This window comes from Caretta caretta, chromosome 6 (assembly GCF_965140235.1).
Source record: "Caretta caretta isolate rCarCar2 chromosome 6, rCarCar1.hap1, whole genome shotgun sequence".
NCBI classification, from domain to species: Eukaryota; Metazoa; Chordata; order Testudines; family Cheloniidae; genus Caretta; species Caretta caretta.
In genome coordinates this window covers 10128614-10192787 of record NC_134211.1, presented here as the reverse complement: position 1 = coordinate 10192787, position 64174 = coordinate 10128614, and the positions used below count along the sequence as shown (strand labels likewise).

The following is a 64174-nucleotide window of genomic DNA, read 5'->3' as shown; positions in this document are numbered from 1 at the left end:
TTGGGTACCACTGAGCCTGCCTGCTCCACAAGCCTGGGCTCCCTTACCCTGTCCTGCTGAGCCAGGCCCTCAAGCCTTTTTCGGCACGCACACAGGTAGGGCCACACCCAGCTGCAGAAAGACACCGACACTGCAACCAGCACTGCAGGGGAAGGCTTCAACTAAGGAATTGCTCAGCACTCAAGTGCACAACCCCTCGGGAGTGTAAACCCAAACTTACATCGTCTTGCACTGCATAGAGAACTATACGGCATAAGCTCATGAAATTCGTCCCCTTCCTCAGCGTGGAGGAAGAAGTGTGGTTTTAGTGAAAACGAACCCAAGTTTATTAACTACAAAAGATCGATGTTAGTGATTATAAGAGAGAGCAAACAGATCAAAACAGATTACGGATCAACTAAAACAAACATGCAAGATAAACTCAATAAGCTAAAGAAACCAGTTATCAGCATCAATTTCTTACAGCATCTTGGGCAGGGAATCACTGAAAACCAAACACTGATTATGTCGCTCCCCTGCCTTAAATAGGTTTCACATATGGCCAGAATCCCTTGTTTTCCAGGGTGATTCTATCCCCAGTCAGTGGAAAAGTATTAATTTTATCATAGAGTTCAGTATCTGGCGACGTGATCATATGACCCTGCAGCCACCACTCAAAGTCTGTTTGTTGGGCCCACTGGAAGGCTTCCCAGGAAGGTGGGATATTGGAATCTTAAAAGATGTATTGTTTTTCCTCGTAGTCCATCCAGACTGATTGCATTTTCTGGTGGGCGTTCCCCAGTGAAAACCCACTTGTAATTGATTCATAATCAATATTCCTAACTACAGATACCAAAATGAAACATGGTTACAAATAGGATAATCACATCCAGTAATCATAACCTTTCCAGTGAAACCTCACATAACCCATCTTGCATAAAATACATCTCAGTTATGCTATGAAGAATACGGAGCGCAGTGTCACAGTCATGTTTTACGAAACTATGCCATAGCAACATGAAGCAGCTCTGGGTTGCACTGATGTACTGTATCATTTTGAAGAACAGAGATATTTGCAAACTGAACTTTTGATATGATCTTTTGGGGCTCTTGTGATAATATCAGCACCCAATAATTATGTCAGGAATCAGTTCTAATTTAACCATATACAATTATTTCCCCTCTGCATTTGAATCTGCTCTCTCTGCTGGATTTAGAAGGAAAGCTTGGCTCTCCTGGGCATCACAAGTATCAGAAATCTCATGCTATCCCTTCTGGGGACTATGACGTCTCTCTCCTGGTATCTATAGTATCACAGAATGCTGAATATGGGGCGTCAGTAGCAAAGCTGGAAAAACAGGTATCGTGCTAGGAGGAGAAGGGTTTGAAAGAATTTTTGGAACGTTAATTAAAACAGATTTCTATGCTCAATCTCCTGTGCCCAGTCCAGTGAGCAGGGACGTTCCAGTCACCTATCTGAGCTTGCCTACAATTCCATTTTCTCTTTACAGTTCACTTTTAACTAGAGATAGACCCCAAACTAGGACACAGAATCCAGACCGCTCAGAAACATGAAGAAAATCAGATCTAGGTGAAGATTTCAACTTCACAGCTCAGGTTTCTTTTTATGATGGCCCATTTCAGAACTCAAATCCCAACACTCTTGTGAAGTTACTTGAGTTTGGATCTGAAGATTAGGAGTTTGAATTTGGATCAAAGCTTCACAGCTGACCTGCTTGTGCTATTAACATTACAAAGTTGAATAGTCGCAAAAAGAAAAGGAGTACTTGTGGCACCTTAGAGACTAACAAATTTGTTAGAGCATAAGTTTTCTTGAGCTACAGCTCACTTCATCGGCTGCATCCGATGAAGTGAGCTGTAGCTCACGAAAGCTTATGCTCTAATAAATTTGTTAGTCTCTAAAGTGCCACAAGTACTGTTAGATTAGATTAGATTACTGACCAAACAAATTAGGCCTCCGCTCTGATCCAGTCTGGCTATTCCCTATGACTTAAATCAGTGGCTCTCCACCTTTCCGGAATACTGTACCCCTTTCAGCACTCTGATTTCTTTTGCGTGTGCCAAAGTTTCTCCTTACTTAAAAACCACTTGCTTACAAAATCAGACATAAAAATACCAAAGTCTCCCGGCACACTAGTACTGACAAAATGCTGACTTCCTCCTTTTTTCCATATAATTATAAAATAAATCAATTGCAATATAAATATTGTACTTGTATTTCAGTGTATAGTATATAGAGTGGTATAAACAAGTCATTGTCAGTATGAAAGTTTAGTTTGTACTGACTTTGCAAGTGCTTTTTTTGTATCCTGTTGTAAAACTAGGCCACTCTCTAGATGAGATGGTGTACCACCTGTTGTACCCCCTCAGCATACCCCCAGGGGTATCTGTACCCCTGGTTGAGAACCACTGACTGAGTGATTTGCCCAAGGTCAGAGAGGGACCAAGTGCCAGAACTAGGAATAGAAACCACGAATCCTGTAGTCCAGGCCAGCACCATAATTACAAGCCCAGCCTCGCTCCTTCATTCAAGGCTCCAAACGCCCTGTTTTAATATATTTGTATCTTGTGATTTTATAGCGTTTTTAATGAGGTTTTATGATGTTATACCCTCATAATCACTAAAATGGTGATTATCCAATATGGAGTCGGACACTTAATGTGGTGTCTCTTTGCCACAAACGACTCCATCTTGTTTCAGCTGGGTTGGGTGGTGGTGGTTTTGCACCTTTTTGAACTTTGGTGGGAAAGGGTAGCTAACAGGCCACAATGAACTGGTTCTGTAACTGACAGTCTACCTCAGGTTTTCCTGTCACAGAACCATTAAAAGGAACTGCATGACGTCACCACAATGCTCTCCGTCACAGAGGCAGCCGAGCGCAGTGGCGTTCGCACGGTCCTCAGATCACGAATCAGCGAATCCTGAGAGACAACTCATCCTCATCCATCCCATCCACGTACCTCCTGCATCCAGGGTTCCTGGCCGTACCCCTGCCATTGGCTCCAAGTCCAGCTACAGCACGATCCAGCGTTCCTCTCTTCGGGCCATCACCAGGTCTGGGGGCCGTAGGTCCTGGGTCCGACGCACTCCAACACCCAGCCTGTCCAGAGAAAGCATCTGACAGCAGCAGGACTTTAGGGGATTTTATCATTTTAGTTTGCTTCAAGCTCCTTGTATTGTGATCCCAGTTTGCTTAGGTTTTATGACAGTTGTGTTTCCTTTTCCCCTTTTCCCCAGTTATTGTAAACCAACCTTCATACACTTACCTTTTGTTAACATAAGTATGGCCATACTGGGTCAGACCAAAGGTCCAGCCAGCCCAGTATCCCGTCTACCGACAGTGGCCAATGCCAGGTGCCCCAGAGGGAGTGAACCTAACAGGTGATCAAGTGATCTCTCTCCGGCCATCCATCTCCACCCTCTGACAAACAGAGGCTAGGGAGACCATTCCTTATCCATCCTGGCTAATAGCCATTAATGGACTTAATTTCCATGAATGTATCCAGTTCTCTTTTAAATCCTGTTATAGTCCTAGCCTTCATAATCTCCTCAGGCAAGGAGTTCCACAGGTTGACTGCGTGCTGTGTGAAAAACTTATTTTTATTTGTTTTAAACTTGCTGCCCATTAATTTCACTTGGTTGCCCGTAGTTTTTATATTATGGGAAGAAGTAAATAACTTTTTCTTACTCACTTTCTCTACACCATTCATAATTTTATATACCTCGTGCATATACCCCCTTAGTCTCATCTTAGTTGACCTTCTCTGAACTTTTTTAATGCCAGTGTATCTTTTTTGAGATGAGGAGACCACATCTGTACGCAGTATTGAAGATGTGGGCGTACCATGGATTTATATAAGGGCAATAAGATATTCTCCGTCTTATTCTCTATCCCTTTTGTAATGATTCCTAACATTCTGTGTGCTTTTTTGACTGTCACTACACACTACGTGGACGTCTTCAGAGAACTATCCAAGATGACTCCAAGATCTTTTTCCTGCTTAGTTTAATGAAATTAGCCCCCATCGTATCGTATGTATAGTTGGGGTTATTTATTCCAGTGTGCGTTACTTTACATTTATCTACATGAAATTCCATTTGCCATTTTGTTGCCCAATCACTTAGTTTTGTGAGATCTTTTTGAAGTTCTTCACAGTCTGATTTAGTCTTAACTATTTTGGGCGGCTTAGTATCATCTGTAAACTTTGCCCCCTCACTGTTTACCCCTTTCTCCAGATCATTTATGAATAAGTTGAATAGGATTGGTCCTAGGACTGATCCTTGGGGAACACCACTAGTTACCGCTCTCCATTCTGAAAATTTACCATTAATTCCTATCCTTTGTTCCCTGTCTTTTAACCAGTTCTCAATCTATGAAAGGATCTTCACCTCTTATCCCATGGCAACTTAATTTACATAAGAGCCTTTGGTGAGGGACTTGTCAAAGGCTTTCTGGAAATCTAAAGTCACTATGTCCACTGGATCGCCCTTGTCCACATGTTTGTTGACCCCTTCCAAGAACTCTAATAGATTAGTAAGACCTGATTTCCCTTTACAGAAACCATGTTGACTTTTGCCCAACAATTTATGTTCTTCTATGTGTCTGACAATTTTCTTTTTATTATTGTTTCAACTAATGTGCCCAGTACTGACGTTAGACTTACCGGTCTGTAATTGCCGGGATCACCTCTAGAGCCCTTTTTAAATATTGGTGTTACATTAGCTATCTTCCAGTCATTGGGTACAGAAGCTCATTTAAAGGACAGGTTACAAACCATAGTTAATAGTTCTGCAATTTCACATTTGAGTTCTTTCAGAACTCTTGGGTGAATGCCAGTTGGTCCCGGTGACTTGTTACTGTTCAGTTTATCAATTAATTCCAAAACCTCCTCTAGTGACACTTCAATCTGTGACAATTCCTCAGATTTGTCACCTACAAAAGATAGCTCAGGTTTGGGAATCTCTCTAACGTCCTCAGCCATGAAGACTGAAGCAAAGAATTCATTTAGTTTCTCCTCAATGACTTTAGCGTCTTTAAATGCTCCTTTTGTATCTCGATCGTCCAAGGGGCCCCACTGGTTGTTTAGCAGGCTTCCTGCTTCTGATGGACTTAAAAAACATTTTGTTATTACCTATTGAGTTTTTGGCTAGCTTTTCTTCAAACTCCTTTTTGGCTTTTCTTATTACATTTTTACACTTAATTTGGCAGTGTTTATGCTCCCTTCTATTTACCACACAAGGATTTGACTTCCGCTTTTTAAAAGATGCCTTTTTATCTCTCACTGCTTCTTAAGGCTCTTTTTTAGTTCTTTTACTGTGTTTTTTAATTTGGGGTATACATATAAGTTGGGCCTCTATTATGGTGTGTTTGAAAAGTGTCCATGCAGCTTGCAGGAATTTCACTCTATTCACTGTACCTTTTAATTTCTGTTTAACTAACCCCCTCATTTTTGTATAGTTCCCCTTTCTGAAATAAAATGCTATAGTGTTGGGCTGTTGACATGTTCTTCCCATCACAGGAATGTTAAATGTTATTACATTGTTTTGGAACACCTATCTGTCTCTGTCCTCTTTCTTTGCACTACACTGGAAGGAGGATGGGACCAACATCACCAGCTGCTTCCACAGCGATAGACGCAGATACCAGGTACAAGATCCTGCGTCCTGTGAAGGGGGAACATATAGGTTTACAATGGTTTTCATTTTTCCCTGTAACACCTCGGCATGGTCTGGTCTGACCCAGAGAATTCAAAAAGGCTGCAGCCCATGAGCCCAGCTGGCAGGACGCAGCGACGTACCCTTCCCTTGATGGCCACCTCAGTGGATGCTTTGGTCAAGACCATGCTCCGGCACTGCTCAGTGAGGTTGGCCAGGTTGGTGTTGAAATCAGGGTTGGGTCCCCCTGCTGCAAAGGACAGAGATGGAGCGTCACAAGGGAGACACAGCTGGGACTCCACTTGAGAGCAGTCCTGACTCCCAGCCCCCACTGCTTTAACCCACCACGATCCACTACCCTCCCAGAGCCAGGAATAGAAACAAGGTGCCCCCCCTGCTGTAACCCACTATCCAATTGCAGAGGCGGCGATGAGACCCAGGAGTCCTGGGGCTCCTGGTGACCCTCCCTGCCCCAAATTACCTGTTCCAGGGCCCTTCCCCTCTTCAGCCACCATTAGCTGTTATCTTAGGCCGCCTGAACCACAGAGACTGGGTTGCCCCCTCTTATGCGAAACATCTGCGAGAGATGGGGAGAGACACAGCCACCGTAGGGGAGGTGCTGTGAAACAGAAGAAAGGTCCAGTGGAGAAAGTATGAGAAGGGGAGACTCTGCCCCTCAGACCAGCATCCTCTGCTCCAGCAGCCAAGAAGGATGCTGGCCTTGGGTTAACAGAGGTTAGGGGGTGCTGTGGTTATTAGGGGCAACAGGGTCAGTGCTAGTGGTCAAGGCTGGGCTGGCAGGGCTCTGTAGCCACAGCCTCTGGCTGGGACCTGTCAAGTACTGGGAGGCTGGGAAGTCTCTGTAATGCCCCCTCTGGCTGCAGCGGGGCCTGTGGGGCACGGGGAAGCTGGCAGGGCTCCGTAGCGCTCCCTCTGGCTGGGGCTGGGTCACACACAAGATCCTTCCCTTCCTCCCCCCCCACGATACCTTTGCGGACAAAGCGCAGCAGCATGGCGAGCTTCTGGAAGAGCCGGCTGCGCTCGGTGTCCCGCAGGCCCTTGATGTGCTTCACCTTGGACCATTTGTTCTGACCAGCCGGGGGTGTGGGGGGCACCTGAGGTGTGCAGGGCCCGGCCCAATGAACGGGGGGCAGGGGCAGCTGCTTCAGTGCCAGCACCGAGGCCAGAACACGCCATCTTATGGGGCACCTGCCCTCCCCGGGGCCCTGGGAAGGGACATGGGTGTGAGCGCTTGAAACACACCCCCAGGCTGTGATCCCCTGGAAGTAACACACACACCAACATCACACAGCCAGAGCCTTGTCTTACTGTGACACACACACTCCACAGTCACGTTGTGATCTGTAAACCACTCACATCACACAGCCTTCCTGTACCACTCAGACCCACACCCCAGACCCAGCCTGGGGGGGATCTCCTCAAATACACACACCAACCTCACACAGCCTAGCAACAGGAGAGTGGGTTTATGGGGGGGAGGAGGGGAAGAGAAAACCTGGATTTGTGCTGGAAATGGCCTAACTTGATTATCATACACATTGTAAGGAGAGTGATCACTTTAGATAAGCTATTACCAGCAGGAGAGTGGGGTGGGGGGAGGTATTTTTTCATGCTTTGTGTGTAGAAAAAGATCTTCTACACTTTCCACAGGATGCATCCGATGAAGTGAGCTGTAGCTCACGAAAGCTTATGCTCAAATAAATTGGTTAGTCTCTAAGGTGTCACAAGTCCTCCTTTTCTTTTTGCGAATACAGACTAACACGGCTGCTACTCTGAAACCTAACAACAACCACCACCCACCTGCCCTGCTCCCAGCTCCCCACGGCACAGCGGGACCCCGCGCACAGACGGGCTGCCCTGTTCCGGGCTCCTGCCGCCCGGGGAACAGGTGCCGCGGGCGCCCCCAGCGGCGGGACTCGGGACCCAGGCGTCCGGGCGGGGCGGGGCCGGAAGGTCGCTGCGATGGGGCTTCCCCTGGCAGCTGAAGATGGCGGCGCAGGCCCCTTGAGTCGGGGGCGGGTGGGGAGCGTAGCGGGTCCCAGCCCAGCCCGTGCGCAGGGAGGCGGCCCCGGGGAGGGAGGCACCAGCCGCGGGGCGGGAAGTCGCTGCCCGGGCGGAGGAAGCGGCCGGGGCCGGAGCCGAGCCCGGCGATGGCTGCAGCGGGGCCGGCGCAGGTAGGACGCGGGGCGGGGACTCCCCGGCCGGGCACTGGCTGGGGCCGGGACCGGGTCCCTCCCGCGCTAGTGACCCCGGGGCTGGGGGCTGCCGCACTCGGAGCGCTGGGGCCGGGGAGCGGCGCTGGGGGCCCCGGGCCGGGCGGACACGCGGAGCCGGGCCGAGGAGCCCCGAGGCGGCCGAGCCGGGGGCGGGAGCGGGGCCGAGCCCAGGCCTGGGGCGGAGGCGGGGACTCCGGCCGGGGGAGGAGCCTGGTCCCTGCCCTGGGATTCGGGCCCTTCCCAGCGCCCCGCCCCAGAGCCCCGTGGGGAGCCGAGGGCGACTCCTGTCGCCGGCCAGCAGGGCCCGAGTCCCCGGGGGGCTGTGCGGGGGGGTCTCCCTGGGTCACAGCTGCTGGGCTGGGGGTTCCCCGGGAGCCGCTGCCCTAGAACCCGCGTCCCCTGCTGAGAGCCCGGGCTGGGGCTGGCGCGGAGGGTGCTGAGTGTGTAACGCTTGTGCCAGCAGCTGCGGGTGGCGTTTGAGGACGTGGCTCTGTATTTCAGCCGGGAGGAGTGGGGGCTCTTATCCCGGCCAGAGAAGCAGCTGTACCGGGACCAGATGCTGAGGAATTACCAGACCCTCGTTTCCTTGGGTAAGGACCAATTTCCCTTCATTTATTCACATCTGAAAAACGTTTGTGCTCCCCATGTGGCACCCTGTCACTGGGTGGTGGCAAATGCCAGCCCCTTTCAGGTCAGCTCGCTGTTGGAGGAGAACTCAGGGCTACAGAGCCTGGGGCTAATCTTGGTGTAACTGGTTTATTTGAATTACCTGCCTCAGTCGTCGCACATCCCTGATGGTAGCAAAGAGCTGATGAGCAACCATCTCTTCCCGGAATCCCAGCCAGAGGTTGAGGGCAGCAACTCTGCCTCAGGAGCTGATTCTAGTCAGACAAATAAGGCAGGGGGAAAACACTGCTGCTGCAACAGCTCCCTACCTCCCCCAAAAGAATGAACATCGTAAATTTAACAACTGAACAACTGAACAATGCAAAAGAACTGGAATGTCTGTGTAACGGTGACACCTGCCATGACACATTGTGGCCGATTTGCCTTAATGACATGCCTGAAACGTTTCAACAGCTATAAGTTGGCAAGGAGCAAAGTTCCCTTCTTCCAAAGTCTTCCCCATGATCCATGTTTCAGGAGACAGTTGGGTAAGTGAAATAATGACCAGAAAGAAGGTGGTTGCAGATTTTCTATTTGCCCTGTCTCTTAATCTGAAACTAATGGGTGTTCACTGGTCTTTTTGTGGGTTAAAAGAAATCCATGTCACACACTTGTCCTATGGAACGTAGTGCCACAAGATAGCATAGAGGCCAAGGTGTTAGCAGAATGGTATATCTCAAGGGAACATTTAAAGTTACCCCAGCAAGGCTTTAAACTAGGCTCCACTGCAAACTGAGAGGGTTGTAGATGTTGCCGATTCAGGGTACGAACTGAACTTGCCTGGTGGGAGACGGGAAGAAGGTTTATTGCTAAGGAAGGTTTATTTCTTTCTTCTCCTGCTTTGGATCTCTTGCGCCTTCCTCTGAAGCAGCCTGTGAGATTGATGTCCTGTTGTGCCAGGTGCTGCACAAACATATAAACGAGTCCCTTCCGCCAAAAATTTATTAGTAAAACTTTCCCCCAAACAGGCTCTTCAGGTTCCAAACCGGACTTAATCCACCGGATCGAGCTAGGGGAGGCAGAGCTCTGGATCTGGGATGCCGAGGGCTCCAGGATACACTCTAGGCCTGAGAGCCCCTCCTCAGGTGAGTCCTAATAATTCAGTCCTTTCTGATTTACACACCTGCGAGTAGAGAACTCCTTGATATAGAAGGCAAAGGCAGAGCGAGATTCACAGGCTGGGAGCTGAAGAGAGACAAATTGAAGCTGGGAATTAGGGACCAGTGTTTATCTTGAAGGGGGAATAAACCATTGGGAGAGCTCCCCTTAGGACACGATGGATTCTCCCTCTGGGAGTCTGTCCGTGGAGATGGGGTGGCTCTCTCTCAAAGCTTCACTCTTGTTCCACCAGCAGTTACTGGGCCAGAGTCAGGAATGACTGGGGGAGCGTCTCTGGCTGGGATAGGCAGGAAGCCAGGCTGGATGGGCACAATCAGCCTGTCTGGCCTTGATATCTATGAATCTTAGTCCTGTCTCAGTGCAGAGATGATTTCTTAGTATTACCTAGTCCATCCCTGACAGGTGTCTGTCTAACCTGGTCTTAGAAACCTCCCATGGTGGAGATTCCACAACCTGCCAAGATCATTTTGTTCCAGTGCTTAACTACCCTCAGAGGTTGGAAGTTTTTCCAAATATCTAACCTCTATCTCTCTTGCTGCAATTGAAGCCCATAAAGTCTTGACTTATTCTCAGTCAATAAGGAGAACACTTTATCACCCTCCACTTTGTAACAACCTTTTATGTCCATGAGGACTGTTATCAGGGGTTCTCCCCTGCCCCCACCCCCTTCTTCTGACTAAACAAACCCAGTTTTTTCACTTACTTCAGAAGTCATGTTTTCGAGACATGTAATCAGTATTGTTGTTCTCCTCTGACCCTCCCGAATTTGTCCACATACTTCCTGAGGTTTGGGGCCCAGTAGTGGACCTAGCCTGTCCTTGTTTTCCTCTGCTTTCCCATGTATTTGTAAAATGCTTTGTTTTTTCCCTTTATAATGCTAGTTTAGTTTTGCTTTTTGCCTTTCTAATTTTCCCCCTACATGCTTGTTTTGTTTTTTAAGACTCATTTTTGTAATTTGACCTGCTTTCCGTTTCTCGTACGACTCTTTTTTCAAGAGTCGCTACAGCTCCACCATGCCTCAGCTTCCCCAGCTGTTTAATGGAAAGGGCACTGGGGCTGTGAGCAATGTTCCCTCTCATTTTTTTCAATCCATCTGCAGAATAAATTTTGTTATGTGCACCGAGGTCTGTGCGCCACCAATAGAAACAAAAAACCTCGATATAATATTTTTTAAAGTTACCATAGGGATAATTACTCCAGCCAGGAGACATTAGGTATTTCAGAACTCGCTAATTAAATTAAATTAAATTTTTAAGTAGAAGAGAAATAAAAATCATGAAATGCACAGACCAGTCAAAACCCTAAAGTAACACACTTAGGAAGCATAAAATTGCAGAGATGATATGTGCATTACAGGAAGTACCAAGAAGTAGCGGAAAGCTCATGCTCAAATAAATTGGTTAGTCTCTAAGGTGCCACAAGTACTCCTTTTCTTTTTGCGAATACAGACTAACACGGCTGTTACTCTGAAACCTACTACAACTCTGTGTTGGGAGGCGAGTGTGAAAGAGCCAGAGACTGTGTGGGTTTGTACCACACAGAGTCAGTCTGTGTGCTGGGGAAGTTTCTGAGAGATGCTGGGTGCTGTATCTAAGGCATTCACTGAAAGCTCTCCTGAGCCCTGTCTCCCCTTCCCTCACTCTGAGGAGATGGGTACATGGACTGGTGGTGGGGAGGAGGGGAGATAGAGGGACTGTGTGAGCTGGCTGCTGGGGAGGAAACAAGCACCTGGGTAGAAAGACAAGCCTGTCCGGCCGTACACCACAACACCTTCTAGGCTTCCCACACCTCAGAAAGTCATACCAAGGTAAGGGGCGCCCTAGAGATTTTTCAAAAGGCTTTCATGCCTTTTAGTTTCATTTTAGTTTTGCTCTAAGACTGAAACCTCAGGCCAAGAGTAAATGATTTCTTCAAAAGGAATTCCTAGAAAAGGACTCACTCCCCCGCAAGAATAAGCTACATTGTTCTAAGCAGTTTTAAACTGGTCTCACTGCATCCGCATGAAGGGATTGTAGCCCCTCAACTAAACTAGTTTCAAACCAATATAATTATAACAGCAAAAATACTGAGGAACAGGCCTCATGCTATAAAACAGGAGAAAGTGAAGAACCAATACCACATAAATAAACCCCTCTGATTGAAATAAAGACAAAATCAGTTTGAAAACAAAACCAGGGCCCTGCTGCGAGAGGTGTTGCCTGTATCCTGGGCAGGCTACAATTTAAGCTTAAAACAAGACCCAAGACATGCATAGTCCCTGTGGGAGCAGGCGCTAGGTGCTGCAGAAACACCATAGGGTAGAACCACCCTGAGTCAGGTTGTAGATTTGTCACAGCATTTTGTATCAGAAATTACAGAGCGGTTACAGTAACTTTAGTAAAATCACAGGTCTGTAAATTTACTGGTTTCAGAGTAACAGCCGTGTTAGTCTGTATTCGCAAAAAGAAAAGGAGTACTTGTGGCACCTTAGAGACTAACCAATTTATTTGAGCATGAGCTTTCGTGAGCTACAGCTCACTTCATCAGATGCATACCGTGGAAACTGCAGCAGACTTTATATATACACAGAGAATATGAAACAATACCTCCTCCTACCCCACTGTCCTGCTGGTAATAGCTTATCTAAAGTGATCATCAGGTGGGCCATTTCCGGAAATGGCCCACCTGATGATCACTTTAGATAAGCTATTACCAGCAGGACAGTGGGGTGGGAGGAGGTATTGTTTCATATTCTCTGTGTATATATAAAGTCTGCTGCAGTTTCCACGGTATGCATCTGATGAAGTGAGCTGTAGCTCACGAAAGCTCATGCTCAAATAAATTGGTTAGTCTCTAAGGTGCCACAAGTACTCCTTTTCTTTTTTTGTAAATTTACTGTGACTGCTCCAGGATTTTTAATAAAACCTGGTGTCAAGGCTGATTCCTTGCTCTGGTACTTTGAGTGCAGAAGGTGGGGGCCCGGAAGGACTTTAAAACGTAATACTTGCCACTCCAGGCTTGTATTAAACTCCCAAGGTTAGAGATCCCCCTGGTCTTGGGTTGGTAAATTCTGCCACCCCCCAAGTGCAGATCCCCTTTGAGAGCCCAGGAAGGCGCACTTGAGAATTCCTTCCTGTGGGGTACCCCCCAGACTGTTTCAGACCCCCTACGGGGAAGAGCTGAGAAAAGGAAAAGAAATCAGCTATTGCCACCAGCTAATTGAAAAACATGGACATGGACCTCTTAAGACACAGAAATCCAATCCTCTTCTTAAACAAACAAACAAAAATAAGTTTTATTGAAAGGAAAAAAAAAAACAAGAAAACACATCTGGAAAATTAGGCTGCTGTTAGATATTAAATAAAAAAAGTAACTGCAAGGATTAAACACCAGAAATGGCTTTCTTGGGGTCCAGCTTACAGGTTACAAAAACAAAACAAAAGCACCTGTTTTAGCACAGACGAATCCACAAGCCCAAAATAAAGAGAGAGACCTGATCACATCTCACTAAATGTTCCTGTTCTACTTACCTAGCTGTAGTTCCAAATGAGAAAGTCTAGGTATAGATATTGATGTTTTTCGTACCTGGCCCCAAGCTTCTTACAGCGCAGCTGCTGCCCTGTCTCTCCAGCCAGAGAACAAGAGAGAGACAAAAGGGAAGTTTTTTCTCTATTTTAAAAAGTTCTAGCCTTCCCATTGGCTCTTTTGGCCAGGTGCCCACTCACTTCCTCTTACCTAAGCATCGCAGTGAGACTCCTTAACCCTTTACAGGTGAAGCAAAGGGAACAGCTACTAAGGATTTTTATAGCTAACGGGCTGGCTGGCAGGTGTACTGCTCCCCCACCACCACCATTTACAACACCTGCCCTCCTCCTTGCCCTGCCCAGGGGGAACTACCCAAAGAAGCACTCTTCTGCCAGCACTGCAACCCTAACCCCAGTCTGGTGCAGAGGGGTTGGTGTGGGGTACTGCAGTGGTTCTCAACCAGGGGTCTGGGGGCCCCTAGGGGGATGTTGATCAGGTTTCGGGGGGGCCTCCAAGCAGGGCCAGCATTAGACTTGCTGGGGCGCAGGGCAGAAAGCCGAAGCTCCCTCCACATGGGGCTGAAGCCCAGGTCCCCAAGCCCTGCCACTCAGGGCTGAAGCCTGAGCCATGTAGCTTCATGGGGGTCCCTGTAGCATGGGTGCCCTGCTTGCTACCACCTAACGCCGTCCCCACCTTTGATATGTAGAAAACCAATTATTGTGGCACAGGTGGGCTATCGTGTTTTTATAGTAAGTTGGGGGGGCGGGTCTCAGAAAGAAAAAGATTGAAAACCCCTGGGGTGTAGAACATATGAGTGTTAATGCCATTCACTGAAATTTGACCTGTCTCCCTCACCATCATGACCGTGGGCGGGGGCAAATCTGAGTGGAACTGTAACCCCGCAGGCCAGGTCTCAATGCCCAGACAGGAGCTGCCATTGTAGGGTGAGACGCCCATCCCAAAAACAGTCACAGACAAATGGGGCAATCGCTCCATCCGTGACATTTTCCGTCCTTGACAAACCTGCAGCCCTAAGTGTGAGCTAATGCCAGGATTGCCTCTGCTCTCTCCAGCAGGGCACGGGATCCCGGGAGGAACGCAGACACAGTCTGAATGTGGGGAGAGCACTGTTGGAACACAAGATCCCACATCCCACAGAGGGATCCATGCACAGGACGCAGTCCATCCCTGGGGTAAACTCAGCCAGAGACCAAATCTGATTACACAGCAGAGACTCCCCATGGGCCGGTGTCCCCATCAGTGCATCGACTGCAGCAAGAGGTTCAGGAACCCCTTCGCACTGACCCAGCACCGGTGCATGCCCACCGGGGAGCAGCCATATTGCTGCGCTGACTGTGGCAAGAGCTTTGCAAAGAGCTCAGCCCTGAAAACACACCAGCGCAGGCACACCGGGGAGCGGCCGTATCGCTGCACACACTGTGGCAAGAGCTTTGCAGAGAGCTCAAATCTGAGAATACATCAGCGCACACACACCGGGGAGCGGCCGCACCGCTGTGCTGACTGCGGAAAGGGCTTTGCACAGTTTGCCCACCTGAAAAGACACCGGCGCACGCACACTGGGGAACTGCCATACAACTGTACCATCTGCGGCAAGGGCTTTGCCCAGAGCTCAAGCCTGAGAACACATCAGTGCGCACACACCGGGGAGCGGCCGTACTGCTGCGCTGACTGTGGCAAGACCTTTGCAGAGAGCTCAACGCTGAGAATACACCAGCGCACGCACACCGGGGAGCGGCCGTATCGCTGCACCGACTGCGGCAAGGGCTTTGCACATAGCTCAACTCTGAGAAAACACCAGCGCACGCACACCGGGGAGCAGCCTTACCACTGCAGTGACTGTGGCAAGAGCTTTGCAGAGAGCTCAAAGCTGAGAATACATCAGCGCGCGCACACCGGGGAGCGGCCGTACCACTGCGCTGACTGTGGCAAGAGCTTTGCAGAGAGCTCAAAGCTGAGAGTACACCAGCGCACACACACTGGGGAGCGGCCGTACCGCTGTGCTGACTGTGGCAAGGGCTTTGCACAGTTTGCACACCTGCAAAGACACCAGCGCACGCACACTGGGGAACAGCCATACAACTGTACCGACTGCGGCAAGGGCTTTGCCCAGAGCTCAAGGCTGAGAACACACCAGCGCACCCACACCGGGGAGCGGCCGCACCGCTGCACCGACTGCGGGAAGGGCTTTGCACAGAGTTCAACCCTGAGAATACACCAGCGCACGCACACCGGGGAGCGGCCCTACCACTGTGACGATTGCAAGAAAAGCTTCAGCAATGCCAGTACTCTGACCAGACATCAGCGCACACACGCACCGGGGAGCAGCTCTACCGCTGTGCCAACTGGGGTAAGAGGTTCAGCAATGCCAACAAGTTGACCCAGCTTCAGCGCACGAACACCAGAGAGCAGCCGGACCACTGCGCTGTCTGCGGCAAGGGCTTTGCACACAGCTCAAACCTCTGAATACATCTGCGCGCACACACACCGGGGAACGGCCATTCCAATGCACTGTCTGCAGAAAGAACTTTGCACAGAGCTAATACCTGAGAATACACCAACGCATTCACAGTGGGGAGCGGCTGTCCAGGTGTGCTGACTGTGGCAAATGCTTTGCTCACTTGAGCAACCTCACCTGGCACCAGTTGACTCGCCCTTCTGCCACCGCTAGGGCCCAAGGGGCTTCTGGCAGCTGGCGGGCCTGGCACAATGCCAGCAGAATCAGACCAGGGAGTGGTCCTGTCCCCATGATGCCCAGCAGAGACTGTGGGGCAGAGAATGGGACTTGGCTGAGCAGTGTGGGGAAGAGGAGACAGGTGAGGGGATTTTAGAGCAGATGGACACAACCTTTTCCATTTGGGACCCCCTCCATCTAAGTGGGGTCCAGCCAGGTCTCTCTCTTTCTGTCAAACTCCCCCCAACACATATAGCTGTCAGGCAGCCAGGACAATCCCCCTTCCTCCCCCTGCATCCCTCCCCCAGAGTTACCTTGATTTCAGCCAGGAGGTGACTCTTAGGTGACATCTAGAGGTGGGATTTGCAGTCCTGTCTCAGCATGGATTGGTCCGAGGAGGGCGGGGAGGACAGCGCGATGTGTCAGATTGAAAGAAGACTCAGGAACTGCTCAAACCGTCTATTCTAAATAGAAATGTGATGAAGAAAAACTACGTGACTAATGTGTAGCAAAGGTCTAACCAGTTCTTTCTTTGCTATTAAAGAAGCTGATGCATTCGAATGGTGTGTGGAGAAACCAATATGAAGTGTAAATCTTTAAGATAAACCAGTCCAAATGTCCTAAGGCCTTACTGACCATGAGGCCTGATGAACTGTGTGACTGGTGAGCCGCACAGAGAGTTTTGTATTACTCCTTGGGGAATTCTGTGCCAAAAAAAATAAAAATTTTGCACACCATATTTTAAAATTCTGCATATTTTATTTGTCAAAATAATATAATCACACTAGTTTCATAGACTATCAGGGTCGGAAGGGTCCTCAGGAGGTCATCTAGTCCAACCCCCTGCTCAAAGCAGGACCAATCACCAATTTTTGCCCCATATCCCTAAATGGCCCCCTCAAGGATTGAACTCACGAGCCTGGGTTTAGCAGGCCAAAGCTCAAACCCCTGAGCTATCCATCCCCCCCACTAAGTTTCAATTATTTTGATAGGTAGTTTGAAATAATTTATCAGCAACTATGTTTGTAACACTACAAACAAGATTCAGGAAGGGATGTTTCACAAATAGATTCCTTACTCGTCATTTTAACACAGAACTTTGAGTAATAATTCATTTAAACTACAATATAGAAATGTATTTCCTGCACCCCTCAGAAGTAGTGCAAAGACTTGGGGGAGCCAGGGGTAATGGAGAAGCTGAGGGAGAGGGAAGTAATTGCTGGGAAGGAGCCTGGAGTGAACTTTGAGAATTGTTGGGTGTGGGTGGGAGACGTATGCAAGAGGGGGTTTTGTGGGGGGAGGGGAAGAGTGATTGTTAGAGACTTGGGGAGCCTCCCATATGAAACCCTGGCTCACCCTTGGTCTCTCCCATTCAGTCAGGTGCATCTGCCCTCTCTCCCCATGTGTCCCTGCATCCCCCCCATCCCTGTGTATTCCTGCCCTCCTTTTTCCCCCATGTGTCCCTGCATCCCCACTTGCATTCCACCCCTGGCTCAATGTTATCTCACTAGCTTCTGTGACCCTCCCAGGGACCCCTATATGCCCCATTTTGTCAATCTCCCCCATATTCCTTGCCTCCATACCTGACCCCATGGGCAGAGATCTGTGAAGTATCCTCTGACCCCCTCCCTCTGTGGCTGGCTGCTCCAGCTGTAAGCCAGCTGCCCTCTCTTCTGGTGCCACAGCAGCCCCCAGAGGGGGGAAAAGGTGTAATTGCAGCGCTGCTCCATCAAAATCAATTATTCTGGGGTGAAAAATAATATGTGGAGAACATGAAGTTTGTGCTTTCGCAGGTGGCACAGAATTCCTCCATGAGTATCGCATATGAAGTGACATCACACATGTAATCACTGATGTGTAGGGAAAAATCAAGCCCTAGGCACGGAGGTGCGTAGAGCCGTTAGTGTTCTTTCCTCAACTGTTCTCTCCTGTTAGCCATGCCCACAGACTACGCAAATGAGTCAAATCCCCGTATATGTCTCTGGGATGAACTACTCTCCAAGGACGGAGCCATCCAGGAGTGGAAAGAGACTTTCCATAGAGATTGTTCGAACTTCTAGATGGAAATTTCTGCTAGGGATGTAAATACTGTTTTAAAAGTTAACCGTTTAAACAAGTAAAATATGTCATTTAAACAGTTAACTGTTTAAGCGGCTGGGGCCCATCTGGCTGGGGCTGGGGCCGGGTCTGTCTGGATGGTGCTGTTCTGGCTAGGCCTGCTCCAGCTGGGCAGCACTGCTCCGGCCGGGTGCCGTGTCCGGGCCTGCTCCAGCTGGCGTGGGGGTTAACAGTTAAGGCAGTTAACTGGTAAGACTATGCTTACCGGTTAACTATCTACCTTTTAGATCTCTAATTTCTGCACACAGCTAAGAGTGCTGATGGAAGGAGCATGGAGTCATGCAAAGCTGGCCAAAGGAGCACAGGGCAGGGATTCCATGGAAAGTAGCTTGTGGAGGTAGGTTACTGACTGGAGCTGAGGTTCACTCCATGACCCCACAGGTCTCACACCAACTGGGACAACACAAAAGTGTTTTACACAGGGATACTGGAGTTTTCCAAAGTCTCAAGAGGTCTCTGGGATGGAATACACCCCTGTATTCAAACCCTACACACTGCTATAATCATCTATGTACAAATTATGCCTTATAAGGTAGGTATCATTTGAAAACTAATAACTTACTGGCAAGCATGATCATAGTGAAATGTATGCAGCAACTTTATATAAAAACTTATGAACAGAAGCTGAAATTGCAACTGAAGCGTGTTGACCAGACACGTCTTGGGAGTGGGTAAAACTGTTTCTCAGAAACAAAGGAAAAGTTAACCCCTCTAGCCAAGGTGTCCTCAGAGCTGATGAGCCATCACCTATAAAGTAGCCATTCTTTGGAAAGGAAGGCAATAAGGAACAAACTGATCTGCATTTTAGCAAACAACAGCATGAAACTTCTTCCCCACCAAAGTTCATGTCTCCCCACTCAGTTGAGAACTTTATCTAGGGGTCGCTTTGAGAAAATTCTGCATTTCAAAGGGTGATTGAATTATAAAAGAGAGGGGCAAAACACCTCTTGTTCTTTCTCCCTGTTCATCTCTCGTTTTCACCTAAGAGGACCAAAAAAAAGAAGAAGAAAAAAGAAAGAAAGAAAGAAAGAAAAGCAGCCCTTGGACCTAAGGAACGGATCCTGAACTGAAAACTTTATCAACAATGCTCCTGGAAACCTGTGGTAAAGGACTTCACTTTGCACCACGTCTAGTTTGTTCAGTTTAGTACTAGGAAGTGTTTTTATCTCTTTTTTTCTTGAAACCATTTCTGACTTTGATACCTCATCACTTGTACTCACTTGAAATCTACCTTTGTGATTAAGTAAATTTGTTCACTTCATTTCAATTAAAGAAGAAAACTGTGTGGGTAACTCCATTTGGGGTGGGAAAAATGACTGTGTATTGATCCCCTTAGAGGGGCAATGGACCTATTCTATCAGGACTGTCCAGGAGAGGGCTGGACAGTTCAGGCCACACATTTCTGGGGGGAAATCTGGGACTTTATGTGTATTGGGGTCACCCTGCAGTAATAACCAAGGCTGTGAAAGCCAGAGTGTGAGCTGAGCGTGGCTGGCAGGCAGCAGCTACACACAGACACTCGGGGTGACACCGGAATGCTGGAGGCTGTTTGTGAGTGGTCCGGGTTGGGAGCTACAGCAGCAAAGCATTACTGGGCACCCCAGGTTACAGGGCAGGTAGTGACACTAACCCCCATCCCCCCCCCCCCCCCCATCTGGATTACATCCTGGATTGTTTACATAAATAACAATGTGTGAATTCTTTGCAGAAAAGGACATCCCGGAACATGAGCATGAAGCGCTGCTTAACCTCCCCAATTTTAATCCACAGAAAATAAGGTTCCAGTATAAGGTCTGGCTTTAGCTGCTTCTGGGAACTTTTAGTGCCCAGATAATTAGAGCAATCATGGGAGAAGTTGCAGCCCCCCCTTATAAGCCAATATTTAAGGAATAATTCATTCCCCGCCAGCCAATCATGGATTCCTACCCATGATCCAGTAATCCTCATGGAATGGTATGATAAAAATACTAGCCAACTCTTAAGTCTTAGGAAATACCAGTATGTATGCCTGGGAAGGGGAAGTGGGACTTAAGGTACACCTTATAAACACCACAGGAATACCAAACTACTGGGAAATAGGGGTTAAAATAGAAGGTCCCCATGGGGCTACCACCTGGAGTTCCAGCTGCCCACAGTTACCGTACCAGTGGGATGAGCCTGTTAAGACAGGAACAATATTAACAGTGATTGTGGGATACTGTCCAATACCCCGTAGTAAATTGAACCTATGGTTCCCAGACACATGAACCAGAACCAGGACCAGAGACTATGCATTCGAAAGAGGTACCCCAATTAAGATAAAGAAACCAAAATTGTTTGTGACTCAAAGCGACCCAGTAAAAGTTTTGTTAAACCCACTATTAGTAAAAATAAAAATTGGTATGGATTGGACTCAATTGAACGTGTCTAAATTGGAACCCAAATGTTCACTCTATTCCCTTCCTATTATAACGGCCTGGATAAAAACACATCAACACTCCAATGGCCAAGCAAAAGGAGAGGTAGTAGATACCATATTAGGAGGAGGTGGATTTGGAGCAGGAATTATGAATATTATAGACCTGGAGGTAATTAAGAATAAATTGAGGTTTTTGTCACAACTGCAAGATAGTCTCATTCACAAGCAGGCAGATACTACTGTGGATTTGGTACAAATAGGTCTGGGAAACCTGAAAGCATGTACCAATTTCAGTTTTCCATCTTTTTCAATACAGTATACCAATGGGCTAAGGCGGTCCACTGTGGATAAGGGCCTTTACATTTTGATTCCAATGAGTGGTCCCTTTTTTCCATTTTAAGGTACAGGATTGGTCCCCTGTTTCCCACAGGGCTGCCTTTCATGGGCCTTTGTTTCTGAATTTTGTTGTTCATGTGTTCGATGGCCTGATTAACCCTATACTGGAGGGTGTTTTTATCTTCTTGTAACTGTTTGAGCCATTGAAAGTCATAGAGTCATAGAATATCAGGGTTGGAAGGGACCTCAGGAGGTCATCTAGTCCAACCCCCTGCTCAAAGCAGGACCAATCCCCAATTTTTGCCCCAGATCCCTAAGTGGCCCCCTCAAGGATTGAACTCACAACCCTGGGTTTAGCAGGCCAATGCTCAAACCACTGAGCTATCCCTCCCCCCAAACCACGGAGCTATCCCTCCGCCCATGAAAAGTAATCATGAAAGTAATCATGCTGGGTTATATTAGAGCTCTCTTCTTGACCCTGTACCAGGTAACTAGGATCAATCATTAGGCGCATTGGATGTCCAAACAGGATTTGGAAGGGTTGAATTTTTGTCTTTAGTCTATTACTGCTGCAGATGGCAGCCAAAATCAGAGGCAGTTTATCCGGCCAGTCTTTCCCTGTGTGATTTAGTACCTTCTGGAGCGCTTCCTTAATAGTGAGGTTCATGTGCTCTGCTTGGCCTGAGGACTGAGGCTGGTATGGTATGTGGAGCTTTTGTTTAATTCCCAAGGCTTGTATCGCTGTTTTAAAGATTTCTCATGTGGGGAACAGCTTGTGCTGGGAAGGAATACTGAGGAATTGGCTTCCATGCCTTCACATTCCGATGTTTTTTTAGCCCAACTCATGGGAAATTCCCCTATCCACTTATTGTCTGGCAGTCCCACAGCCACCATAGCCTTACAGTCCCACTTTCTTAATCCTTCTGAAATAACCTGCTCATTCACTGTCCCTCTCTCTCTTTTTTCCCCCGCAACGAGCCTCCTGCCAAATCAATTATCCACTTTTCCTGTGGATCCACAAGTACTTCCAAGATAGCTTCCTCAGTCATGCTGTGACACATCACTGTACCTGTTTACAATTGAGGTTGAGCTACTACCTATGGCAGATGTTCCAATAAGGTTCCTTTTACTTCTTTGCTGTGAAATTGAAACAAAGGAATGATTTACCCTCTCTGCACATTCTCCTGCACTGACTTAATTAAAAAGAACAGGAGGACTTGTGGCACCTTAGAGACTAACAAATTTATTTGAGCATAAGCTTTCGTGAGCTACAGCTCACTTCATCGGATGCATTCAGTGGAAAATACAGTGGGGAGATTTATATACACAGAGAACATGAAACAATGGGTGTTACCGTACACACTGTAAGGAGAGTGATCACTTAAGATGAGCTATTACCAGCAGGAGAGTTGGGGGGGGGGGGAGAAAACCTTTTGTAGTGATAATCAGGGTGGGCCATTTCCAGCAGTTAACAAGAATGTCTGAGGAACAGTGTGTCGGGGGTGGGGGTGGGGGGAATAAACAAGGGGAAATAGTTTTACTTTGTGTAATAACCCATCCACTCCCAGTCTCTATTCAAGCCTAAGTTAATTGTATCCAGTTTGCAAATTAATTCCAATTCAGCAGTCTCTTGTTGGAGTCTGTTTTTTGAAGTCTTTTTGTTGTAATATTGTGACTTTTAGGTCTGTAATCGAGTGACCAGAGAGATTGAAGTGTTCTCTGACTGGTTGATGAATGTTATAATTCTTGACATCTGATTTGAGTCCATTTATTCTTTTACCTAGAGACTGTCCAGTTTGACCAATGTACATGGCAGAGGGGCATTGCTGGCACATGATGGCATCTATCACATTGGTGGATGTGCAGGTGAATGAGCCTCTGATAGCGTGGCTGATGTGATTAGGCCCTATGATGGTGTCCCCTGAATAGATATGTGGACACAGTTGGGGTGTGGGGGGGACTGGAGTCAGGGCTGGGGTCATGGGGGGTGCAGGGGTCAGGGCAGAGGGCTGGAGGTGTGTGAGGGGGGTGCAGGAGTCAGGGCTGGGGGGTGGGCTGGGGTTGTGGGGGTGCTCCCAGCCCCTTGCCCAGAGCGGCTCACAGCAGGGGGCTGGAGGGGATATGCCCTGATTCCACCCCCTGTCCCCACGGCCCCGTCCCCACCTCTTCTCCACCTCCTCCCCGGAGCCGCGAGCATGCTGTGGCTCTGCTTTCCCCCCTCCCCCGCAAGGGCTATCAGCTGATCGGTGGCAGGGAGGGAGAGGAGGAGGGGCAGGAACCCAGCGCGCTGCGGGAAGAGGCAGGGGAGGGAGAACTTGCCTGTCCTGCAGCAGCAGCCGGCAGGATCAAGCTTCTTCACCCTGCCCCCCCCGTGGGGAGGGCAGGGGGGGCAGCGGGTGGAGAAGAGCAGGCCGGGGCGGGTGGGATTTTTAATAGCATGCTGCTGCCTGCCGGGTCCCGGCCGCTGGCCCCGCTCAGCCCACTGCCGGCCTGGGTTTGGCAGCGGGCTGAGCGGTGCCGGCAGCTGGGACCCGGCAGGTAGCAGCGTGCCATTAAAAATCGGCTTGCGTGCCGTCCCCTGCATTAGGGTGTGCCTGGGAACACCCCGTACGCACGCCTATGAATGGAAGCAAGGTTTGTGGTGTGACACCTCATGTTTGTTTCTTGAGAGCAGGGAAAGATCCCAGGTGCTCGTTCTTTAGCTCTGTTGCTGTAGCAGTGAAGCACTGACATCCAAAGCTGGGCTTCTAACCTGAATGTGCAGCAACCAGCCCCCGCTCCTGCCTGAGCAGCCGTGTCCACTGGCGTCACAAGGAGGGGAACACCCCATGGGCGAGAGGTTTCAGAGGGGTAGCAATGTTAGTCTGTATCAGCAAAAACAACAAGGAGTCCTTGTGGCACCTTAGAGACTAACAAATTTATTTGGGCATAAGCTTTTGTTGGCTAAAGTCCACTTCATCAGATGCATGGAGTGGAAAATACAGTAGCGGGTATAAATACACAGCACATGAAAAGATGGGAGTTGCCTTACCAAGTGGCGGGTCAGTGCTAACGAGCCAATTCAATTAAGGTGGAAGTGGCCTATTCTCAACAGTTGACAAGAAGGGGTGAATACCAAAGGAGGGAAAATCACTTTTGAAGTGCTAATGAGGCCAATGCAATCAATGTGGCCCATTTCAAACAGCTGACAAAAAGGTGTGAGTATCAGCAGAGGGAAATCAGTTTTTGTAGTGACCCAGCCAGTCTTTATTCAGGCCTAATTTGATGGTGTCCAGTTTGCAAATTAATTCCAGATCTGTGGTTTCTCACTGAAGTCTGTTTTTGAAGTGTTTTTGTTGAAGAATTGCCACTTTTAAGTCTGTTATTGAGTGTCCAGGGAGATTGAAGTGCTCTCCTACTGGTTTTTGAATCTTACAATTCTTGATGTCTGATTAGTGTCCAAGGACTCCATGAGGGAGAGACACCCAACCCAGCCACCGCCGCCTCCCCAGGTGAAGCGCCAGCTGCTGCTTCCCGCTATGAGCGCCTGCTTCTCCCTCCTCTCCCGGGCTGGCTGCGGCCGGGGAAGATGGCGAGGGAGTTCTCCTGGCCTGGGTGTGTCTCTCGGGGCAGAACGTGGTTTTGCCATTTTTTTGCACTACTTTGCGTAGGGCATATTTCATAGGGTTTTTTTTAATTGTTTCTGAGAATTGAGGATGACAGGGAATATGTAGTTGTTGCTTTACTTCTAAAGCTTTTAATAATTTTTAACTACTTTTTTTTTCTTTTTTTACAAAATATGGTCCATTATTTGAATTAATTACTTTTGGGGTTTCATATTTACTGAACACTTTTGGCGGTGGTCTTTGCAGTATGATTTCTGGTGGGAATTGCCTCCACCCATCCAGGAAAATAATTTACTATTACTAATAAATACGGATTCTCCCTTATCTACATAGGAGGTGACATTTTTCCAATTTTATTTGGATAATTGATCCAGCAGTACCATTGTTTCTTAAAAGTAAATGCAAAGCAGGCCCAAGAATCCGGATGCAACGGGATGGCGAAAAAACAATTTGCCAAATCTATGACAGAGACCCATTTAGGGGCCCCCTGTATTCTTGCGATCACTTGAGGCAAATCTGTTACTATTGGTGCCATGGCGGGGGTAGCTTTATTAATTTGTTTTAAATTCACTGTTAATTTCTAATCTTTTGAAGCTTTTAGTACTGGCCAAATTGGGCTATGGTATGCAGATTTTCCCTTTTTAATCACTCCCTGTTCCAGTGATTTGATTGTTTTCTTAATTCCTGCCTCTGCCTGCACAGGATATTTATATTGTCTCCGTGGTGGCGCTTTATTCCTCGTGATTTTAACACATGCTTTGATTTTACCACAGTCTGCTTTGTTCTTTGTCCAGACATTGGGACACTCTTTTACCCACGTATCTTGTTGATTTAGTGTAATTTCCTTCACTGCTTTTGCAGCACATATTCAGGAATGTACCCTGCTGTCGGGGTGTCTTCTGTCCAGTCCGGCACACGCCCCAGAACTCCATTAAATTCAGAACCAACCGATTTCTCTTTAAAAAAGGAGTCCCTAATATCACTGGCTCAGTCACCTGATCTATTGGAAGCATTTGTTCTTTACAACAAAAATTCCCCATTTTCTCTCTGGGTATAGCTATTTTTACTGAATGATACATTTTTTTCTGTCACTCCTTCCCCAATAGAGGAGGCTGCTGTAATGACTTCAGACACATATGGAGTCAAATTACAACTTCTGTTTACAATATTGACACCAGCCCCATTATCCAATAGGGAATTTTTGGGTCCATTATTTTCCACAATGACAGTTATCGTAGGTCTTCCATTCGAGTCCCATCTTAATTTAGTTATTGTCTCCCACTCTTGGGGACCCATTTCCAGTGGGAGCAACTTGTTATCAGGGCTTCCCTGGTAAGCGGAATTTTTTGAACCCTCACCTTGCACAGCTGCAACTCTTTTCTGCTCCCTAGACATTTCCTCTTTCATCCTTTGCATTTTTTAATTAATTTATCCGTGTGTCTCCCATTCTACATATTCATATTTACTTCCTCAATTTCAAATACCTCCTTCTCCCCCACCCAGTGCGCCGCATCCCCGCTGGGGTGGGAAAAGGCAGGGTGGGGCAGGGACTTTGGGGAAGGGGTGGAATTGGGGTGGGACAAGGGCAGTGCAGGGGTGGGAAGAGGCAGGCCAGGGGCCGAGGGGATCAAGCTCCCACTGGGCAGGGGGGAAGTCAGCACCTTTGGCCCTGGGGTTTGTCACTAGTTGTATTTCTCCAGCCAATAACCCCAATGTTATTCTTCTTAACAACTAATTCCTGGGCGAATCCCCAGGCTTCATGTAATTTGCACTGGATAAAACTTCATGGGTCTTTGACCTAATTTTTTTTTCCTAACAGCATAATAAATCGCAGTACCAGCCGGTGTGCTTCTGGCTGCCTCTCCAAAGCATTTTTTGCTCGATCTACGGCCTGTCTAATCTCTCCAGTGGTAGCTGTCCTGATCAACCTGTAACATTTACCCATACTTAAATTTTCCGTTCCTCCTGACTCTGCCCACTGTACAAGCCATGTAGCTAGATTTTTTATATTTACTGGGCATAATGACTTTGTCATCAACTGTAAATTGATGAACTTGCAGGAATTATTTCTGTTTGTTCTGAGGGTACCTCTCTGGCTGCATCTTTGACAGTTGATCTATGTTCTATTCCTGCTATGGACTTTCCTGACTTCGGCTTTTCCGGACAGTTTTTTATTTCTTTTCTCAATTTAGTATAAAGCCCCTCTCGAGGCTGATCAAGTTCCCTTTTCTCTTGATCCCCACATGCGTCCTCCAAATCCTCCAAACCAGATATCATTGGAATCCAAATCCAAATCTCTCCCTTTTCGACAAACAGCTGCAACCTGCAGCTCCGGTATTTTTACTTGCTTTTATAATGTTGCTATAGTTTTCTTGCACCAACTATGAGAAACTCTTGCAATTTCTGTTTCCTTAGTCAGTTTTTGAATTAATTGTTTCATCCCTACTGCTTATTTTTGTCTGCCTTAATTTTTTCCCGATCCACCATTTTCTTTTTTTATTCCCTATTTTGTTTTTCCATTTCTTCTAACTGAGTTTGCATTATCTGTGCCTGCCTCACTTCCCTCTCCAAATTTTTCTGGCAAGTTTTAAAATTCTCTTATAATGTCTGGAACTCCGCACAGATTTCCCCCTTACAAAAAATTGCCTGTTTTACAGCCTGCCACAACAGCCACACTCTGGCTGTTTGCCTTTTACTGGCATTAGGGTTGTACAACTGTCCATATTTCTCAAACATGTTTTCTAAAGTGTCAGCTGTTACATTGGGTTCAACCACACCTTCCATACAGAGGTGCATAGAGCTGTTAGTGTTCTTCCATTAACTGTTCTCCCCTGTTGGCGACGGCTAGGGTTGCCAACCAACTTCCTAATTTCTGAAAACAGGACACTACAGCAGGAGCGTTGGAATCCTGCCCCTGCCCCTGCCCCTGCCCCACCTCTTCCCCCTGAGGCCCTGCTCCACCTCTTCCCTTGATGCCCTGCCCCTTCTCCATCTCTTCCCATAGCCCCCCACTTGCTCCCCTCCTCCCCCCACTGCATTTCTCATCGCTCAGTCCTCTCCACCTCCCCCACCTCCCCAGCTGGGCTCCCTCTCCTTCGGGGAGGGGAGCTGCAGCTCCTGACACAGAGACTGTCTGCCCACGAGTTGCAGGTAGGAGGCCTCCCCGGCTGTGCAGGTGCTGGTGCAGGTTGCTGACCTTTTTCCACCTACCCCCACCCCCTCCTGCGGTAATCATACTTTTGGTGTGTGGTCAGTACATCTGACAAGACACTGTACAGGTCCCCTTTTGACTGGACTTTGCAGTTGAAAATGGGACACCTAGCAACCACAGCCACGGACCACACAAATGAGTGAAATCATTGTACATGACTCTGTGATGAACTACTACCCAAGGGCAGGGCCATCCAGGTGTGGGAAGAGACTTTCCAGAGAGACTCTATTCTAACTTCCAGATGGACATTTCTGCAGACAGCTATGGAGTGGAAGTGACAGCTATGGAAAGACAGCTATGGAAAGAGCATGGAGTCATGCACAGCTGGACAAACGAGCACATGGCAGAGAGTCCAAGGAACGCAACTTGTGGAGGTAGGTTACTGACTAGATCTGGATCTTCAGTGCGTGACCCCACAGGTCTGACACCAACTGGGCAGCACAAAGTGTTTTACACAGGGATACCAGAGTTTTCCAAAGTTGCAAGAGGTTGCTGTGATGGAATACACCACTATTCACACCCTACACACTACTCTAATAATATTTGTACAAAATATGCCTTATAAGGTATAATTTCAATCTTGCTGGCCAGTATTATCATAGTGAAACGTATGCAGCAACTTTGTATATACAATTATGAACATAAGCTGAAATCACGACTGAAGTGTGTTTACCAGACACACCTGGGGAGTGAATAAAACTTTTTCAAAAACAAAGAAGTTAGTGCCTCTAGCCATGGTGCCATCAAAGCTGATGGGCCATCAATTGTCAAGTCCCCGTTCTTTGAAAAGGAAGGTGGGCAGGAACAAAGAGATGCAAACAGCAGCATGAAACCCCTTTCCCACCAAAAAGTTCATGTCTCCCCACTCAGCTGAGGAGACCTTTATCTAGGAGTCACTCTGAGAAAAATCCATTTCACAGGTGATTGAACTATAAAAGAAAGGGCCAAACACACCCCTTGTTATCTCTCCCTGTACATCTAAGAGCACAATAAAGAAGAGAAAAACAGCTCTTGGACCTCAGGAACTGATCCTGAGCTGACAACTTGGTCAGCAATGCTACTGGAAACCTGTCCTAAGGGTTTCCCTTTGAACTAAGTCTAATTTGTTCAGTTTAATACTAGGAAGTATTTTTATGTTTCTTTTTCTTGTAACCATTTCTCACTTCGATGTCTCATCACTTGTACTCACTTGAAATCTACCTTTGTGGTTAAATAAATTTGTTTTCTTCCTTAATTGAAACAAAGCCAGTGTTGTGATGTGTGGGGTGACAAACTGTTGCATATTGATCCCCTTAGCGGAGCAATGGACCTATTCTATCAGGACTGTCCAGGAGAGGGCTGGACAATTCAGGCCAAACATTTCTGGGGGGAAATCTGGGACTGTGTATGTATTGGGATCACCCTGCAGTAATAACCAAGGCTGTGAAAGCCAGAGTGTGAGCTGAGCGTGGCGGGCAGGCAGCAGCTACACACAGACACTCGGGGTATGACCGGAATGCTGGAGGCTGTTTGTGAGTGTGCCGGGTTGGGAGCCAGAGCAGCAAACCGTTACTGGGCCCCCCTGGTTATAGGGCAGCCGGTGACACTGTCCTGCACTGGTCTGGATTACACTCTGGATTGTGATTGCCTCATTGGACAATGAGAGTGGACACAACTCATATCCTGGTTGGATGTTCCAAGATTTTGCCATGACCACAGGTCATTTCCTCATTGGTCCAAGCCAGTTTTGCCCAGCAGAGTGACCAGGCTGCGCCACCCAGCACAAACACGAGGAAGATCAGATCTAGGTGCAGATTTCAACTGAACAGCTCATGTTTATTTTTATGATGGACCCACTTCAGAACTCAAATCCAACACTCTTGTGAAGTGACTTGGGTTTGGAGCTGAAGTTTAGGAACTTGAATTTAGATCAAAGCTTCATAACTGACCCATTTTTGCTATTAGTGTTACCGAGTTGATAGTGTGACTTTCCAGTTCTTAGTTATTACTCATTATAATGTATTCCGACATTAAGGTCCCAATCCAGAAAAATCTTAAACTTATGCTCAACGATAAGCATGTAAGTAGTCGCACTGAAATCAATGGAACTGCTCAAAGTGCTTGGACTTAAGCACACTGAAGTACTCTGTCCTGTGAGGGCCTTAAGAAAAAAATGAAATAAAATATTGTCAGTTTCAGGGGACCTGCACTTATATTCCCCTCACCTTTCCATTTCCACAGGTTCCCGCTGCCTCCCCAGGCTCCTCACCCACCTCCCCATTGCCTTGGCCCTGCTGCCTTCCCACAGCCCTGGCAATCCCCTTAGCCTTCTGTGTTCCCCAGGCTCGTCATGCACATCCCCATCATCCCTGTTCCCTGCTGTCTCCCCCAGTCTACCCAGCCATCATCCCCCTGACCTCCAATGACTCCCCCAGGCTTCCCAGCCATCATCCCATTGCCCCTGGCCTGTCCAGCTTCCCACGGGCTCCCTGAGTCCCTCTGCTAACCCCCCCTTCCTAAATTGCCCTGAGCTTCCTTCTGCAGTCAGCCAGGCACACCTTGCTTTTCTCACCAGCCTGGATTATCTCAGGGTGACCCTAATGCACTCCCAGTCCCAGATTTTCCCTCAGAAATGTATGTTCTGCCAAGTCCAACCCTACCGAGAGAGTCCAGAAATACTAAATTTGTTATTCCTTTAAAGAAATATATACAGCAGCTTATTTCCATAGACAAAGTTACTCTGACACTTTACTTAAACACACTGGGTTAGATGAAACGATGAATCAAGTTTATTAATAACAAAGATAGATTTTGAGTACAAGCAACGAGGCATAACAGTCAGAAATGGTTACAAGAATAATAAAGATAAAACTCTGTCTAGTGCTCCAGCAGCCAGGGAGGATGCTGGCCTTGGGCTAACAGAGGTTAGGGGGTGCTGGGGTTAGGGGCAGCAGAGTCAGTGCTAGTGGTCAAGGCTGGGCTGGCAGGGCTCTATAGTGCCCCCTCTGGCTGGGTCTGGGTCCATGGGGTGCTGGGGGCCCCAGCAGTCTCTGCATCAGCCCCTGTAGCTGGAGCGGAGCTGGCAGAGCCCAGTAATATCCCCTGTGGCTGGGGCTGTGTCACACACAGAGTCCATCCCTTCTTTCCCCACTGTAGCTTTCACAATGAAGCACAGCAGGGCGAACTTTTGGAAGAACCAGCTGCCCTGGGCATCCGGAAGGCCCTTGATGTATTTGATCTTGGACCATTTGTTGTAGCCAGCCTAGTATGCAGGGTCTGATGGGCGGGGACCAGGGGTAGCCAGCTGGGGCGTGAGCACTGAGGCCAGAATGCAACATCTGTATGGGGCAGATGCCCTCCCAAGGGTGCTGGGCAGGGACATGGGTGTGAGCTCCTGAAACACACACACACAGAGCACAGCACAACTCTCCTGAAACACACACACACACACATACAGCCATGTGAGAGCTCCTGGAACCACAGGGGCTAGAATTAGGGGTGCTATGCGTCATAGCACCCCTAATTGAAGTGGTTTCCAATACATACAGGGGTCACGGTTTGGTTCACTGGCTCTCAGCAGCCCCCCAATACAAACTGCTCCAGTCCCGCCCCTTGCCTGTATCGCGCACAGACACAGAGCGAGCGCTGCTCAGACAAACCCACCACACACAGCCTGGGGTGTGATCTCCTGTGACACACGCACCAACACCGCGCAGCCGAGCAACACACACGACACAGCCCGACCATTGTCCTTCTGTCACACGCGCTGCCCCACTAGTCCCCTCCGCTCCCAGAGCCGGGAGGGGACCCGAGCTCCCCACGGTACAGCCCAGGGGCGGGGACCGAGCTACCCCCTTACGGGCTCTGCCGCCCGGGGAACAGGTGCCGCGAGCGCCCCTAGCGGCCGGACTCGGGACCCAGGCGTCCGGGCGGGGCGGGGCGGGGCCGGAAGGTCTCTGCGCTGGCGCTTCCCTTGGCAGCTGAAGATGGCGGCGCAGGCGCGGGGCCCTTGAGTCGGGGGCAGGTGGGGAGCGTAGCAGGGCGGGGCTTTCCCGGACACCTGGGGCCCAGCCCAGCCCGTGCGCAGGGAGGCGGCCCCGGGAAGGGAGACACCAGCGCCGGGCGGGAAGTCGCTGCCCGGGCGGAGGAAGCGGCCGGGGCCGGAGCCGGAGCCGGAGCCGAGCCCGGCGATGGCTGCAGCGGGGCCGGCGCAGGTAGGACGCGGGGCGGGGACTCCCCGGCCGGGCACTGGCTGGGGCCGAGGGGGGCCGGGACCGGGTCCCTCCCGCGCTAGTGACCCCGGGGCTGGGGGCTGCAGCCGGAGCGCTGGGGCCGGGGAGCGGCGCTGGGGGCCCCGGGCCGGGCGGACACGCGGAGCCGGGCCGAGGAGCCCCGAGGCGGCCGAGCCGGGGGCGGGAGCGGGGCCGAGCCCAGGCCTGGGGCGGAGGCGGGGACTCCGGCCGGGGGAGGAGCCTGGTCCCTGCCCTGGGATTCGGGCCCTTCCCAGCGCCCCGCCCCAGAGCCCCGTGGGGAGCCGAGGGCGACTCCTGTCGCCGGCCAGCAGGGCCCGAGTCCCCGGGGGGCTGTGCGGGGGGGTCTCCCTGGGTCACAGCTGCTGGGCTGGGGGTTCCCCGGGAGCCGCTGCCCTAGAACCCGCGTCCCCTGCTGAGAGCCCGGGCTGGGGCTGGCGCGGAGGGTGCTGAGTGTGTAACGCTTGTGCCAGCAGCTGCGGGTGGCGTTTGAGGACGTGGCTCTGTATTTCAGCCGGGAGGAGTGGGGGCTCTTATCCCGGCCAGAGAAGCAGCTGTACCGGGACCAGATGCTGAGGAATTACCGGGCCCTCGTTTCCTTGGGTAAGGACCAATTTCATTTGGGTTCCCCATGTGGCACCCTGTCATTGAGTGGTGGCAAATGCCAGCCCCTTTCAGGTCAGCTCGCTGTTGGAGGAGAACTCAGGGCTACAGAGCCTGGGGCTAATCTTGGTGTAACTGGTTTATTTGAATTACCTGCCTCAGTCGTCGCACATCCCTGATGGTAGCAAAGAGCCCATGAGCAACCATCTCTTCCCGGAATCCCAGCCAGAGGTTGAGGGCAGCAACTCTGCGTCAGGAGCTGATTCTAGTCAGACAAATAAGGCAGGGGGAAAACACTGCTGCTGCAACAGCTCCCCACCTCCCCCAAAAGAATGAACATCGTAAATTTAACAACTGAACAATGCAAAAGAACTGGAATGTCTGTGTAACGGTGACACCTGCCATGACACATTGTGGCCGATTTGCCTTAATGACATGCCTGAAACATTTCAACAGCTATAAGTTGGCAAGGAGCAAAGTTCCCTTCTTCCAAAGTCTTCCCCATGATCCATGTTTCAGGAGACAGTTGGGTAAGTGAAATAATGACCAGAAAGAAGGTGGTTGCAGATTTTCTATTCGCCCTGTCTCTTAATCTGAAACTAATGGGTGTTCACTGGTCTTTTTGTGGGTTAAAAGAAATCCATGTCACACGCTTGTCCTATGGAACGTAGTGCCACAAGATAGCATAGAGGCCAAGGTGTTAGCAGAATAGGATATTTCAAGGGAACATCTAAAGTTACCCCAGCAAGGCTTTAAACTAGGCCCCACTGCAAACTGAGAGGGTTGTAGATGTTGCCGATTCAGGGTACGAACTGAACTTGCCTGGTGGGAGACGGGAAGAAGGTTTATTGCTAAGGAAGGTTTATTTCTTTCTTCTCCTGCTTTGGATCTCTTGCGCCTTCCTCTGAAGCAGCCTGTGAGATTGATGTCCTGTTGTGCCAGGTGCTGCACAAACATATAAACGAGTCTCTGCCGCCAAAAATATTTTAATAAAACTTTCCCCCAAACAGGCTCTTCAGGTTCCAAACCGGACTTAATCCACCGGATCGAGCTAGGGGAGGCAGAGCTCTGGATCCGGGATGCCAAGGGCTCCAGGGTACACTCTGGGCCTGAGAGCCCCTCCTCAGGTGAGTCCTAATAATCCAGTCCTTTCTGATTTACACACCTGCTAGTAGAGAACTCCTTGATATAGAAGGCAAAGGCAGAGCGAGATTCACAGGCTGGGAGCTGAAGAGAGACAAATTGAAGCTGGGAATTAGGGGCCAGTGTTTATCTTGAAGGGGGAATAAACCATTGGGAGAGCTCCCCTTAGGACACGATGGATTCTCCCTCTGGGAGTCTGTCCGTGGAGATGGGGTGGCTCTCTCTCAAAGCTTCACTCTTGTTCCACCAGCAGTTACTGGGCCAGAGTCAGGAATGACTGGGGGAGCGTCTCTGGCTGGGATAGGCAGGAAGCCAGGCTGGATGGGCACAATCAGCCTGTCTGGCCTTGATATCTATGAATCTTAGTCCTGTCTCAGTGCAGAGATGATTTCTTAGTATTACCTAGTCCATCCCTGACAGGTGTCTGTCTAACCTGTTCTTAGAAACCTCCCATGGTGGAGATTCCACAACCTGCCAAGATCATTTTGTTCCAGTGCTTAACTACCCTCAGAGGTTGGAAGTTTTTCCAAATATCTAACCTCTATCTCTCTTGCTGCAATTGAAGCCCATAAAGTCTTGACTTATTCTCAGTCAATAAGGAGAACACTTTATCACCCTCCACTTTGTAACAACCTTTTATGTCCATGAGGACTGTTATCAGGGGTTCTCCCCTGCCCCCGCCCCCTTCTTCTGACTAAACAAACCCAGTTTTTTCACTTACTTCAGAAGTCATGTTTTCGAGACATGTAATCAGTATTGTTGTTCTCCTCTGACCCTCCCGAATTTGTCCACATACTTCCTGAGGTTTGGGGCCCAGAAGTGGACACAGTAGTGGACCTAGCCTGTCCTTGTTTTCCTCTGCTTTCCCGTGTATTTGTAAAATGCTTTGTTTTTTCCCTTTATAATGCTAGTTTAGTTTGCTTTTGCCTTTCTAATTTTCCCCCTACATGCTTGTTTTGTTTTTTAAGACTCATTTTTGTAATTTGACCTGCTTTCCGTTTCTCGTACGACTCTTTTTTCAAGAGTCGCTACAGCTCCACCATGCCTCAGCTTCCCCAGCTGTTTAATGGAAAGGGCACTGGGGCTGTGAGCAATGTTCCCTCTCATTTTTTTCAATCCATCTGCAGAATAAATTTTATTATGTGCACCGAGGTCTGTGCGCCACCAATAGAAACAAAAAACCTCAATATAATATTTTTTAAAGTTACCGTAGGGATAATTACTCCAGCCAGGAGACATTAGGTATTTCAGAACTCGCTAATTAAATTAAATTAAAGTAGAAGAGAAATAAAAATCATGAAATGCATAGACCAGTCAAAACCCTAAAGTAACACACTTAGGAAGCATAAAATTGCAGAGATGATATGTGCATTGCAGGAAGTACCAAGAAGTAGCAACAATATTACAACTCTGTGTTGGGAGGTGAGTGTGAAAGAGCCAGAGACTGTGTGGGTTTGTACCACACAGAGTCAGTCTGTGTGCTGGGGAAGTTTCTGAGAGACGCTGGGTGCTGTCTCTAAGGCATTCACTGAAAGCTCTCCTGAGCCCTGTCTCCCCTGCCCTCGCTCTGAGGAGATGGGTACATGGACTGGTGGTGGGGAGGAGGGGAGATAGAGGGACTGTGTGAGCTGGCTGCTGGGGGGCAAACAAGCACCTGGGTAGAAAGACAAGCCTGTCTGGCCATACACCACAACACCTTCTAGCCTTCCACACCTCAGAAAGTCATACCAAGGTAAGGGGCGCCCTAGAGATTTTTCAAATGGCTTTTCATGCCTCTGCCCCCTGCAAGAGCATCCCAGAGTCACTGATCCTTGGCAGAGAAGGTGCTGTTCTCCCCAGGTTCCCACCCCACCCCCTCTCTGCGGCTTCACTTTGCATGTGACCTCTCAGACTGGAGAAACCTGTCCCCAGCGAGCAAGGACAAAGCTGGGAATGACGCCGGGTGGGTCAGTCACATACGACTAGTGTAAGGTGATGCCATGCAGAGGTACCATGGTGCAGAACAGATCTCTAGCACCTGCAGCACTTCGCTGTAATGCTCTAAAACTGCCCCGCGGGCCAGGCGGCTGCTGTGGGGGGAGTGGACACATTTGGGGGCCAGATTAAATCGACCTGCGGGCCATGACTTGGAGTACCCTGGTGTATGGGCTGGCTGTGAGAGAGAGGGTGGTGGTACGGCCTTTGTCCCATCCCTTCTTCTCCTGCTCTTTGTGGCATGAAATTGTTGTTGCTTACATTGCTTCAGTGTCAATGCTTAGCACAGCCCTCAGCCCTAACATGTCTGTGACTGTCTGTAGACCAAAGGCTGGGTGGCAGCCATTCACCCCTTCCAGCTCAGCAGTGCCAGGGAGCGGATTGTGACACAATACAGACATGTTTTCCAGGTTACATCAAACAAACCCTGAGTGACTGGTCATCCCCTCAAAGCCCACACACAGACCCACACCCCCTACCTCTCAAAACCCTCACCTTCTTGAGGATTTTAGTTTAGTTTTAGTTTCGCACAAAGACTGAAACCTCAGGCTGAGAGTAAATGATTTCTTCAAAAGGAATTCCTAGAAAAGGACTCACGTCCCCCCCACCCCCAGGAATAAGCTACATTGTTCTAAACAGCTTTAAACTGGTCTCACTGCACCCACATGAAGGGATTGTAGCCCCTCAACTAAACTAGTTTCAAACTAATATAATTACAACAGCAAAAATGCTGAGGAACAGGCTTCATGCTATAAAACAGGAGAAAGTGAAGAACCAATACCACATAAATAAACCCCTCTGATTGAAATAAAGACACAATCAGTTTGAAAACAAAACCAGGCTCTGCTCTGACAGGTGCTGCCTGTATCCTGGGCAGGCTTCAATTTCAGCTTAAAACGAGACTCAAGACATGCATAGCCCCTGTGGGAGCAGGCGCTGGGTGCTGCGGAAACACCATAGGGTAGAACCTATGCCTGGATTGGTGTACTACCCTGCCCCGCCCCCCATTTACAACACCTGCCCTCCTCCTTGCCCTGCCCAGGGGGAACTTGCTGCCCAAAGAAGCACTCTTCTCCCAGCACTGCAACCCTAACCCCAGCCTGGTGCAGAGGGGTTTGTGTGGGGTAAAGCAGTGGTTCTCAACCAGGGGTCTGGGGACCCCTAGAGGGGCCTTGAGCAGGTTTCGGGGGGACCTCCAAGCAGGGCCAGCATTAGACTTGCTGGGCTCAGGGTAAAAAGCCGAAGCCCCCCCGACATGGGGCTGAAGCCCAGGTCCCCAAGCCCTGCCACTCAGGGCTGAAGCTGAAGCCTGAGCCATGTAGCTTCACGGGGGTCCCTGTAGCATAGGTGCCCTGCTTGCTACCACCTAACGCTGTCCCCGGCTTTGATATGCAGAAAACATATTATTGTGGCACAGGTGGGCTGTGGTGTTTTTATAGCATGTTGTGGGGGGTCTCAGAAAGAAAAAGGTTGAGAACCCCTGGGGTGAAGAACATGTGGGTGTCAAGACCATTCACTGAAATTTGACCTGCCTCCCTCACCATCATGACTGTGGGCAAATCTGAGTGGAACTGTAACCCTGCAGGCCAGGTCTCAATGCCCAGACAGGAGCTGCCATTGCAGGGTGAGACGCCCATCACAAAAACAGTCACAGACAAATGGGGCAATCGCTCCATCCGTGACATTTTCTGTCCTTGACAAACCTGCAGCCCTAAGCGTGAGCTAATGCCAGGATTGCCTCTGCTCTCTCCAGCAGGGCACGGGATCCCGGGAGGAACGCAGACACAGTCTGAATGTGGGGAGAGCACTGTTGGAACACAAGATCCCACATCCCACAGAGGGATCCATGCACAGGACGCAGTCCATCCCTGGGGTAAACTCAGCCAGAGACCAAATCTGATTACCCAGCAGAGACTCCCCATGGGCCGGTGTCCCCATCAGTGCATCGACTGCAGCAAGAGGTTCAGGAACCCCTTCGCACTGACCCAGCACCGGTGCATGCCCACCGGGGAGCGGCTGTATTGCTGCGCTGACTGTGGCAAGAGCTTTGCAAAGAGCTCAGCCCTGAAAACACACCAGCGCAGGCACACCGGGGAGCGACCGTATCGCTGCACACACTGTGGCAAGAGCTTTGCAGAGAGCTCAAATCTGAGAATACATCAGCGCACACACACCGGGGAGCGGCCGCACCGCTGTGCTGACTGCGGAAAGGGCTTTGCACAGTTTGCCCACCTGAAAAGACACCGGCGCACGCACACTGGGGAACTGCCATACAACTGTACCATCTGCGGCAAGGGCTTTGCCCAGAGCTCAAGCCTGAGAACACATCAGTGCGCACACACCGGGGAGCGGCCGTACTGCTGCGCTGACTGTGGCAAGACCTTTGCAGAGAGCTCAACGCTGAGAATACACCAGCGCACGCACACCGGGGAGCGGCCGTATCGCTGCACCGACTGCGGCAAGGGCTTTGCACATAGCTCAACTCTGAGAAAACACCAGCGCACGCACACCGGGGAGCAGCCTTACCACTGCAGTGACTGTGGCAAGAGCTTTGCAGAGAGCTCAAAGCTGAGAATACATCAGCGCACGCACACCGGGGAGCGGCCGTACCACTGCGCTGACTGTGGCAAGAGCTTTGCAGAGAGCTCAAAGCTGAGAGTACACCAGCGCACACACACTGGGGAGCGGCCGTACCGCTGTGCTGACTGTGGCAAGGGCTTTGCACAGTTTGCACACCTGCAAAGACACCAGCGCACGCACACTGGGGAACAGCCATACAACTGTACCGACTGCGGCAAGGGCTTTGCCCAGAGCTCAAGGCTGAGAACACACCAGCGCACCCACACCGGGGAGCGGCCGCACCGCTGCACCGACTGCGGGAAGGGCTTTGCACAGAGTTCAACCCTGAGAATACACCAGCGCACGCACACCGGGGAGCGGCCCTACCACTGTGACGATTGCAAGAAAAGCTTCAGCAATGCCAGTACGCTGACCAGACATCAGCGCACACACGCACCGGGGAGCAGCTCTACCGCTGTGCCAACTGGGGTAAGAGGTTCAGCAATGCCAACAAGTTGACCCAGCTTCAGCGCATGAACACCAGAGAGCAGCCGGACCACTGCGCTGTCTGCGGCAAGGGCTTTGCACAGAGCTCAAACCTCTGAATACATCTGCGCGCACACACACCGGGGAACGGCCATTCCAATGCACTGTCTGCAGAAAGAACTTTGCACAGAGCTAATGCCTGAGAATACACCAACGCATTCACAGCGGGGAGCGGCTGTCCAGGTGTGCTGACTGTGGCAAATGCTTTGCTCACTTGAGCAACCTCACCTGGCACCAGTTGACTCACCCTTCTGCCACCGCTAGGGCCGAAGGGGCTTCTGGCAGCTGGCGGGCCTGGCACAATGCCAGCAGAATCAGACCAGGGAGTGGTCCTGTCCCCATGATGCCCAGCAGAGACTGTGGGGCAGAGAATGGGACTTGGCTGAGCAGTGTGGGGAAGAGGAGACAGGTGAGGGGATTTTAGAGCAGATGGACACAACCTTTTCCATTTGGGACCCCCTCCATCTAAGTGGGGTCCAGCCAGGTCTCTCTCTTTCTGTCAAACTCCCCCCAACACATATAGCTGTCAGGCAGCCAGGACAATCCCCCTTCCTCCCCCTGCATCCCTCCCCCAGAGCTACCTTGATTTCAGCCAGGGGGTGACTCTTAGGTGACATCTAGAGGTGGGATTTGCAGTCCTGTCTCAGCATGGATTGGTCCAAAGGGGGCGGGGGGGGCAGGACAGCGCGGTGTGTCAGATTGAAAGAAGACTCAGGAACTGCTCAAACCATCTATTCTAAATAGAAATGTGATGAAGAAAAACTACGTGCCTAATGTGTAGCAAAGGTCTAACCAGTTGTTTCATTGCTATTAAAGAAGTTGATGCATTCAAATGGTGTGTGGAGAAACCAATATGAAGTGTAAATCTTTAAGATAAACCAGTCCAAATGTCCTAAGGCCTAACTGACCATGAGGCCTGATAAACTGTGTGACTGGCGGGTGCACACAGAGTTTTGCATTACTCCTTGGGGAATTCTATGCCAAAAGAAAAATAAAAATTCTGCACACCATATTTTAAAATTCTGAATATTTTTTTGTCAAAATAACACAATAGAATCACACTAGTTTGTTATTTTGATAGTTTGAAATAAATTATCAGCACCTATGTTTGTAACACTACAAACAAAAAAGATTCAGGAAGTGATTTTTCACAGATTCCTTACTCATCATTTTAACACAGAACTTTGAGTAATAATTCATTTAAACTACAATATAGAAATGTATTTCCTGCACCCCTCAGAAGTAGTGCAAAGACTTGGGGGAGCCGGGGTAATGGAGAAGCTGAGGGAGAGGGAAGTAATTGCTGGGAAGGAGCCTGGAGTGAACTTTGAGAATTGTTGGGTGTGGGTGGGAGACGTATGCAAGAGGGGGTTTTGTGGGGGGAGGGGAAGAGTGATTGTTAGAGTCTTGGGGAGCCTCCCATATGAAACCCTGGCTCACCCTTGGTCTCTCCCATTCAGTCAGGCACATGTGCCCTCTCTCCCCATGTGTCCCTGCATCCCCCCATCCCTGTGTATTCCTGCCCTCCTTTTTCCCCCATGTGTCCCTGCATCCCCACTTGCATTCCACCCCTGGCTCAATGTTACCTCAGTAGCTCCTGTGACCCTCCCAGGGACCCCTGTATGCCCCATTTTGTCCATCTCCCCCATATTCCTTGCCTCCACACCTGACCCCATGGGCAGAGATCTGTGAAGTATCCTCTGACCCCCTCCCTCTGTGGCTGGCTGCTCCAGCTGTAAGCCAGCTGCCCTCTCTTCTGGTGCCACAGCAGCCCCCAGAGGGGGGAAAAGGTGTAATTGCAGCGTTGCTCCATCAAAATCAATTATTCTGGGGTGAAAAATAATATGTGGAGAACATGAAGTTTGTGCTTTCACAGGTGGCACAGAATTCTTCCATGAGTATCGCATATGAAGTGACATCACACATGTAATCACTGATGTGTAGGGAAAAATCAAGCCCTAGGCACGGAGGTGCGTAGAGCCGTTAGTGTTCTTTCCTCAACTGTTCTCTCCTGTTAGCCATGCCCACAGACTACGCAAATGAGTCAAATCCCCGTATATGTTTCTGGGATGAACTACTCTCCAAGGACGGAGCCATCCAGGAGTGGAAAGAGACTTTCCATAGAGATTGTTCGAACTTCTAGATGGAAATTTCTGCTAGGGATGTAAATACTGTTTTAAAAGTTAACCGTTTAAGCAAGTAAAATATGTCATTTAAACAGTTAACTGTTTAAGCAGCTGGGGCCCATCTGATTGGGGCTGGGGCCGGGGCCGGGTCTGTCTGGATGGTGCTGTTCCGGCTGGGCCTGCTCCAGCTGGGCAGCGCTGCTCTGGCCGGGTGCCATGTCTGGGCCTGCTCCAGCTGGGTGGCACAGTTGGGCCCGCTCCAGCTGGCGCGGGGGTTAACAGCTAAGGCCGTTAACTGGTAAGACTATGCCTTACAGCTTCCATGCCTTCACATTTTCCAACTCATGGGTAATTCCCCTATCCACTTATTGTCTGGCAGTCCCACAGCCGCCATAGCCTTACAGTCCCGCTTTCTTAATCCTTCTGAAATAACCTGCTCATTCACAGTCCCTCTCTCTTTTTTCCCCCGCAACGAGCCTCCTGCCAAATCAATTATCCGCTTTTCCTGTGGATCCACAACTACTTCCAAGATAGCTTCCTCAATCATGCTGTGACACATCACTGTACCTGTTTACAATTGAAGATGAGCTACTACCTATGGCAGATGTTCCAATAAAGTTCCTTTTACTTCTTTGTTGTGAAATTGAAACAAAGGAATGATTTACTCTCTCTGCACATTCTCCTGCACGGACTTAAAGTTTCCTCCGCTCCTGTACTAATTAATGCCAGCAACCATTATATGTTTCCTTCTCTCCCCACTTCCCCCTCAGATCTACCAGTTACGTGGGGCTGTAATTTGGCCACTAACATCCAGTCCTGGGGACAGGGGTGTGATGGGTTCGGTCACAGAGACACCCTTGAGACTGCCACTTCATATGCTGGGATACCACTGAGAATAACCTCTCTGCCAGAACGGGCATCTCTCACCTCTGTCTTGCTGAGCTAGACACTCCAGCTCCAGCACAGACCCAGAGTTAGGGCCACACCCCTCTGCAGTTCATACACTGAGATTCACTCAGCCCTGGAGCTTCTCAGTTAAAAGGGACTTGCCCCCAGCACCCAGTGTACAGCCTTTCTGGGAGCCTGACCCCAGATAAATCTGTTTTACTCTGTATAAAGCTTATACAGGGTAAACTTATTAGTATTTGCCCTCTGTATCACTGATAGATGTGCACAGACTGTTTGCTCCCCCCAGGTAACAATTACTTACACTGGGTTTATTAATAAACAAAAGTGATTTTATTAAGTATAAAAAGTAGGATTTAAATGGTTTCAAGTAATAACAGACAGAACAAAGTATGTCACAAAGCAAAATAAAACAAAAAACGCAAGGCTAAGCTTAATACACTAAGAAACTGGTTACAAATGCTAACTTCTCACCCTCGATGTTATTTCAGGTACAGTCTTTCTCAAGTCAGTTGCCTTTTCTGACTTGGGTCCAGCCTGTTCTCTCCCACCTATGTGGTTACAATCCTTTTGTTTCCAGGTGCTTTCAGGTATCTCTTTGGGGAGGATAGGCCATCTCTTAAGCCAGCTGAAGACCCCCCATTGTTTACTTCCCCCGCCTTATATAGAGTGTCCCTAAAGCAGGAAACCTTTGTTTGAAATCCCACCCCCCCTCTGGAAAAGTATCAGCTTCAAGATGGATTTCAGTATCAGGTGATGGGGTCACATGTCTCTGTAAGACCCCAGTCTCCATTCTTCCTGGGTTAGCCCACACTACACAGGAAGGCTTGCAGGTAAACAAAGCCATTCACAACTCATTGTTTCTGAAGTACCCTTAATGGTCTCCACTTAATATGACTACATCGGTAGCACAAGTTTATACCTCTTTTTCCTAACTCCAGACATACAAATAATACGTGCAAAAAAATAGAATGAACAGGCTTAGTAGATTATAACCTTTCTAATGATATGTCACATGGGGCATTTAGCATAAAGCATACTTCAGTTATGTCAGGGGTCGGCAACCTTTCAGCAATGGTGTGCCAAGTCTTCATTGATTCACTTCAATTTAAGGTTTCGCGTGCCAGTAATACATTTTAATGTTTCTTAGAAGGTCTCTCTCTATAAGTCTATATATTATATAACTAAACTATTGTCGGATGTAAAGTAAACAAGGTTTTCAAAATGTTTAAGAAGCTTCATTTAAAATTGAATTAAAATTCTGATCTTACGCCGCTGGCCCACTCAGCCCGTTGCCGGCCTGGGGTTCTGTTCACCTAGGCCAGCAGCAGGCTGGAGCACCCACAGGGATAAATTAGCTGGTTCTCCACACCCACCTGCAGCCAAGCTCCCCCCTCTTTGCCTCCTTCTCCCCCCCACAATGCACCGAGTCCCCACTGGGGTGGGAAAAGGTGGGGTGGGGCAGGGACTTCGGGGAAGGGGTGGAATTGGGGTGGGACAAGGGCAGTGCAGGGGTGGGAAGAGGCAGGCCAGGGGCCGAGGGGCTCAAGCACCCACTGGGCAGCGGGGAAGTCAGCGCCTTTGGCCCTGGGGTTTGTCACTAGTTGTATTTCTCCAGCCAATAACCCCAATGACAGGTTTCAGAGGAACAGCCGTGTTAGTCTGTATTCGCAAAAAGAAAAGGAGTACTTGTGGCACTTTAGAGACTAACCAATTTATTTGAGCATGAGCTTTCGTGAGCTACAGCTCATGCTCAAATAAATTGGTTAGTCTCTAAAGTGCCACAAGTACTCCTTTTCTTTTTGCGAATAACCCCAATGTTATTCTTCTTAACAACTAATTCCTGGGCGAATCCCCAGGCTTCATGTAATTTGCACTGGATAAACCTTCATGGGTCTTTGACCTGTTTTTTTTCTTAACAGCATAATAAATCGCAGTACCAGCCGGTGTGCTTCTGGCTGCCTCTCCAAAGCATTTTTCACTCGATCTATGGCCTGTCTCATCTCTCCAGTGGTAGCTTTCCTGATCAACCTGTAACATTTATTCATACTTAAATTTTCCGTTCCTCCTAACTCAGCCCACTGTACTAGCCATGTAGCTAGATTTTTTATATTTACTGGGCATAATGACTTTGTCATCAACTGTAAGTTGATGAACTTGCAGGAATTATTTCTGTTTGTTCTGAGGGTACCTCTCTGGCTGCATCTTTGACAGTTGATCTATGTTCTATTCCTGCTATGGACTTTCCTGACTTCGGCTTTTCTGAACAGTTTTTTATTTTTTTTCTCAATTTAGTATAAAGCCCCCCTCGAGGCCGATCAAGTTCCCTTTTCTCTTGACCCCCACATGCATCCTCCGAATCCTCTGTACCAGATATCATTGGAATCCAAATCCAAATCTCTCCCTTTTTGACAAACAGCTGCAACCTGCAGCTCCCGTATTTTTACTTGCTTTTATAATGCTGCTATAGTTTTCTTGTACCAACTATGAGAAACTCTTGCAATTTCTGTTTCCTTAGTCAGTTTTTGAATTAATTGTTTCATCCCTACTGCTTGATTTTTTAATTTCTTTTCTTCCCGATCCACCATTTTCTTTTTTTATTCCCTATTTTGTTTTTCCATTTCTTCTAACTGAGTTTGCATTATCTGTGCCTGCCTCACTTCCCTCTCCAAATTTTTCTGGCAAGTTTTAAAATTCTCTTGTAATGTCTGGAACTCCGCACAAATCTCCCCCTTACATGCAATTACCTGTTTTACAGCCTGCCACAACAGCCACACTCTGGCTGTCTGCCTTTTACTGGCATTAGGGTTGTACAACTGTCCATATTTCTCAAACATGTTTTCTAAGGTGTCACCTGTTACATCGGGTTCAACCACACCTCCCATCCAAGGGCATGTCCCAAATGTGATGTTCCCCTTTGGTGTTATCTGGACTGGTGATCTGCTAGGCCACTCCAATCCTTGACTCTGGGAGCCAGCCTTACCCTGCTCTGCATCTGCCCTGTCCCCGTGTCTCCCTGCACACACACCCCATCCCCATGTGCCCTGCACCCCCCCCTGCATTCAGCCTCTGGCTCAGTGTCACCCCACTAGCTCCTGTGACCCCACCGGCAACCCTGGGTGCCCCATTCTGTCCATCCTCCCCCATCCATTGCCTCCAGACCTGGCCCCACGGGCAGGGTGCTATGAAGAAAGCAGCCCCTAACCCCCTCCCTCCCTGTGACTGGCTGCTCCAGCCGTAAGAGAGCAGCTCTCTGTTCTGGTATCACAGCAGCCCCTTGTGGGCAAAAGGGGCAATTACAGGGCTTCCCCATCATAATACATTATTCTGCAATGGAAAGAAAGGTGGGTCACATGAATTCTGCGCTTGCGCAGTAGCACGGAATTCCTCCAGGAGTATCGCATGGGAAGCGTCAGTACTGATATTATCATTGAAGTGTAGGAAATAATCAAATGCTGGTACAGAGGTGCATAGAGCTGTTAGAGTTCTTCCATTAACTGTTCTCCCCTGTTGGCGACAGCTAGGGTTGCCAACCAACTTTCTAATTTCTGAAAACAGGACACTACAGCAGGAGCATTGGAATCCTGCCCCTGCTCCGCCTCTTCCCTTGATGCCCTGCCCCTTCTCCATCTCTTCCCATAGCCCCCCACTTGCTCCCCTCCTCCCCCCACTGCATTTCTCATCGCTCAGTCCTCTCCACCTCCCCCACCTGGGCTCCCTCTCCTTTGGGGAGGGGAGCTGCAGCTCCTGACACAGAGACTGTCTGCCCACGAGTTGCAGGTAGGAGGCCTCCCCGGCTGTGCAGGTGCTGGTGCAGGTTGCTGACCTTTTTCCACCTACCCCCACCCCCTCCCGCGGTAATCATACTTTTGGTGTATGGTCAGTACATCTGACAAGACACTGTACAGGTCCCCTTTTGACTGGACTTTGCAGTTGAAAATGGGACACCTAGCAACCACAGCCACGGACCACACAAATGAGTGAAATCATTGTACATGACTCTGTGATGAACTACTACCCAAGGGCAGGGCCATCCAGGTGTGGGAAGAGACTTTCCAGAGAGACTCTATTCTAACTTCCAGATGGACATTTCTGCAGACAGCTATGGAGTGGAACTGACAGTGCCCTGCACTGGCCTGGATTACACTCTGGATTGTGATAGCCTCATTGCCTCATTGGACAATGAGAGTGGAGACAACTCCTATCCTGGTTTGATGTTGCAAGATTTTGCCATGACCACAGGTCATTTCCTGATTGGTCCATGCCAGTTTTGCCCAGCAGAGTGACCAGGCTGCGCCACCCAACAGAAACACGAGGAAGATCAGATCTAGGTGCAGATTTCAACTAGACTATGCAACCCGGTATCCGGAAGTTGTTCCCCTATGCGACACAGCTTCCAAGACCATAGCTAAGGAGCTAGTACAGATCTTTGCCCGGGTTGGGCTACCCAAGGAGATACTGACTGATCAAGTCAACTTTGTGTCCAAGTTGAAGAAAGCTCTCTGTTCATTTCTCCATGTACAAGCCCTACGGACCTCTGTATACCACCCGCAAACAGATGGCCTTGTGGAAAGGTTCAATAGGATCCTCAAGGCCATGATCAGGAAAGTGGTGAGCGAGGATGGGAAAGATTGGGATACCCTATTGCCTTACCTCATGTTCGCCATCCGGGAGGTTCCGCAAGCCTCCACGTGTTTCTCTCCATTCAAACTGCTATATGGGCACCACCCTCGGGGTATATTGGATATAGCCAGAGAAGCCTGGGAAGAGGAGCCAAATCCCGGAAGGAACATAGTTGAGCATGTACTGCAGATGAGAGATCGGATAGCCTGAGTTATGCCCATTGTATGGAGAGAGCACAGGAGACCCAACGAACCCATTATAACCACCAAGCGAAGCTTCGACGGTTCCACCCAGGGGATCGGGTGATGGTACTGGTGCCCACAGCAGAAAGTAAACTTGGCCCAGTGGCAGGGACCCTATGAAGTAATCAAAGCCGTGGGAGAGGTGAACTATAAGGTGCAGCAGCCAGGCTGCCGGAAATCAGAGCAAATTTACCACATCAATCTTCTAAAATCTTGGCACGATCAAGAGGCATGCTTAGTCATGCAGGTGACCCTTCCCCAGGACGATAACTTACACAAGCAAGTGACAGGTTTCAGAGTAACAGCCATGTTAGTCTGTATTCGCAAAAAGAAAAGGAGTACTTGTGGCACCTGAGAGACTAACCAATTTATTTGAGCATGAGCTTTCGTGAGCTACAGCTCACTTCATCGGATGCAAGTGAGGATATCATCCGACTTAATGCTGATCCAAAAGATCGAGGCAGCCAACATGATTAATCGCAACCGAGATGTGTTCTCTACAAAACCAGGGCGGACGACTGAAACCTATCACCGTATCCGCACGATCCCCGGAGCCAAAGTAACAGTGAGACCCTACCGAATCCCTGCAGCCGAAAGAGAAGAAATCAGGGCCGAAGTAAAGAAAATGTTAGAATTTGGGGTTATTGAAGAGTCTTACGGTCGGTGGTCCAGTCCCATTGTTCTAGTGCCTAAACCTGACGGTACCATGAGATTCGGCAATGACTTTCGCTGACCGCATGAAACATCCCAGTTTGACGCACACCCCATTCCGCGCGTCGACGAACTGGGTGACCGACTGGGTAGTGCCCGGTTCTTGACTACACTGGATCTGACAAAAGGGTACTGGCAGATTCCTCTGACATGGTAAAGTGGACCAACGCAGCAGAGGGGGCATTCACAGACCTTCGGACGGCCCTCTGTAATGACCCCATACTCATAGCCCCGGACTTTAACAGGGAATTTATTTTACAAACAGACGCTTCCGAGGTGGGGTTGGGGGCAGTTCTGTTGCAAATGGTGGGAGAAGAGGAACACCCGATCCTCTACCTAAGCAGAAAGCTTCTCCCAAGGGAACAGAAATATGCAGTAGTCAAGAAAGAATGCCTTGCTGTCAAATGGGCTATGGAGATACTGCGTTATTACCTCTTAGGCCGGTGATTTACTCCTGTGACAGACCATGCACCCCTCCAGTGGATGCAGCGGAATAAGGAAAAGAATGTAAGAGTCACCAGGTGGTTCTTATCCCTCCAACCATTCCAGTTCCGCATATGGCACAGGGCTGGATGCCACCATGGCAACGCTGATGGTCTGTCACAAGCATACTGCCTGGCGTCCCAAGTTGCCCAACTCTATGGTGTTGAACGGGGGGGGATATGTGACGGGGCAAGGCCAGATGGCTATAGAAAAGTAGTGGGAGATAGATATACTAGCTCCAAGCTAAACAAATCCCTGGTACCAGGATAAGTGAAATGGCAGCTGCATCAACTAAGACACCTGGGGCCAATTAAGAACTTTCCAGAAGGCAGGGAGAATGCTAGGTTGATTGGGACACCTGAAGCCAATCGGGGCTGGCTGAAACTAGTTAAAAGCCTCCCAGCCATTCAGGTGGGTGTGCATGTCAGGAGCTGTGGGAGGAAGTTGTGCTGTTGGAGAGACTGAGTAGTACACACCATATCAGGCACAAGGAAGGAGGCCCTGAGGTAAGGGTGAAGTAGAGCTTGAGGAAGTGAGGGCTGCTGTGGGGGAAGTAGCCCAGGGAATTGTACATGTCATGTTTCTAAAAGGTCAGCTACCATAGCTGATACTATTAGGGTCCCTGGACTGGAGCTTGGAGTAGAGGGTGGGCCCGGGCTCCCCCCCCCCCACCTTTGCCCCCTGATTAATCACAGACTGGGAGACAACAGAGACTGTGCAAGGAAGGATAACTTCTCCTCACCTCCCTTGCTGGCTTATGATGAAAATGGCTCAGTAGATTGTGACCCTTGTCTCTAGAGAGAGAAGGGTTACCATGGAGGGTCACAGTGAGCCTCTGAGGCTAGCGAAATCCGCCAGGAAACACGGGTCCCACGGAGGCAAGGACTGAGCTTTGTCACAACATTCATAAGCATATTCCCATAAAGCATTATGGGGTGCAACATCACACACAATAGGTGATTATCCCGTGGAACTAACTGCCACATGATGTCATAGTGGGCAAGAACTTAGCAAGATTCAAAGAGGGACTGGATATTTCTATGGACCATAATGACAGGTTTCAGAGTAACAGCCGTGTTAGTCTGTATTCGCAAAAAGAAAAGGAGTACTTGTGGCACCTTAGAGACTAACCAATTTATTTGAGCATAAGCTTTCATGAGCTACAGCTCACTTCATCGGATGCGTAATTATCGGATGCATAGTTCACAAAAGCTTATGCTCAAATAAATTGGTTAGTCTCTAAGGTGCCACAAGTACTCCTTTTCTTTATGGACCATAAGAATTTCCAGAGCTGGAATAGTTAATGCACACAACTTCTGGCAGGGATATTAAACCTCCTGCTCCAAGATTCTGAGCTGACTGTAAATATTACAGACCAAGATGAGATGTAACACAGGATGATTATCCCCAAATCTGTTACTGTAGGGGTCTTGCACTTCCTCTGCAGTCTCTGATGCTGAAAATGGGACTGGAGTGGACAGGCCTCTGATCTGTTCCAGTCTGTCTATTCCCTATGACTATGTCAGTGGCTCTCAACCTTTCCAAACTACTGTACCCCTTTCAGCAGTCAGATTTCTCTTCCATACACCCAAGTTTCACCTCAGTTAAAAACTATTTGCTTACAAAATCAGACATAAAAATACAAGTGTCCCAGCACACTAGTACTGACAAAATGCTGACTTCCTCATTTTTACCATATAATTATAAAATCAATTGCAATATAAATATTGTACTTACAGTTCAGTTGATAATAGAGCAGTATAAACAAGTCATTGTCAGTATGAAAGTTTAGTCTGTACTGACTTCGCAAGTGCTTTTTATGTAGCCTGTAAACTAGGCCACTCTCTAGATGAGATGGTGTACCCCCTGGAAGACCTCTGCATACCCGAGGGGTACATGTACCCCTGGTTGAGAACCACTTACCTAAGTGATTTTCCCAAGGTCAGAGAGCGACCAAATGGCAGAACTAGGAATAGAAACCACGAGTCCTGTAGTCCAGCCCACCACCATAATTACAAGCATAGCCTCACTCCCTCATTCAAGCCTCCAAATGCCCATCTGCATGGTCTGGCCTGGCCAGAGAATGCAGAAAGGCTTTAGCCCATGAGCTCCTCTGCCCCATGAGTTGGGCTGGCAGAACCCGGCTACCCCTCCCTTGATGGCCACCTCCGTTGATTATTTGGGCATGCTCTTCCTCCAGCACTGCTCAGTGATGCTGGCCTGGTTGGTGTTCAGATAAGGGTTGGGTCCCTCCTTTGAAATAGGACAGAGAGGGGGAGACACAGCTGGGATCCCACTCCAGGGCAGTCCTTGCTCCCAGCCCCCACAGCTATAACCCACCAGCCTCCCCTTCCCTCCCAGAGTCAGGGATAGAACCCTGAGGCCCCTGGTGACCCTCCCTATCGCAAACCACCAGTCCCAAGGCCCTTCCCCTCTTCAGCCACTGTTAGCTGTTACCTCCGGCTGCCTGAACCACAGGGACTGGGCTAGCCCCCTCTTACGGGAAGCAGAGACCCAGCCACTTTAGGGGAGGTGCTGTGAAACAGAAGAAAGGTCCAGTGGACAAAGGATGAGAAGGGGAAACACCACCCCACAGACCAGCATCCTCTGCCCCAGAAGCCAGGGAGGATGCTGGCCTTGGGCTAACAGAGGTTAGGGGGTGCTGGGGTTAGGGGCAGCAGAGTCAGTGCTAGTGGTCAAGGCTGGGCTGGCAGGGCTCTATAGTGCCCCCTCTGGCTGGGTCTGGGTCCATGGGGTGCTGGGGGCCCCAGCAGTCTCTGCATCAGCCCCTCTAGCTGGAGCAAGGCCAGTGGGGGCTGGCAGGGCTCAGTAATATCCCCTCTGTGTGTGACACAGCCCCAGCCAGAGTCCATCCCTTCTTTCCCCACTGTAGCTTTCACAATGAAACACAGCAGGGCGAACTTTTGGAAGAACCAGCTGTGCTGGGCATCTGGAAAGCCCTTGATGTATTTGATCTTGGACCATTTGTTGTGGCCTGCCTAGGTAGCATCCATGGTGTGCAGGGTCAGGCCCAATGGGCGGGGACCAGGGGTAGCCAGCTGGGGCGTGAACACTGAGGCCAGAATGCAACATCTGTATGGGGCAGATGCCCTCCCAAGGGTGCTGGGCAGGGACATGGGTGTGAGCTCCTGAAACACACACACATTACACAGCTGAGTGAGAGCTCCTGTAACACACACAGAGCACAGCACAACTCTCCTGAAACACACACACACACACACATACAGCCATGTGAGAGCTCCTGGAACCACAGGGGCTAGAATTAGGGGTGCTATGCGTCATAGCACCCCTAATTGAAGTGGTTTCCAATACATACAGGGGTCACGGTTTGGTTCACTGGCTCTCAGCAGCCCCCCAATACAAACTGCTCCAGTCCCGCCCCTTGCCTGTATCGCGCACAGACACAGAGCGAGCGCTGCTCAGACAAACCCACCACACACAGCCTGGGGTGTGATCTCCTGTGACACACGCACCAACACCGCGCAGCCGAGCAACACACACGACACAGCCCGACCATTGTCCTTCTGTCACACGCGCTGCCCCACTAGTCCCCTCCGCTCCCAGAGCCGGGAGAGAACCCAGGAGTCCGGGAGAGAACCCAGGAGTCCGGGCTCCCAGCTCCGCACAGCACAGCGGGGCCCCGCGCACAGCCCAGGGGCGGGGACCGGGCTGCCCCGTTACGGGCTCCTGCCGCCCGGGGACCAGGTGCCGCGAGCGCCCCCCGCGGCTGGACTCGGGACCCAGGCGTCCGGCGGGGGGCTGGGCCGGAGGGTCGCTGCGCTGGGGCCTCCCCCAGCTGCTGGAGCTGGCGGCGCAGGCGCGGGGCCGGGCGCGGAGCGGGCGGGAGGCGGCCCCGGGGAGGCACCAGCCGCGGGGCGGGAAGTCGCTGCCCGGGCGGAGGAAGCGGCCGGGACCGGAGCCCCGTGGGGAGCCGAGGGCGACTCCTGTCGCCGGCCAGCAGGGCCCGAGTCCCCGGGGGGCTGTGCGGGGGGGTCTCCCTGGGTCACAGCTGCTGGGCTGGGGGTTCCCCGGGAGCCGCTGCCCTAGAACCCGCGTCCCCTGCTGAGAGCCCGGGCTGGGGCTGGCGCGGAGGGTGCTGAGTGTGTAACGCTTGTGCCAGCAGCTGCGGGTGGCGTTTGAGGACGTGGCTCTGTATTTCAGCCGGGAGGAGTGGGGGCTCTTGTCCCAGCCGAGAAGCAGCTGTACCGGGACCAGATGCTGAGGAATTACCAGGCCCTCGTTTCCTTGGGTAAGGACCAATTTCCCTTCTTTTACTCACAGCTATAAGTTCTGGCAGGTTCCCTTGATGCCTCACCTGCTAGGTGGTGGCAAATATCAGCCCCTTTCAGGCTCGCTTCCTGTTAAAGGAGAAATCAGGGCTACAGAGCCTGGATCTAATCTTAGTCTAACATTATGTACCTCAGTCCTGCAACAGAGGTGGTTGCAAACAGCATATGAGGAACAGCCTCTTCTAGGAATCCCAGCCCAGACACAGAGGGCAGCAACTCTGCCTCAAGACTGCTTCTAGTTAGACAAATAAGGCAGGAAGAAAACTCACCTACTGCTTGTAACAGCTCCCCATCTCCTCCAGAAAGAATGAACATCATAAATTTAACAACCATACAGTTGAACAATGCTGCATCCTAAGCAAAAGAACTGATAGGTCTGCGTAATGGAGCCACCTTGTGCCACGTGACTCCACCCGCAAAGCAAATTGAGAAGGTTCCATAGCTTCAGAGTAGGAACCAAACTTGCCTCGTGGGAGATGGGAAGAAATCTCCTCTAAGGAAGGTTTATTTCATTATTCTTCTGCTTGGGATCACTTGGGCTGTCCTCGACTGAGAGCAGTGTCCCGCTGTAGCAGGTACTGTGCAAACAAACCCTGACCGAGATCGGGGTCTCATCGTGCCCAGGTGCTGCTCAGACACACCCTGACCGAGATCGGAGCCCTGTTGTGCTGGGCTGCACCAACACATAAATGTGTCCCTGCCCCCAAAACTTGAGTGAAAAACTGATTCTTTCCCCCCAAACAGGCTATTCAGATTCCACACCAGACTTAATCCACCGGATCGAGCTCGGGGAGGCAGAGCTCTGGCTCTGGGATGCCGAGGACTCCAGGGAAAGCTCCAGGTGTGAGAGCCCCTCCTCAGGTGAGCCATAATAATCCAGTCCCTTCTGATTTATACAGCTGCTAGCAGAGGGCTCCTTAATGTAGAAGTGTAACAAGGGGTGGTCTTGGGTGATACAATTGAGAGTATCAATTCAGGTTGAACTGCTTAAAGCAGGGCAGTTACAGCCCAAGGCTGGGGGTCCTTCACTACTAAGGCACATCAAATCAGCCAAACAGAGAGGATTTCTGTTTCACCCCAGTGGCTAACCAGAAGTCATACAAGCAATTCCCTCAGATAACCCAGTTCCCTTGTATCACCACCCGTAGCACTCCTTATAGGAACAAATGGTTATGAAAACCAGTGTCCCCAGTTAAAGAAAAAGGTTCTCCCGATCCCAAAGGACCAAGCCCCACACCCAGGTCAATATACAATTCAGATTTCACCCACAAATCACACTGTTACCAATCCTTTACAATCTAAAATCTAAAGGTTTATTCATAAAAAGAAAAGAAATATAAATGAGAGTTAAAACTGGTTAAATGGAATCAAATACATACAACAATTGCAAAGTTCTTGGTTCAGGCTTGTTTCAGGCTTGATGGAATTACATCCAATGCATGGATGGGCCATTCAGTCCTTTGTTCAAAACTTCACTTGTAGAGAGATTATTCTGGAGATAAGGATTGGAAGCAGGAATGAAGACAAAATGGAGGGGTTTCCAGGGCCTTTTATACCCTCTGCCATGAGGAAGGAAACCTCTTTGTTCTTACTGTGGAAAATCACAGCAGCAAGATGGAGTTCGGAGTCACAGTGAACTTGTCTGGCCTTGATATCTATGAATCACAAAACTGTAGGCCTAGAAGGGACCTTGGTAAATCATCTAGTCCAGTCCCCTGAAGTGAGGCAGGACTAAGTATTATCTTTCTAGATCATCCTTAATAGGTGTCCGTCTAACCCAGAGGTGGGCAAACTTTTTGGCCTGAGGGCCGTATCTGGGTGGGGAAATTGCATGCAGGGCCATGAATATAGGGCTGGGGCAGGGGGTTGGGGTTGGGGTGCGGGAGGGAGTGTGGGGTGTGGGAAGGGGTGCAGGAAGGGGCTCGGCAAGGGGTTGGGGGAGAGGAGTGGTGCGGGGTGTATGAGGGAGCTCAGGGAAGGGGAGTGCACAGTGCGGGAGGGGGCTCGGCAAGGGGCTGGGGTGTAGGAGGGGTGTGGGGTGCAGCAGGGGGGCTCAGGCCAGGGGGTTGGGGTGCAGGAGGGGTGCAGCAGGGGGGCTCAGGGCAGGGGATTGGGGTGCAGGACGGGTGCAGCAGGGGGGCTCGGGGCAGGGGATTGGGGTGCAGGCACGGGGCTCAGGGCAGGGGGTTGGGGTGCAGGAGGGGTGCAGCAGGGGGGCTCGGGGCAGGGGATTGGGGTGCAGGCAGGGGGCTCAGGGCAGGGGGTTGGGGTGCAGGAGGGGTGCAGGGTGCGGCGGGGGTTGGGGTGCAGGCAGGGGGCTCAGGGCAGGGGGTTGGGGTGTGGAGTGCAGGAGGGGTTCAGGAACTGCGGCCAATGGGAGCTTCAAGGAAGGAACCCACAGGCAAGAGTGGCGCTGGGAACCCTCTGCCCCCAACGCCTCGGGGGCCGCAGGGACGTGGTGCCGGCCGCTTCCTGGAGCGGCCTGGTGCCGGCGACCCAAAGCCCCAAGGGGCAGGATCTGGCCTGTGGGCTGTAGTTTGCCCACCCCTTGTCTAACCTGTTAGTAACCTTCAATGATGGAGATTCCACATCTTCCCTTACACTTAGGAACTTATTCTTAATCTCTAAATGTAAATCTCCCTTGCTGCAGTTTAATTTGCTTCTTGTCCTGACTTCAGTGGATAAAGAACAATTTATCACCCTCCTCTTTGTAACAAGCTTTTACGTACTTGAAGACGGTTATCAGCAACCCCCCCCCCCGCAAGTCTTCTCTTCTTCAGACTAAACAAACACAATTTTTTTCAACCTTTCCTCATAGGTCATGTTTTCTAGACATGTAATAATTCTTGTTGCTCTCCTGTGAACATTTCCAATTTATTCACAAAGTGTGATGCCTTGACTGGACACAGTACTCCAGTTGAGGCCTTACCAGTGCTGAGTAGAGTGGAATAATTACTTCTCGCATATTGCTTGCAACACTCCTGCTAATACATCCAACAATGACATTTGCTTTTTTTCCCCTTATAGGTATTCCATTGTTGACCCATATTTAGTTTGTGATCCACTATAACCCCAGATGGTTTTCTGCAGTACTCCTTCCTAGGCAGTTACTTCCCATTCTGTATTTGTGTAATTTTCTATTCCTACCTAAGTGTAGTACTTTGCGTATGATCTTATTGAATTTCATCCTATTTCATTCTGACCATTTTTCCAGTTTGTCAGGATCATTTTGAATTCTAATCCTGTGCTCCAAAGGGCTTGCAACCCCTCCAAGTTTGGTATCCTCCGTAACTTTGAGTGTATTCTCTGTGTCATTGTCCAGATAATTTCTGAAGATATGGAATAGAACCAGACCCAGGACAGATCCCTGCAGGATCCCACTCCATATGCCCTTTCAGCTCATTTGTGAACCATAACAATTACTCTCTGAGTGCGGTTTTCCAACCAGTTGTGCAACCACCTGATAGTAGGTTTCCCTATAGTAGGTATGGGAAGGTGATGTATTGTAGGTTTTTCCGTATAGTAGGTATGAGCATTTCACTGTAATGTTCTAAAACTGTCCCGCGTTCCAGACAGCTGCTGCTGGGGCAGTGAACATATTTGGGAGCCAGACAAAATCATCCTGCGGGCCACCACTTGGAGTACCATAGTGTATGGGCTGGGTGTGAGGGAGAGGGTGGTGGAATGGCCTTTGTCACATCCCCTCTCCTCCTGCTCTCTCAGTAGCACGAAATCTTTGTCATTTACATTGCTTCAGTGTCAATGTTTAGACACCCCTCAGCTTTAACATGATCTGTGACTGTCTGTAGATCAGAGGCCTGCTGTGTGGCAGCCATTCACTCCTAGCTCAGCAGTGTCACTGATTGGGTTGTGAAACAATACAGACCTGTTTTGCAGGTTACATCACACAAATCCTGAGTGACTTGTCATGCCCTTAACCCCTTTCCCACCACTCCAAAACGCCCACCTTCTTGAGGATTTTAGTTTAGTTTTAGTTTTATACAAAAGAATGAAACATCAGGCCCAAGGTGAATGACTTTAGAAGGAATTCTTAGAAAAGGACTCGCTCCCCATAGAGGAATAAACTACGATGTTCTAAGCAGCTTTAAACCGGTCTCACTGCGTTTAGTTTTAGTAGCTCCTTACTAAGTAGTTTCAAAGCAGTATAGTTAAAGCGGCACAAAAACTGGTGAACAGGCCTCATATTATAAAAGAGAAGAAAGTGAAGACACATGTAAAATTTAGTTGGGGTTGGCCCTGCTTTGAATAGGGGGTTGGACTAGATCAGAGGTTCTCAAACTGTGGTCCATGGACCACCAGTGCTCTGCGAGCTCCATTCAGGTGGTCCGTAGATAGTTCCCTTTAAGCCTAACAGTGCTCCCCTTGATTGACTCTTAAGTAGCAAGCAGCACTAGGTTTGGTGGGGTTACTGCTTGGTGTTTTGTATGATAAAGACCTTATTTGCAAGCTCTTTGAGGCAGGGATCTGTGTGCAAACTCCAAGCCATGTGTTAATGTGCCCCAGAGCCTATAAAAACTCAACGAGTACGCTGTGAGTTTTTGAGCTGGTGACACACACAACACGATGTGAAACCAGGAGAACTTTGCCTGTTTCTACAGGGCTCTGTTGCATTTGCACAGCGTGGGTCCTAAACACTCATTTAAAATACCCGTAACCAACCGCTTGATATTTTACTGCCCTTTGTATTTTCAGTGTTGTCACTTGTTTGTGCTTTTGTTTTGCTGTTTGTGTCACTTTATTATATATTTTTACTGTTCTGTGTGTGTGATATATTAATCAAATTACAGTTGACATCTCAGAGAAATTGCGTAAGCCTGAGTGAATGACTTTTACTCTCCTTTTCAATATCAGAAAATACTGTATTAATATTTGCAATGAGAGCATGAATATTGCTAGTTGACACGAGATTTGTTTAGCATCTTAAAGCTGAGCTATGTGTGCAGATAATATGCATGCAAGCGAGATAGTTAATTATTATTAAGGTTTTTTTTTAATACAGTGCTTTTATCCAAAGTGCTTTACAATAGTTAGCTAATGGCACAAACAACATTTGGAAAGATCATTAAGTGGTGCACCGAGACCCTCAGGAATTTTCAAGAGGTCCACAAAAAGAGAAGTTTAAGACCCATTGGACTAGATGACCTCCTGAGGTCTCTTCCAACCCTAATCTTCTATGATTCTATGAAAATAAAAACCTCTGATAGAAATAAAACCAAAATCAGATTGAAAATAAACCGTGGACCCATTTTCAACTGTGTTAGCACTTAGGGGCCCAAGTCCTGGATCAGGGCCCCTTTGTTCCAGGTGTTGCCTGTTGCCTGGGCAGGCTATAGTTCAAGCACAAAACAAGACTCTCAAGGTGCATGACGCACGTGGGAATAGGCACCAGGCGCTGCACAAACAACATAGGATAGAACCACCCAGAGTCAGGCTGCAGATTTGTTATGGCATTTCATATCAGACATTACAGAGCAGTTACAGTAAATTTAGTAAAAGCCACAGGTTATTAAACTTACTGTGACAGCTCCATAATTTTTAATAAAACATCTCCTCCTCCTCGCCCTGCCCAGGAGCACCAACCGCCCAACAGGTCCCCCAGCGCTCCAACCCTGACCCCTGCCTGGTGTAGAGGGGTTGGGGTGGGCTAGAGTGGATCTGAGTGGCAAGGCCATTCACTAAAGTTTGGCTTCCTCCCCCCACCATAATGACAGGAAGGAGGGGCATAGCTGAGTGGCACTGTAACCTGGCATGCCAGGTGTCAATTCCCAGAGCGAGGTCTTTGATCCCGACAGGAGCCGCCGTTGCAGAGTGAGGCACCCATCCAAAAACCAGTCATGGACAAATGTGGAAATCGCTCCATTCGTGACATTTTTCCTTCCTTGACAAACCTGTAGCCTTAACCGTGAGCTAACACCGGGATTGCCTCTGCTCTCCCCAGCAGGGCTTGGGATCCTGGGGGGAACGAGGACACCACCTGAATGTGGGGAGAGCGCAGCAGGAACGCAGGATCCCATGACCCACAGGGGGATCCATGCACAGGACGCAGTCCATCCCCGGGGTGGACTCAGCCAGAGACCAGATGTGGCTGCACACCAGAGACTCCCCGTGGGCTGGCGCCCCCACAGCTGCATTGACTGTGGTAAGAGGTTCAGCAACCCACTCGCACTGACCCAGCATCGGTGCATGCACCCCAGAGAGCAACGGTATCGCTGTGCTGACTGTGGCAAGAGCTTTGCAGAGAGCTCAAAGCTGAGAATACATAAGCGCACGCACACCGGGGAGCGTCCGTATCACTGTGTTGAGTGCGGCAAGGGCTTTGCACAGATTTCACACCTGAGGACACACCAGTGCACACACACTGGGGAGCGGCCACGCTGCTGTGTTGACTGTGGCAAAAGCTTTGCGCACAGCTCAAGCCTCAGAGTACATCAATGCACGCACACCGGGGAGCGGCCGCACCGCTGCACCGACTGTGGCAAGAGCTTTGTACAGTTTGCACACCTGAGAATACACCAGTGCACACACACTGGGGAGCGGCCGCACCGCTGTGATAATTGTGGCAAGAGTTTCATCAGTCCCAGTGCGCTCACCAGACACCAGCGCGCACGCACCGGGGAGCGGCCGCACCGCTGTGCTGACTGCGGGAAGGGCTTTGCACAGAGCTCACACCTGAGAGCCCACCAGCGCACACACCAGGGAGCAGCCCTACCACTGTCAGAATTGTGGCAAGAGCTTCAGCAGCGCCAGTGCAGTGACCAAACATCAGAGCACGCACACCGGGGAGCGGCCATTCTAATGCACTCTCTGCGGCAAAAGCTTTGCACGCAGCTCACACCTAAAAATACACCAGTGCACTCATGCCGGGGAGCAGCCGTACAGCTGTGCTGACTGTGGCAAACGCTTTTCTCAGTTGGGCAACCTCACCTGGCACCAGATCACTCACACCAGCACCCTTGTATCACTGGCAGGGCCTGTGGGGCTTCTGGCAACCCGTGGGCCTGACCCAGCGCCAGCAGATGCAGACCAGGGAGTGGTCCTGTCCCCATGATGCCCAGCAGAGAGACTGTGTGGGGCAGGAAAGAGGACTTTGCTGAGCAGTGTGGGGAAGAGCAGACAGGTGTGGGGATTTTAGAGTAGATGGTCACAGCTTACTCCATTAGGGACCCCCTGCATCTAGCTGGGATCCACCTAGGATATCCCCTCCCCTCATCTAGCTGGGATCCAGCCAAATCTCTCTCTTTCTGTCCCATACACACACATATCTAGGTAGGATGCAGACAAGACACATACCCCACCTCCCCATCTAAATGGGACCCAGCCAGGAACTTTTCACCACACCTACCCTGGTTCCAGCTGGGGGTGACTCTTGGGCAACATGTAGAGGTGGGATTTGCAGGCCTGTCTCAGCATGGATTGGGCTGAGGGGCGGGGCAGGACAGGCCAGTGCGTGTGATTGAAAGAAGACTCAGGAATTGCTCATGCCGTCTACTTTAAGTAGAAATGTGATGAACTACGTACCTAATGTGTAACAAAGGTCTGTCTAACCTGGTGTATCTTTGCTATTAAACAAGCTGATGCTTTCAGATGTCATGGGGAAAAGCCTGGGTGAAGTGTAAATCTTTAAGACGAACCAACCAAAATGTTCTAGGGCCTCACTGAACATGAGGCCTCATGAACCATGTGACTGGCAGGTGCACAAAGAAAGTTTCCCATTCTATGCCAAAAAACCCCAAAATTTTGCACACCATATTTTAATATTCTGCATATTTTATTTGTCAAAATAATACAATATAATTATGCTAATTTCAATTATTTTGGTAATTTATTTCAAAATACCTGTCAGCAACTGTGTCTATAACAATACAAAGAACTAAAAAAAATTCAGGAAGTGATTTTTCACAAATAGATTCCTTACTAGACTTATTAACACAAACTTTGAATAATTCATTTAAACTACAATATAGAAATGTATTTCCTGAACCCCTCAGAAGCAGTGCAAAGCCTTGGGGGAGCCAGGAGTAATGGAGAAGCTAAGGGAGAGGGAAGTAATTGCTGGGAAGGGGCCTGGAGTGAACTTTGAGAGTTGTTGGGAGAAGTATGGAACAGGGTTTGGTTTTGTTTTGTTTTTTTTGGGCGGGGAGGGAGAATTGTTAAGAGAGTTGGAGAACCTCCCTTATGGAGACCTTGACCTCACCCATTCAATCAGACACCTCTGATCCTGTCCCCATGTGTCCCTGCACCCCCACTTGGCTCAGTGTCACCCCTCTAGCTCCTGTAACCACCACCACCCAGCAGCCCCATGTGCCTCACTGTGTCCATCCCCCTCATATTGCCTCCACACCTAGCCCCATGGGCAGGGTGCTGTGAAGAAAGCAGCCTCTAACCCCCTCCCTCTTCTCCGTTTCATTTCAAACAGAGGCTTTTATTTACATGGTGCTGGTTCTTCACTTTCTCCTGTTTTATAGCACGAGGCCTGTTCCCCACTTTTTGTGCTGTTTTAACAATACTGGTTTCAATATAGTTCAGTTGAAGGGCTACAATCCCCTCTTGTGGATGCAGGTAGCTGCCTAGCACAACGTAGCTTATTCCACGGCTTGACATTTGTTTCATTCTTTGTGCAAAACTAAAACTACACTAAAATCCTCAAGAAGATTGGGATTTTTTTTGGCGAGGGGAGGGTGGGGAGGGGGTTGAGTATATGACAAGTCACTCAGGGTTTGTGTGATGTAACCTCAAAAACATTTTTGTCTTGTTTTACAACCTGAACCGTGGCACTGCTGAGCTGGAAGGGGTGAATGGCTGCCACCCGGCAGGCCTTTGAGCTACAGATAGTCACAGATGCGTTCAGGCTGAGCTAAGCATTGACACTGAAGCAATGTAAGTGACAACGATTTCGTGCCACTGAGAGAGCAGGAGGAGAGGGGATGTGACAAAGGCCATCCCACCCCCTCTCCCTCACACCCAGCCCATACACCAGGATACTCCAAGTCGTGGCCCACAGGACCATTTCCTCTGGCCCCCACGTGCCTCCGCTCCCGCAGCAGCAGCTGCCTGGAACCCGGGGCAGTTTTAGAGCATTACAGTGAAACGCTGCAAGTGCCTGAGACCTGCTCTACAAAATGGCGTCCTCTGCCTGCGCACGACCTCGCACTCTTCCTACATGACTGATCCTGCCCTGAGACAAGTTGGAGAGAGTCCAGCGGAGGGCAACGAAAATGATTACCGGAGCTGGGGCACATGACTTACGAGGAGAGGCAGAGGGAACTGGGTTTGTTTAGTCTGCAGAAGAGAAGAGTGAGGGGGGATTTGATAGCAGCCTTCAACTACCTGAAGGGGGGTTCCAAAGAGGATGGAGCTCGGCTGTTCTCAGTGGTGGCAGATGACAGAACCAGGAGCAGTGGTCTCAAGTGGCAGTGGGGGACGTCTAGGTTGGATATTAGGAAACACTATTTCACTAGGAGGGTGGGGAAGCACTGGAATGGGTTACCTAGGGAGGTGGTGGAATCTCCATCCATAAGAGTTTTTAGGGCCCAACTTGACAAAGCCCTGGCTGGGATGATTTAGTTGGGATTGGTTCTGCATTTAGCAGGGGTGTTGGACAAGATGACCTCCTGAGGTTTCTTCAAACCCTAATTTTCTATGATTTTATAAGTAATCAAACCTTCTATTTGTAAACACCTAGATGGAAATACAGCAACAGGTAAGAGTCAACATGGACTTCTCAAGAACAAATTATAATCAAACTAACCTAATATCCTCCTTTGGCAAGAAACAAACCTTGTGGATGGGGAAGCAGTAGATGTCGCATCTTGACTTTAGTAAGGCTTTTGATACTATCTTGCATACCTTCCCATAAACAAACTAGAGAAATATAGCCTAGGGAAACCTACTATAAGGTGAGTCTGAGTGTGGTTTTCCAGCCACTTGTGCAGAGTTGTTATTATGGTTCACAATTGAGCTGAAAGGACATATCAAGTGGGATCCCACAGGGATCTGTCCTGGGTCCGGTTCAATTCCGTATCTTTATTCATTATTTGGACAATGGTGTGGAGCATTCACTCATGAAGTTTACAGATGATTCCAAGCTGGGAGGGGTGGCAAGCACTTTAGAGGACAGGATTACAATTCAAAAGAACCTTAACAAAATGGAGAAATGGTCAGAATTAAATAGGATGACATTCAGTGAGATCATATGCAAAGTACTACACTGAGGTAGGAATGATCACTTACACAAATAGAGAATGGGAAATGACTGCCAAGAAAGGATACTGCAGAAAACCATCTGGGGTTATACTGGATCACAAATTAAATGAGTCAAAAATAGAATACTGTTTCAAAAAAGCAAGTATCATTCTGGGATGTATTAACAGGAGTGTTGCAAGCAAGTTGTGAGAAGTAATTCTTCCACTTTTCTCAGCACTGATAAGGCCTCAACTGGAATACTCTGTCCAGTTCTGGGCATCACACTTCAAGAAGGATGTGGACAAATTGGGGAGGGTCACACAGGAGAGCAAGAAGAATGATTACATGTGTAGAAAAAAGGTTGCTACACTGAGTAGGGTGATAAATTGTTCTCCTTAACCACTGATGTAAGGATCAGGCCCTCTTCCTGTAGCCATATTATAAGGCCTGTAGCCATATTGTAAGGCCTAAAAGCCTATGGCCTTTGTCTACAGCCAGATTGAAAGAGCAGCAGCCATAAACTGAGTAGCAGAAAGTCACATCCTCTTATTCTGTCTAAATTACATTAACACAATGTAATACTGGGCTGTTAAGGAGACCCAGTTCTAATGGCACCCACTGTCACCAGGTAAAGAAACAGATCTTAAGATGGTTACAGAAAACTTGGTTGGATGGCACTCTCTCTAACAAGAAACTACTTCTCAGTAGTTGGTAGCTGTGAAAGCCCCATTTCTTTATTGTTTTGTCATTATGGTCCCCACTACCCTATTGTTTGTCTGTATGATCTCTGTCTGGTTCTTTGATTGTTTCTGTCTACTGTATAATTAATTTTTCTAGGTGTAAATCAATTAAGGTGCTGGGATATAATTGGTTAGAGAATTATGTTACAATATGTTAGGATTGGTTCCTAAAATTTTAGTGTAATGATTGGTTAAGATACAGCTAAGCAGGCCTCCAGTTTCACTATATAAACTGGGGTCCTAAAGGAAGTTCTTTGGAAACCAACTCCAGGACACAGCCCCAAGCTCAGAGCTGCCAGACCTCAACCCTCTGCCAATGACACTGTACAGAAACAGGAATCCCCCAGGTGGACCTGATCCTGACTGGCCATCAAGAAAAGTTCATCTGTCTTATTGGGAGTGGTGAGCATTTTATGCTTAGCATGTGCATTCTGTTTGTGGTGATTGGTAATAAATAGAGATTAAGTAGGATATTGCTGTGTAAGGCTCTTTCACTGGTAAAAGATCCCGCAAACCCGCAGAGTGTAAGGTTACACCTGAGCACACGGAACGGGTAAGGGTGGGTACCTATAGACTGTGTGAGTGACAGAGAATTTTGTGTGGGTAACACTGAGGCCCGGACAAGAAGTAATGGGCTTAAATTGCAGCAAGGGAGATTTAGATTAGACATTCAGAAAAACTTCCAAACTCTGAGGTTAGTTAAACACCAGAACAAATTACCTAGGCAGGTTGTGGAATCTCCCGTCATTGGAGGTTACTAAGAACAGGTTAGACAGATATGAGACAGGGATGGTCTCTAGGTAACATTTAGCCCTGCCGCAGTGCTAGGAACTGGACTTGATGACCTACCGAGGTCCCTTCTAGTCCTACATTTCTATGATTCATCGACATCAAGGCCAGACAAGCTCATTGCGACTATCCAGCCAGGCTTCCTGCCAAACTATCTACCCCAGTAACTCTTGGCTGAGTTAGAGCAGGGCTTTGTGAGGCAGATGCACCATCTCCACTGACAGACTCCCAGTGAGGGAGAGTCCATTGCATTGTGAAGGGAGCTCTCCCAGACGCTCGTTCCCTTCCAAGATAAACACTGGCCCCTAATTCCCAGCCTCCATTGGTCTCCCTTCTGCTCCCAGACAGTGGAGCTCGCTCTGCCTTTGCCTTCTACATTAAGAAGCCCTCTCCTAGCAGGTGTGTAAATCAGAAGGGACTGGATTATGACGACTCACCTGAGGAG

General features: G+C 49.3%; 2 pseudogenes; both read left to right on the top strand.

The window, feature by feature from the left end:
* The first annotated feature begins 7661 nt into the window (after window positions 1-7661).
* LOC125637912 (uncharacterized) lies at window positions 7662-39608 on the top strand (annotated as a pseudogene).
* A 7324-nt stretch (window positions 39609-46932) lies between these two features.
* Window positions 46933-59827, top strand: LOC142072427 (uncharacterized; annotated as a pseudogene).
* The last annotated feature ends 4347 nt before the right edge of the window (window positions 59828-64174 follow it).